Source organism: Wolffia australiana, chromosome 1, assembly GCF_029677425.1.
Source record: "Wolffia australiana isolate 7733 chromosome 1, ASM2967742v1".
In the NCBI taxonomy this organism is placed as follows: Eukaryota; Viridiplantae; Streptophyta; class Magnoliopsida; order Alismatales; family Araceae; genus Wolffia; species Wolffia australiana.
The window spans coordinates 10,757,454-10,828,920 of record NC_135835.1 but is presented as its reverse complement, the minus strand read 5'-3'; the positions used below and the strand labels follow the sequence as shown (position 1 = coordinate 10,828,920).

The 71,467-nt window shown below is 40.8% G+C and overlaps 4 protein-coding genes and 1 long non-coding RNA gene across 12 annotated transcripts; 1 reads left to right on the top strand and 4 right to left on the bottom strand.

The window, feature by feature from the left end:
* Positions 1 to 10,218: 10,218 nt before the first annotated feature.
* Positions 10,219 to 13,566, bottom strand: LOC144706192 (asparagine synthetase [glutamine-hydrolyzing]-like). The gene is made up of 12 exons (XM_078579127.1): positions 13,407 to 13,566; positions 12,978 to 13,116; positions 12,744 to 12,839; positions 12,470 to 12,611; positions 12,179 to 12,369; positions 11,940 to 12,101; positions 11,531 to 11,833; positions 11,319 to 11,453; positions 11,132 to 11,212; positions 10,947 to 11,033; positions 10,737 to 10,844; positions 10,219 to 10,663 (listed from the first exon to the last, which is right to left on the bottom strand). Exons 1-12 carry the CDS (start codon positions 13,484 to 13,486, stop codon positions 10,412 to 10,414), a joined length of 1,776 nt encoding a protein of 591 aa, XP_078435253.1. The 5' UTR covers positions 13,487 to 13,566; the 3' UTR covers positions 10,219 to 10,411.
* Positions 13,567 to 31,116: 17,550 nt separating this feature from the next.
* SAC8 (SAC domain-containing protein 8) lies at positions 31,117 to 59,778 on the bottom strand. 6 transcript variants are annotated; one of them, XM_078579035.1, is made up of 21 exons: positions 59,590 to 59,778; positions 59,189 to 59,266; positions 48,281 to 48,408; positions 48,120 to 48,211; positions 47,923 to 47,977; positions 44,016 to 44,072; positions 43,875 to 43,908; positions 43,604 to 43,684; positions 43,413 to 43,519; positions 37,864 to 37,950; positions 37,711 to 37,788; positions 35,826 to 35,890; positions 33,462 to 33,560; positions 33,267 to 33,366; positions 32,313 to 32,421; positions 32,163 to 32,235; positions 32,004 to 32,097; positions 31,794 to 31,880; positions 31,652 to 31,718; positions 31,354 to 31,516; positions 31,117 to 31,267 (listed from the first exon to the last, which is right to left on the bottom strand). In XM_078579035.1, exons 1-20 carry the CDS (start codon positions 59,768 to 59,770, stop codon positions 31,392 to 31,394), a joined length of 1,797 nt encoding a protein of 598 aa, XP_078435161.1. In that variant the 5' UTR covers positions 59,771 to 59,778; the 3' UTR covers positions 31,117 to 31,267; positions 31,354 to 31,391. The 6 variants fall into 6 exon arrangements, with proteins under 6 accessions (XP_078435161.1, XP_078435155.1, XP_078435169.1 ...); XM_078579029.1 differs by having other exon boundaries at positions 31,157 to 31,516; XM_078579043.1 differs by having other exon boundaries at positions 31,157 to 31,516; positions 48,341 to 48,408.
* Positions 59,779 to 59,857: 79 nt separating this feature from the next.
* On the bottom strand, positions 59,858 to 61,120 carry CXIP2 (CAX-interacting protein 2). The gene is made up of 2 exons (XM_078579104.1): positions 60,797 to 61,120; positions 59,858 to 60,444 (listed from the first exon to the last, which is right to left on the bottom strand). The coding sequence occupies exons 1-2, from the start codon at positions 61,118 to 61,120 to the stop codon at positions 59,941 to 59,943; spliced, it is 828 nt and encodes a 275-aa protein (XP_078435230.1). The 3' UTR covers positions 59,858 to 59,940.
* Positions 61,121 to 61,154: 34 nt separating this feature from the next.
* ACX4 (acyl-CoA oxidase 4) lies at positions 61,155 to 66,531 on the bottom strand. Of its 3 annotated transcripts, XM_078579092.1 has the most exons (13): positions 66,293 to 66,529; positions 65,144 to 65,248; positions 63,653 to 63,759; positions 63,412 to 63,489; positions 63,220 to 63,343; positions 62,960 to 63,033; positions 62,803 to 62,862; positions 62,585 to 62,694; positions 62,102 to 62,261; positions 61,868 to 61,944; positions 61,598 to 61,769; positions 61,438 to 61,530; positions 61,155 to 61,374 (listed from the first exon to the last, which is right to left on the bottom strand). In XM_078579092.1, the coding sequence occupies exons 1-13, from the start codon at positions 66,315 to 66,317 to the stop codon at positions 61,243 to 61,245; spliced, it is 1,317 nt and encodes a 438-aa protein (XP_078435218.1). In that variant the 5' UTR covers positions 66,318 to 66,529; the 3' UTR covers positions 61,155 to 61,242. The 3 variants fall into 3 exon arrangements, with proteins under 3 accessions (XP_078435218.1, XP_078435201.1, XP_078435209.1); XM_078579075.1 differs by having other exon boundaries at positions 61,438 to 61,769; positions 66,293 to 66,531; XM_078579083.1 differs by having other exon boundaries at positions 61,438 to 61,769; positions 65,144 to 65,245; positions 66,293 to 66,531.
* LOC144706188 (uncharacterized) lies at positions 61,626 to 62,553 on the top strand. Its single transcript, XR_013582189.1, has 3 exons — positions 61,626 to 61,765; positions 62,138 to 62,287; positions 62,381 to 62,553. It is a non-coding gene; the product is annotated as an uncharacterized LOC144706188 (long non-coding RNA).
* Positions 66,532 to 71,467: the final 4,936 nt, after the last annotated feature.

Sequence of the window (71,467 nt, the reverse complement as noted above, 5' to 3'; positions counted from 1 at the left end):
CAATTTGGTGAACTTTATGTCCAAAGAGCACTAAACATCTGTCCTCAACGACCACATGGTCAGTCATACTTATGATATAAGTAGGATGAAATAGAGTTATTTGAACTGAATTAGTCGATGTCCATCTTGATTATCCATCAAATAGGAAAAAAAAAAATACATGTTTGGATATTAGTGAGCAATATGTTCTCATCATAATTCACTAGGTCATTACACATATTGATGGGCTTTATTATAAACCTCACGTAGAATAATAATGAAGAGACATTTAATCAATGATCTTTATATAAGACATGGTGGTGTGATTGGCTTGATGATCCCATAATATCGGTCAAAATTTTCAGGAACATGACTACTATTATAACCTATCTTAGGAATTCCATTTACCTTTGGAGCTACATTTACCTTTTGGTATAGGATTATGAGTAGATAAGTTAGGCTCCTAGATAGGATCATGATTATATTTTATATGGTACAAACTATGTTTTCATACAAAAATGGGTGATTGCCAAATGGCAAGGGTATCTCATAGGGTGACAAAATAGACACAAAAAGTCAAAGGTTTGAAGTTATACAATATTAGATGGAATGATGAGTAACATTAGTGAACCCCCACTCCACCACCACCTTCTATGAGTCAACCCTACTTAGGAGACCTGGATTTTATGAAAAATGGGAAATTAATGAGGAGCACAAATTTTAGGCATTCTCTATGTGTTGTAAGCAATTTTAGTTCCATATGTGTTGATCATTATTTCTATAACCCCTTGCTTAAGTGGACACACCCTTTTGTTTATTCTCATTACTCTGTAATTGGGGGTAAGCTCTCTAACTATTATTTATTCATCTATTATAGTTTTGTGCCCTAACACTTGATTTTGATCCATCCACTGCTCTCTTTGTTCCTTACCTATAATTGGATAGGGCATCACTACCCCCATTGAATTGATACATATCTGATATCATGTGGTTCAATATAAGTAGAAGAATGCCTACTTTCTTGTTTCAGCTACACAGAAAGTTGGAAGCCAAGAATTAAGTAACCTGAACCTGTGATAGAGAAATCTTGCTTGCGACAGGCGTGAGTCCCCCCATTTCAAAAATTGAAGTAGATTACAAGCCTATAGTATCACACCCAGCAAGAATTATGCTTCATTCTTCATGACCACTAGCTCTTCCGAGACCAATACGTGTTGTTCCACACATTCCTGAAAGTTCTAGTGTCTAAATTATTGTAGGGACTATTCATGCAAAACATGTGACTGAAGTCTTCAACACTTTCATTGCAAGTGGCTTCTCTTTTTTCAAGGCAGATAGATAGATTTTACTTAGGAGAACATTATGGGCATTGTTAATGTATTAGAAAATAATTTGGTGTGTAATTTCTAATCACAAAAAGCATGCTCTTTTGAATAAAAATTTCTTGTATTTTGCTTGTTTTTTCATTGAAATGTTCACAGACGTGAAATAAGAACTTAAATTAAATTATTTCAAATTATAATTCAAATAATATTTTATCCCTACTTTTGATTGCTTACATAATTGTTTTGACATTAAATTCATAAAAATAATTTGGCATATCATAAAAAGGGATTGTCAATTTATTTAAACCCTTTGAGAGTTTTGTTATATTTTTTAAATTATACCTTTATTTTTATGAATTTTATAAACACAATAAATTGATTAATCGGAATACTTGTGATTGGATTTATTTAAATCCAGCGATCTAGGGTTATGGGCTGAAATTTTTTAGGGTTGGTTTATCTCTCTCTTTTATCTCTGAATACCTTCTGATCAATGAGTAGACTCTTTCATCTTTTTTGAAAGAGGAACCCTTGGATATCAATTTTAATTGTGATTTAAGGATATATTTTTATTATTTAAAATCCTATTTTCCACGTATCAATAACTAACCATTGAAGGAGTGATCTTATGATTAAGAATCCTAAAGAGAAGTCACCTCTTGAACTTTTTGGCATGTAACAATGAGATCTTTTGGAAAAAACACAATCATGGGTACAAATTTTTGATATATGTGAAGGTTTATTGTTTGCAAAATATTGAAAGAATAGACCAAGCATAAATAACAAAATCAAACATGTATCCTGCTCTTCCACACCCATGACATAAAGGAAAGATATACAATAGTGATTCCTTGGTAGGTCACTGAGAAATCCTTTATAGGTGAGCAAGATGTGGAGAAGTCCTTGAATGCCATCTTTTTCCTTAGGAGCAGTTGGTTCTTATCCCCCCTGAGTATTTGCTCCCCCATGACAAGTCCTTAGATTATTCACATCAAGTGTCATTGTAGTAACTCATCAGTGGACAACATCAAGATGGGATGTGAATGCCCTTATCTAGTGCAGCATGTGACCCACCACTCACGAAGTCCAGATGGGTCAAGGGTGAATCTTGTACAGATGAATGTCATGCCAAGGATCTCGACATGATGGCTACCTTAAGCATCTTAATGAAAGTTCTGCCAAGTAGTGAATAAAGCATCCTATTGTAATAAGTTACTGCATAGTTGGAAAGCAAATCAGGGAATAAGGAATGGTTCCGCCTGCACAACTGGTCATGGGTACTAGTAAGTTGCACCTGAAATGTGTAATGTCCAATCAAACATGCCCCAGACATGATCTCCCGCGTTGATGGGAACAAATAGTATAGTTCTTTTTGTTGGGTTCAAAGGGCCTTGACTTGGATGAATAAATCTAAAACGATGCGCAGCGGAAGTCTTTTGCGAATCGAACGGCATCAACAAAAATATTGAAACGGCGTACCTTGCACAAATCTCATTTGTGATTTCTTCGATCCCAGAGCGAGACGGGTCGAGCTGCTCAAGTGTGCAGCCTCTAGATGTATCCACACGGTCCTCGGCGCATCGGATCTCCTCCTTCTCGTTGACGAGCCCCGTTCTTTCTCCGTCGGCGTCGTTACGTTGTCCTAATCACATCAGGGATGGAGAGGGGTTGTGGGGAGAGTGGAGAAGAAGGGGAAAGGCCCCTGAACAATTCTGGCCTGGGTGAATTTTGTTCAGGGCCTTCCCCTATTTATACTAAGTGGGTATTTTTCATAAAAACCCCCAAAACTTAAGTATATCTTCCAACGTCCAAAAGACCATTTGCGTGTGACCCTCTAGGCCCATGTATCAGTCTAGTTAACGACTCCAGCGGCCCAATAACCTTTATTGGCCTTCCAAATTAATTAACTATATCATCATATAGATTAATTAATGTCGGATCGATTTAACCCAATCGATAGGTCGAGACTCCGACACGTGGGGTGCCAAGCTACACCGCGTGTCCTAGAAGATACAAAGGAGTGTGTATCGACTCACTCATGGAACCTGTTCGTCATCGGTTACCGTGTATGTATAATCCCTCATCCACTTGACGCTCCTTGGACGACTTAGGGTATGGTCAACTGTCAAACCCTAATCGATCATCCGAGTTAGTACTGACGCATTCGAAAATCATCAGAGAACTCTTCTCTGATATTTCACTGCCTTGGCCAAGGACTTCATCGCATCATCTTCCTTGAGCTGTCACCTCTTATACCGAGGGTGGACGATCCCATCTTGACCACTCAATCGCATTCGTGTACTTCTTGATGCACCCGAACTAAGACCGTTTAGAATCCCATGATTAGAGACTCGTTGACCATAGCCAAAGTACAACTGTCTGTCCACAAGACGTCTTTGGTGTCTCAGGTCTAAGGACCACTTACACAACCGTGACGTGAATCAACCTGATTGACAGTTCGGTATAATACCATTCAGAGATTCGTACGGATCAATTCAGTGAACTCTTTCCACTAAAGAGCATCCACTATCTATCCTTAGTGTCGGCACACTAATGGATAGTGCAATTCATCATATGAGTGAGGCTAGATAGTGCTATTCTATCCAGATACTTCGATGTCCTTCTCGCGTATCCTTTGAATAGGAATGTTTAGAACACATGCTTAAAGACTAGTGATCTCCGTATTACGATCTCATCGTAATTCCCTAAGTTCGATCATGTATTCATGGACTTCATTATACGCATCACACGTGCACTATAATGAATATGTTCTATTAATGAATATGGAACGAGATGTGGAATGTGTGATTGGCTTATCGGCCACATATATTTCCATCACTTTTAACATGGTTCATCAATCAAATACTAAAATTAGAAACTTCCTCAAATGTATAAACATAGGTATGATGACGACTACCAGTCAAATCCACAAACGGCAAGGGTTGACTTTTTCAAAACTGTTGACTCAGTCAAAATAGGTTGATTGGGATGAAATGAGGGATAAGAAGTACGATAATATTTCTCTCATTCAATTTAAGAGGTAACACTATTCAAATTTTAGCCAAATAGATCAAAATCAAATTAAAAGTCAATGACCAAGTCAAGTCATGCGAGTGAGTTGATAAAGTCAAATCATTCATTTTTCAGGGAGAATCTTTACAATTTTAATATTTCCAAAAAGAGGATAATTTAAACTTTATAACAAATATCTTTATAATTTGAAAATAAGAAGAAAATCAATGGTAAATTCAAAGAGTTGACTTTAACCAATGGAAAATTCTTAGGTTACTTAAGGTCAAAACGACAATATAAAATTATAAAAATTAATTTTCAGAAAATATAGGGATAAATGATAATTTTAACTTTTGGAAGTGAAATAAAACTGAAATAAATTTTCAAAGTCAAAACTTTAAAAATGACCCAATTAATGATATCTAGTCAAAATCAAGAAATTGACCAAGCAATAGATGTCAGAATTGGATGAATGAATTAGGATCGAACCAAGAATTAAATAATAGAGCTTAGAAACTTTTTTTTTTCTTGTTGAAACTCATTTTTAATGAAATATTCTCTAAGTGTTTGTTATTTTCATTTTTTTAAACCCAAGCAACCTGAAATAAAAACATTAGATTAAATGAATCATAAATTTTACCTGGAACATCAAACTAGGAAAATTTTAATTCTTCTATCAATCAGAAAATAAAATTTTAAGGGAGACTTTTATTTTACTTTTATTAAAGATATTTACTGCTTCGGTGTGAAGAGAGAGAAAATTGAATTGTCAAGATGATTATGTGTGGCATCACGGGAGAGGCCACGTCTTGCACATTGTGTCCACAGTGGATGTCTCTTCAAAAAAATCTTGATTGTTAGATCTTCATCCAATGTCTCGTTCTTCCACATGTACCATCATAAAAAGAAGACAGTGAATGTTGTTATGAAATAACTCCTCTTGGCTACCAATCGGCTGCCTTGTGCCACGTAGGCCATACATTAGCCCCATGAAAATTTGATCTCTTGTTGACACACCTCCACATGGTTCCCCCATGTCAGCTGCCGTTGTGGGCCCATGCCTATACTTTTTGTATTTTAATCCCAAAAATATTCATCAAAACTATGAAATAAATAATATAACTTACAAAATTCATGCCCTTCAACTTTTAAGATATTTTTATTAAAATTTTGTCCATTGGTTTTTCATTTTCATCTTATTTAGGCCCATGTCGCTGAGATAAAAAATTCAGAAAAAATGATTCATTTACTGGAGTCATTAGTTTGACTTAAAAATTTAAACTAGGACAACTTTGATTCTTCTAATATTTGCCGTCATCTCTTTGCTTTTCTTCTGAAAGAAATAAAGTCAATAAATTTGGTTAATTTCAAATGATTTGACCTTGAGAAATTTCAAATATGAATAAAAAACCTAACAAACCTTTTCATATAAATCAAAAATTAAAACTTAGTGGAATAGCATGGTAATCTTGAAAATAATGATAACCTGCATCATAGTTATGAGAATTAGGCCTTAACTATAGGGAAGGATGACATGAATGAATGCATGTTATCAAGCATGCACATGTAGAGATCATATCAATTAGCAATTATATGTTGGATTCTATGATGATATCATGAAGGTTTCTATCCTCACACAGGAGGAAGGCATCATCTATCACATAGCATATGTCGTTGTATTAATCTTAATGTCATAAATGTGAGAAAAATCAAATATGATGCTCCAAATGTGATCTCTTTGATGCTGACTACACTGGCCGGGGCTAGATTCTCTTTGTCTGCACCATGCACGTTGAGCTTGAGAGAGCCCATTGGCTGTTGGTGCCAATGAAAATCTTGCTCCACATGATGTCAAACTTATTTTAATCTTCTTGCTTTTTAGACACATATATTTCTCCTTTTTCCTAGGTATCATCGTCGAGGATACCTTAGATTTTCAGCTTCCCACATGCCACTACCAAATCCACCATTCCCTAGCTCCTATCCACCTCCATCTTTGTTGCCACCATTGATAGTAAAGCTGCACAACTAACCCCATTGTGTCTATTGTCAACGTATGTTCCCCTCCATATCCATTGAAATTAACTGTTTTATTTCATTCATCCTTTCCACGATCATTAATCCTCCTCCTAGGCTGCCCAAGTGTATGCGAAAGTATTTCATCAGAATAAGTTATTATTTCTAGCTAGATCATTCCCTAAAATCCCTAAATTTATTTTGAAATCTTAGGTTAAATTGGATATTTCCTCATTGTCTTAGAATTACTTTGAATCTATTTTCATATATTTGATGTCATTAAATTATATTTAGTTCTTAAAAATAAAATTAAAATTTCCCTTATTCAATACTTGTTCCCTAGAATTATATTTAGTGTTGTATTAGCTATCAACATTTATTTGGAAAATTGGTTTATCTTCTCGACACTTGTCCTGACATTGTGCATAATATAAATTTCCTCATCTAGTTTATGCAGGCACTGCATCCCTCCCACCAGGAGAAAGCACTATAAATCATGGTCAGCCTCAAACGATCCATAGGCAAGGGACCTTTCTACAAATGCCATAATCTTTTACCTGTAAAATTACGCTCCAATGCTGAATATGTTGGAGAAAATGACAATCCCTAGTCAACCTTTGGCCAAAGTGATTGCGTTGGGAGAAATCTCTCCACTTGACAATTCTGAAAGCAAAAGATATTTCCTTTCTGTAGTGCTGAAGCAGGATATTATGCTATGGCTTAGACAGCTCATGAGGTCCTACTATTGTGCTCTCTCTCAGGGAACTAGGGTATCGCTTCTCCAACTCCTATGCCTATCTACTATGATAACCAAGCTCTCATCTTCATTGCTAGAAATCCTAAATTTCATGTGTGGACTGATAAGCCGAAAATAGGGGTGAAAATTACGCAAATTTGTAGCCCTTGTCGTTGTGAATTTTTGGCTTATGCAATAAAATTTATAAAACTCTACTTAATATGTATAGTGATAAGTATGAGTGTCGTCCAAGGGAGGCAAGTAGGAATTTCAATTTGATTTAATTTTTGGTGTTTTAGATCCTAATTAGAGTGAATTTGATCTTCAATGAGGATCAAGTCACCCTAATTAGGTGAGAATTTAGAGAGGGGGGTAGGAGAGATGGGAAGATTAGAAGAATTAAGAGCTCTAAATTTCCTTCTTTGATCCTAATTAAAGGATCCAAGAAATCATTTAGAGAGGTTGAAAGAGGGTTCTTAAAATGAGTTGGGTTGATTTTTCAGATTGATAATTCAGAACTAAAATGGGGTAAATTGAGACTTCTAAAAATTAAAACTAAATTTTTTATAATTTTCTTTTGTAATGCAATTGAATTCCCAGGTAAAATTCCTCAATTTCTCCTCTCAATCCTAATCAGGGCTTGTACATGCCGCTCAAGCCAAGCGATTTAGAAGTTCAGACTAGAATGGAGATGAAGAAACAAACAACTTAACCTATTTCATTCAAAATGCACAAAAGTTTGAATACAATGAAAGAAAAAAATACCAAAACTGTTGATCCAGGCTGGGACTCCTCTCTGTCTTGCAGCTGTGATGAAGCACCCTCCAGAATGAGCTCCCCCTCTCGAAATTTAGCTTTTATACTTAGGTTATAGGGTAAAAATCACCATTTTACCCCCGTTTAGTACTTAATATTTATCTATCAATGTAGGCTAGATATGAATGATCTAACCATACAGATAGAAAGAGGGGATCAAGACGAACAAATCCATAAAAAATCATCTCAATCGGACTTCAGGATCAAAAGTTATTAATAAATCAATTTTAAACCAATTTAATCCATTGGATTTAAAATTGATTTATTTATTAGTTTCGTTTTTAAACACGCAATGACGTGTCGCTCTCTCATTGGCTGGCGCATTTTGAATCCTCCTTTTTGCAGAAAAGTCCTTAAAAAGCCTGGAATTGCTTTTAGATGCCGCCCAAAAGTAATTGCGTATATGCCCCTGGCGCACTCTCTCTCCTCCGATTTCTCCTAAAACATTAAAAATATATATTAAAAATTGCAATAAAACCCTGAATGATTTTAAATAGAATCTTTACGCCTGCCGTGGCGACCGAGAGCTGTTTTCAGGGTCTTTTGCAACGAAACGTTGCAAAAAGGCCCCGAAAAGTCTAGAAATTGCATAAATACATTTTTTCTCTTATAAATATGCCCTTTTTCATAGAATAAATGCATTTCTTCTTGAAATAAATCCCAGAAAATTCCTAAAAATTCGTAAAAAATTCTAGAAAATTCTAAAAAATTCCCTGATTAATTCCCATGTTGATAAATGTCGAAATAAACTTTTGAATGTGCCATTTTCATCCAAAAATAATTATTTCGAGCTTCAATAAATCCTTAAAAATTCATATAATTAACAGAAAATTAGGGAAAAATCAGAAATTACTTGGAAGCATTATTTTTGTGTAAATATATGATAAAAACCCAAATTTAAGCCTTTTAAATGCATAAATCATGCTAATAACATGAAATAAAGACCGAAATTAGGGTGTTATCATGGACTAAGCATACTGACGTTGGTTTTATTAAATATGGGACAAAGTTCTTTGGCAGTCATTTTTGCATCACATGTCGCTTTGTCAAACCAACTAGAGGACATCTTCATTAAAAGCCTTGTAGGGGTTTCTTATGATGATATATACATCCACCTGAGCATCTTCTGCCCATAGTCTCCCTCTTGAGGGAGACCATTCAACGTTATCCACCAGGCCAATTAGGGCATAATTTTCTCCATATATTCTTTATAGACCTACGCATGTTTGGTAATTACCATTTTAGGGTTTTATGCACACTTAAGTCAACTATTAGACTGCCTACAGGTTCACGGATATAAGGTTAATCAGCCATTAGATGATATAATTAAAGTGTCTCGGGTTGTGAAAAAAATATGTTCAAGCATAGCAGGAAAAAACTCATTGGATATTGTCCCAGAGTCACATGCTACTTCTTGTGTTTTCTTTATCTCCCTTCCTATCTCTGAAGGATTCTATTGGTGAGAAGATCTTTGTGGATCTCTAATGGCCTTATTTGAGAAATCAAGTAGATTTGGTATGAATGAACCATGGGGATAGGAATCTATGTGGCTGGAAGAGACTCATTCTATGAATCAATTGCCTGCGGATTCAATGAGGTGAAAGATGTATTTAACATCACTCGGTTGTTTGTTTTTTTTAGATTTAATGGAGAAGGAAAAAATAATGTTTGGTTGTGCAATCTACTGGTGAGGCAGAGTGTTGATCAGTAACTCTTAAACTGTGTAAAATATTATGGCTCAGAATTCGTTTTTGGATTCTAAACATTATACGTTCATCTCCATGCATGCTATTTTGTGACAATAAAACTGTCATCTATATTCTGAATGATGCCATCAAATATGATCGGACCACACATATAGAGTTTGATCCCCATTTCATAAACACGAAACTTGACACTGTAATCATTTGCCTAACACGTTAATTTACCAAACCAATTTACCAACATCACGACAAAAGATGTGACCCAAATTAATTTAAGTCCGTGTGCAGATTAATGAAGCTTTACAATTATTTTTAACAACTTAGAAGCAAAAATTAGGCATGCATAAACCTGGACTTTTGAGTTGGTTTTATTTTTTTTCCATTTTTCATCCTTGTTGGCAGAATGGATTTTAGTCAACACCACTATCGGTCCCACTCAGGAAAATTATATCCTATTTAATGGTAGGCCAATACCAAGGGCTGTAAGCAGGATTTTATCCCCGTTCTGCTCCGCTCGCCTCTCCACCTCTATTCGAATATTCCTTCGTTCATTTTTCTCTATCGTTAGGAGCACAACAAAGGACTTTAAAAGTGTAGAGAATGTTACAGAAAGACAGAAAGAGAGGAAGTGTAACTTGAAACTGGTCCTTCGATTTATCTACGTACAAGAAAAACTTATGAAATAAGCAAAACAGCGCTGCCTCACGGACAAAAAGAGAGGAGTGGATACAAAAACTAGTTACGAGCTCCTGGCAAACGTATCTCTCCGAGCAGGACGAGCCGATGGGAAGGGGCTGCCGACAGCGTCGCCGCTCCATCCATGGTTAGGTAGAGATGGCGACGGCAGGCCCCGCAGAGATGTCTATCATCCGTTCCTTCTTGTCGATAATCTCCAGAGGTGCTGAGCCGTTGGCGAGCGGGAGGGCATTCTTCTCGTCGAAGGCGGCGACATGGACGCCCAGAGCAGCCCTTCCCGACGGGTCGGGGTTGCTCGACCACTTCGCATCCCACTCCAGCGCCGCGGCGGTGCTGCACGCCACGCTGGGGCCGCCGGGGACTGTCAGCCTCGCCGAATTCTACAAGGGAGAGGGAGCGTCAAGATGGCCGCTTTTCTTCTCTGTTTTACCTCCGGGAAGGGTTATTCCGTACCTGTGGGAAGAACCTTTCGAAGATCATCCGATAATAGTAGCCCTCTTTGGTCGTCGGGGTGTTGTGCGGGTAGATCTTCTTGGCATTCAACAGCATCTTATCGGTTACCTGGTGAGTTAAGAGATTGGAGGAAGTTATGAGTTGATGACCGGAGCGAATAAGAGAGAATAGGGATGTTCGTGTTCGCGGATGACAGAAGAAGTGACCGACGTGTTTCGCGGCGTGGGCCTTTAGCCCGTCGATCCAGCTGTAGCCGACGCCGTCGCTGAACTGCTCCTTCTGTCGGTACAGGATGTGCTGAAGAAGGAAGAAAAGAAGATGGAGCGAAGAAGTGTTTTTAGATCGTGAGAAGGCACAAGTTCAGAAGATTGAATTTGATTCTCAAGGGCAAGCACCTTGGGGAGAAAGGGTTCCTCCTCGTCGTCGAACGCCTTCCTCAGGATCCACTTCTCCATGCGACCGATGTCGGGCTGGATCTGAGACCAGGGAGCAAAATTCTGTGAGGACGGAACGGACACAGAAGAAGAACAGGTTTTGGGGAAAAAAAAGGAGGCGGGATTCGGGATTGAAGAGGAGGCTCACCATCTTCCAGGCGGGGTCGATGCTCATGGCAGTGCTGATGAACTCCTTGTCCAAGAACGGCACGCGAGCCTCGAGCCCCCAGGCCGAGGTGGCCTTGTTGGCCCTCAGGCAGTCGTACTGATGAAGCGCCTTGATCTGCCGAGTCAGAAGGATGGGTAAGATTCCACAGCACTCGTCCTCGTGCCAGGGGAGATGAGATCATCGCGCGGTACCTTGCGGCACGTCTCGCGGTGGAATTCTTCCTTGTTGGGGGCCTTATGGAAGTAGAGGTAGCCGCCGAAGATCTCGTCGGAGCCCTCCCCGGAGATGACCATCTTCACGCCGAGAGACTTGATCTTCCGGGACATGAGGAACATGGGCGTACTGGCCCTGATGGTGGTCACGTCGTAGGTCTCGATGTGGTGGATGACGTCCTCAATGGAGTCGATCCCGTCCTGCACGGTGAAGTAGAACTCGTGGTGTACCGTGCCGAGGTAGTCCGCCACCTCCTTGGCCGCCTTCAAGTCCGGCGACCCCTGGGGAGAATCGAAGAAGGAGGATAAGAAGCGCGGTGTTTCAATGGCTTTAAGAGGAGCAAGAAAGAGCTTATGGCGAGGAAGAAGAGGAACTCTTTGGGATCACCTTCATGCCGACGCAAAAGGAATGCAGATGCGTGCCCCACTGATCGGCAGCCTTGGAACCCGCCAGATGGCGAGCGGTGACGGCGGCCACCAGCGACGAGTCGAGCCCGCCGGAGAGAAGAACGCCAAACGGGACGTCCGTCATGAGCCTCTTGACGACGGCCTGCGAATTCGGTCGCACCGGTTATTTCGTTCGTTTTGAGAAAACGCGGGACAGTGGAGGCGCAAGAGAGGTAGTACATCTTCGAAGGCCTTCCTCAGAACCAGAGGGTCGTAGGGAACGGAGGGGACGGTCTCGGCGAACCACGGCGGGTTGTACCAGCGCCTGAACCCGTGTTCCTTGCTCGAGTAGAGGTGCCCCGGCGGGAACGGCTCAAAGTGCTCGCACTCGTCGTTGAGCCCCTTCATCTCCGACGATACCCAGATGGATCCTGATCACCGAGAGATTTTCCTCGTCGGAGGTAGCACAAACATTAATAACGAGACAAGAAAGCGGTGGAAAGAGGGAGGAGGTGCAGGGTTGAAGCTGACCGTCGATTCCATAGCCGATGTACAGGGAAGTGACTCCGATGGCGTCCCGGGCGACGAGAAAGGTGTTGCTGCGGGTGTCCAGCAGCACGAAGGAGAAGACCCCGTCCAGCATGTCGATGAAGTCCTCTCCATGCTCCTCGTACTGCCCTCGTTCATCGCCCGTGACGGTCAGTGCGGTGAGACAAGGGAGGAACAAGAAAGAAGAAAAAACAAGAAACGAGAAAGAAGAAGAAGAAGAAGACTAGCGGAAGAGTAGAAGAGAGACGAGGCATACCAGGTGGGCGATGACGTCACAGTCGCTGCCGGTCCTGAAGCTGTGGTTGGGCAAGCTCTTCCTCAGCTCCTCGTGGTTGTAGATCTCTCCGTTGACCTGCTCAAGAGGCGAAAATACGTTTTCATGAATAAAAGCCTATATCATACGGTCGTCGTCGTCGTCCTGTCCCTTCTTCTCCAGTCGTCATCCTCTATATTTTTACTCTTGGATAGGCCAAAGTTTAGGGTTAGTTACCGTGACGATGATGGAGCCGTCGGCGTTGTAGAGGGGCTGGTCGCCGGAGGAGGGGTCGATGATGGCGAGGCGCTGGTGCGACAAGAAGCAGTTACCGTGCTGCGCCAGCCCGCTCCAGTCGGGGCCCCTGTGCCTCAGCCTGTTTGCAAAAACGACCGCCATGAGCTCATGTGCATGAACGTCGAGTGATATACTTTACGACCCATCACTGCGGGGGAATAATCCTTTTATGAAATCATCGTCACTATTGGGACGATTTTGTCACCGTTGCCTGCGTGAATCGTAGTAATTATATTGGCTCTTGTTTGTGTTATCTGATTATGAGAGGGGAAGAGAATCCGTGAAAGAAGCGCTAAGAGCGAGAGAAGCTCATGCTCACGGACGAGGAGAAGAAAGAGCGAGAGGATAGAGAAGAGGAAAGGCCATTGCCTGCGGGAGAGCTCGAGAACTCTGACTCTCTTCGCCTGAGAGTCATCGGAGCAGCCTAACACTGCCAGAATCCCACACATGGCGACTGCACGAGGAGGAAGACGAAGACGAAGGAGAAGGATATATAGAAGAAAGTTCGCTGCTTGGAGATGACATATCCATGAGAAGGAGCCCCGTATTTATAGGCAAAGGAGGGAGGCCCCCCAGCGGCGCCGCTCCATCGCGTCGAGGTATACTCTACCACGTGGCGGCGCTTCCTTCGCTTGTCTCCGGCCTTCACCAGGGTTATCCATCCGGATTATGACGTGATTATGGCACATCCGCCGTGGGTCTCGTCTGCTGTCCATCGTTCTTTCCGAAAATTGTCGCCATGCGGAGGCCCGGTGTAACGTTGGCTGCGAAGGAGGAAAACGCAGGAGGAATATTCGAGACGAAATTCGCGTACTCCCATCCATTTGATTATTTTGATCTTTTCACCACTTCCGATTCTCGCTATTCCTAATCCGGGATCCGGTTTCTCTGATTCTTTTTCTTTTCCTTCTTCTTATTCTTCTCGTGATTACCGTCTTCTACGTTAGTTCCGTGTGGATTCAACCTTCATTTGTTTAAACGCGGAGAAGGTACAAAAACGATTGTTTTTTTCTGATTTATTTCTGTAATCTGGTGGGTGGCTGGGCCCGTCGGGAGCGGAGACTACTTAGCGACGTCTCTTTTCTTTATCGAGGCCGAATGAGTGCGGCGCATGGGCAAGGTGTTGTTAATACTCATGTATGTGGATGAGAACGCGTCGGCGCGGCGAATCGGCAGGATACCCGATACTGAAGATCAGGGAAAAGTGACGGGAGGGGGAGAAAGGGAGAGAGAGCAGACGGCACGCCAAGACTCTCTAAATGCCACGCGCAAGATTTATTAAGAGAAAAGAGAAGCGGTTTAGTTAGGACTTTTACAATGTCAACTCGGAATCGCAGGCTTAAAAAACCGTAGTCGCCATGTAAGTAGGATTTGAACTAGCCAGATTCCCCGCGAGACTAAGCTCGGAGGAGGATCTATCACAGGATCTTATCCTACCAAACCATCCACTTGCTTGATTCCATTTCTGGCAACGAAGATGCGTTTGGAATCAATCTCAAGTTCGGATCTTCCACCGTCCGCCGTCCACGACAGCACGACGCAGACACCACCGGAGTATCCACGTCAATCTCGTGCCATCGCTGTCTTCTTACGTAAATACTATGAATTCCCATAAATACTATGGAAGGGGAGGTAGAATATTTTTCTTGAAGCGACAAGAGATGAGCTAATGCACTAAAGATGGATTCATGGAGAAGAGCCCAAAAACGTCCCAATCCGGCAACAAGACAATTTCCGATGATAAGAGCCAGAACTTCAGGGTTAAATTGTCGTCTTGCCCATTCCTCCCAATGTCGAGTCACCACCGCGCATGGGCGAGGAGTAAGATAAGGATCCTCGGCGCGGCGAATCCGCAAAGGGTAGCTAACAGTGAGTATTTAAGCAGAAACGACAAATGGCGAAGCTTCTTTCCTTCATCCCATCTGGCGTCTACGGTGATGCTATGTCAATCTTAGGTGTGTGAGAGAGAGAATGATTTATCTTTTTAGATCAGGATTCCAATTCCGATGAGGATCCAGCTCAGATCCCGTCGGACGGAATGTTCCAAGCCTATCCACTTGCTCGATTCCGTTTCTTCGCAACGCAGATGCATGGAATCAAGCTCATGTTCAGATCGTCCGATCTTCACTCTCCACGACGGCACGACGCTGACCTCACGGAATTATCCACGTACGTAATTATCTTGTGCCCTTGTCTTATTATGTGTAACGAAAGTTTTTGAGAAATATTCATTGATAGTCTGGGAAGGATATTTGATATTCGTTGAGCAACAAGGTGATCGTTGGGAACTAGTTTGACCCGTATATTGAACTATATTAGAAATAAGGATTTGAAATGGCGTGCAGTGGGAAGATTATAAAGAGTTAGAATTAATGTGTTTTGAAAAGAGCGAAAGAATTTGAATTGAGATACTTAGGAATAACTGTGGTTTCACTGATTAGAGCGAGGTCAATAAAAATTTGAAGACAGAATTTGGGATTCAAGAGAGAAAGCAAAATTCGTATGGACTGGTAAATGGAGAACACGCGGAATCGAGGGTAAAATTTTTGCAGTAACCGCAAATATATTGGATTTAGAAATAGATAGAGAGAATTGGTGAAAGTAAGTTTGATGATCAAATAAGATTAAGGTAAATGGGGTTTAAGGAAGTGGGATTTAGAGATAAATAAATTTCTGAGACCTAAGAGAACAAATACAATGGTTGAGATTGAGTTCAACAAATTGGTACGTAGACTTCTAAATTAAAGGACTTGAGAAAATTAGAATATTAAATTGTTGGACGACTTTGAGAACTGATAAGAAATAAAAGCTGAGACAGGTACGAAATAGACTTGGACCGGTGTAATTTATACAACCTTTCATTATTGTATTTTATTTGCTTCTCCGATAATACCTCTGTAGAAATTTAAGTTGCTGAGAGCTAGAAAATGGAAAATCCTCGACAGAGACTAACTGAATGAAAAAGGAATAAGAGAAGTCAAACCCGAAGGTGGGGAAGCTCATGATGGATGAGGTAAGGATGATATATATTTTAAGGCTCTAGGAAAGGATACGTTTAATGGTAGAATCAGGAATAGACCCTGACCTGGATAAAGTATCCATGCTCTCTACTTATTAGATATGTTTTTTTATCTATAAATCATTTTGAACGTCTAATTCAGCCCCTCCTAAGTCTTTCTTATTTCTATTAAGTTCTAATTCATCAAATTAATGAGCTAATTTAGAGTTCACTGATGCTCCCAATAAAAGAGAAAAATAAGCCTTACACTCTATTTTGACATTAATCATCAACCGAAGAAGAAGGTGTCTTCTTTTGGAGTATAATTTGAATGGAACTAAAGATATGGGACTTCAAGAAGAGGTCTTTCATTAGATAGAAAATTTAAGTTCCAAAGCAGAGTTTTTGAATCATTATCTGATCAATAACATAACACAACACTTTGAGTTGGAGTTTAAAAATATGATCAAGATGGATCTCATGGGACTTCAATTTGATGGGTTGACAAATACGGATGACTGATAAGGACTATACAATTATGTGAAGATATAAAAGATACAAATGATTCATTTTTTATCTTTAATTGAATCATGTCTTAGTGAAGATATTGGTTTACATCTCCATCACATAGCTAAAGCCCAATAGTAGAGGCAACTCCAAAGACCTATGGACCAAGCCCCAGTGGAAAAAGAGGACACATGTTAGGAGTAATATATTTCACCTATCACTTTGCAAGACACATTAATTTGTGTATTTTGTGCATCACAAAATATCTACATGGTAAATATCATGTTGAATTAGTTATTCCTCGACTGACATGGAGTTATAGTTTCAATTGGTGATATAAATATTTTAGTTTTTAGTTTTTCATTGTATAATTATTTATTGGTTCACAAACAGTATATGCATTGAATGGATTCAACTTTCTGAAATGGAAGGAAGCAGTGATCCTTCACCTTGGCTTTATAACTTTGGACTTATACTTCCAAAAACCAATGTCTGCTCTTCTCACAGATAACCTCTACCATGATAAATGGTAAAGACCTAAAATATTTTTCCTTACATACATGTGACATCATGTATCAAAGGAAAATAAGGGAAAGTAGCCTCTATCTGCTTGACTATTACATATCTTGACCTGACTGATGTAAAAGCTCATAGGAAATGAGAAAGCTAAATCTGGATGGAGTTTCAGTTTTATTCAGTTTAAGGGAAATAAAATCATTCATGAACACAAGATATAGATGTGTGAGGCCATGAGGAAAATGGAAACACTCGGCATAAACTTGGAGTGATTGCATCTGATGACATCATTGAAGTCTCCTATGGTACAATGGATGAGCAATGACTAGTTCCTGGTTTTAGCATTCAGCGAGAAAACTTCAAACTTATAGCACAGTGATAAAATGAAAAGCCTTTTCATAAGAAAAGGACCAGCAGTCTAAGCTTCACAGACCAAAAAACATGCATTTAATAGACACATAAACTTCAAGAACTAACAATAAAGTTAAAGTAAACTTATTTCTAGAAATTTGGTCATATTTAGGAATTCATAAAGAGGAAAACATGGTTAGAAATGTACCATTCGGGCCTTTTGGCCTATGTCAGAATTAAGGAATCAAACTCAGCTTTTGTTCCTCACTTAAGTTGGGGTTTGAATCTAATCTCAAATTGCATATTTGAGCCAATCTTCTGCAGGAACCGAACAAGGAGGATTCCAACTGAAAGTGAGGCATTTATCATCAAATCATTGACGTAGGGTTGCATTGATCATGAAGTTAGCAACGATGATGTTTAAAATTTTCAGTTGCGGCCATGTTCTACATGGGATTTTCAAAACTTAAAAAACTTGGTCTCCATTTCATTTTTCTCACCTCTATTATTATTTTCATGAGGGACAACGCACGTCATATTCTCAGGTTATTTGGGGTGTGACTATGATTTCACAATTTTCCCTAATGTACTCATATATGGCACATATGATTTTAAATTCTCATTTGATTATCAAAATATACTTGAATCATGGATACATCCCATTTATGTAAACCACATCTTGAGTTGACTTCCATCATAAAATGGATTACATCTTATTAGAAGATTTTTGGAATATAGCATTCTGTTTCATTTAAGCACACCAATCGAAGATACAAATAGGGGTCAACCATTGAGTGTTATGGAAACTTATAACTCAGATTTTGGGGTGGATTAATGATTAATTAATCATTAATTATAGTCTTTTAGGTAATATGAATCAAAACAACAATATTTATAAACCTTACTAGATAAGGAGAGTAAGGGTCGATCCTTAGAGAGCAAAGTAATAGTTAGTGAATTTTTAGTTTTAAAAAAAATTTGGTAGATTTGCATAAGTTTGTTTCATACTTATAATTTATTACTTATAAAGCAAAGTAACGAGATTTACTAAAGTTATAATTATAAAATCTTATCCAGATGAAAATTAATGCTCGAAGAAAATGTTAGACAAAGTATGATTTTTGGGCACTTTTAAGATATTTAGGAAATTATTTTAAATTTAAAATAAAATAATAATAAATTTAAATTTAACCATCTAGATGTTTGAGGTGTTGGAAACGTCTGGATGTTGGCTAGCTGCTCCAAGACTAACCTGCAGACAAAGGTGAACATAAAGGGGTGAGAGAAAGAAATAATGATCGAACATCTTTGTCACCCTGCTAAGGCCCAAGACGATCAAAGACTCTTCCACTTCTCTAGCCGATCTTGCTCTGGAACGTCCCTGTTCTACCCAACTCTCACTAAAGGTAAGAGGACTCAAGAACAATTGCACACAGGCCACTAAATATTGGATTTAGATTGAAACAAGACTGAGTATTATATTGGATTGTGAGGGGTTTTATATAAGGAAGAGAGAGAAATGATGACCCTTGGATATCCCAAAGACTTGAATGGTCCAGATATTTTATGCAGCCTCAATCCTGGTGAAGAGGTGTCATCCAATCAGGTTTGAGTCCTCTGATTGCTCCTCATTATGGTCACTCACTTGGCTTCCTTTTTTTGAAGATTTGGCCTTAATGAGATTAAAGGCTCATTAAAGTCATGCATGCTGTAACTCTGGGCCACTCCTGGGGCTCTGAACGTGGTAGGGCCTTCTTGAACTTTTTTTCCTTAGTCCAATAATCCTCAAATGAGACCTAAACCTGAAAATGTCAAAAACTCAAAAAGAGAAGCGAGATTCGTTCCGCTTGACTCATAGAGTCAAGTGGGGTTGGTCTAAAAGAATACTTATAAATACTCAATTACTAATTTAGGCCAACTTCATGAATTAAGTGCAAAATGATGTTTAAATGATAAATTTAAATATTTATAGTCATTAAATAGTTCACTCAAGCATGCAATTTAACATCTATTATTTGACTAATCAGAAACCTAGTTTAGATGAATTTGGATGGCTTTTCTAAGAGTATGTCTTCTTGAATGAATATATGTGATCATGAACCTGTCTATCCCAGGCTTTGATTGAAAATCAATATTAGTTCTTAAGTCTTTATTGGAACTTAAGGAACATGATTATGGAGCTTTGCACCTAACCCTCGTATTTCTCTGTTTTTGCTCTCATTTTCTACCATAACCAATTGTTTTATCTGTATTTCTACATTATTGTAATACACATTTTCTGAAATTCAGGAATTTATCAAAAGAAAGTATATAAAATCATCAAAGTTATGAAAAATCAGCGGGAATTTTTCAAATAAAATGCAAGAGGTAATTTTTGCATTGTATCCTTCACTCATTCACCCATTTATTTTTTTATAAATCTCATACACGGTGTGCAATGCCTTCATTTCACATGAACTGGAAAGTCCAACTTATGCTATCAATATGTTATGATAATGTGTTTTAAGGAATCCCTAGAAACTAATTAGATACTGGATAGCGAGAGGAGTATATTTCCTGGGAAGATTATTTCCAAAGCCACATTTATCATGCACAGATTCTGATACTATCTCCAATTTAAAATTAGTTTTGCCAATTCATGCAATGGTTGATCAAGTTCATTTACATCTACTGACTTGGATGGTGTATTTTCAATATCTCTATCTCAATTGCTATCTTTATCTCTGTCTCAACTTCTATCTTTATCTTTATCTCAACCTCTATCTTTTTATCTATCTCTGAGTCTATCTCCACATCTGTGTCTATTTCTATCTCTATCTCTGTCTCTGCCTCTGTGTCTGTCTCTGTCTCTATCCCTATCTCTATCTCAATCTATAACTCTAACTCTATCTATATCTATATCTATATCTATATCTATATCTATATCTATATCTCCATCTATATCTATATCTATATCTCCATCTATATCTATATCTATATCTATATCTCCATCTATATCTATATCTATATCTCCATCTATATCTATATCTATATCTATATCTCCATCTATATCTATATCTATATCTATATCTCCATCTATATCTCCATATCTATCTCTATCTCTATCTCTATCTCTATCTCTATTTCTATCTATATCTCTATCTCTATCTCTATCTCTATATCTATCTATATCTCTATCTCTATCTCTATCTCTATCTCTATCTCTATCTCTATCTCTATCTCTATATATCTCTATATCTATCTATCTATCTATCTCTATCTCTATCTTTTTTCTTTATCTTGATCTAAAAATATATCAAGCTATGTCTCTATCTCAATCTCTACCACTATCTCTATCTTTGTCTCTGTCTCTATTTCTAGAAAGTACTCCTACTTAGGAGTTGATATTTTTGTGCATATATTCTATTCCTCCATTCATGTTGAAGATAGGGGAGAAACTCAAGTGATATTATAAACCATTTCTAAAGGGCTAGAAATAAATTCAGTTTAAGGATGTTGATACCATGATTAGAGGACTCATAATTAGATGTTTTTGAAATGATTCAAGCCTTTTAAGCAGGGGTCTATCGTGTTATTTACATAATTTCATGAATATTCAGGCATATCCTAAAATAACATTGAATTCACAATATTTATATTTTAACAAATCGCTGCTTGACTTCATTGTGAAGTCAAGTAATTTTATTCTTGAGAAATATTTCTCTATCTCTTATGTGTAGGATTTCAGGAATTAAGTGATAGAAATATCATATGTTCTCACACTCGATGAAAGCTTAGATCTAATGCATTGGTGGGCTGTTAGATAAAAATGGAGAAATTTTAGACTTAGGCCTCAGTTGCTCAGTTAGAGGGATGTGTGCCATGAACTGGCTCCATCTCCTAACCCCTTAATGTCTTTCTTAAATTGAGCATGAAATTTAAATAATGGAGCTCTTAACCAATGAGAAAAAATATTGAAATGGTATATCTTAGCAAATATACAAGGGCACCTTAGTGATCATGCAGCTTGTGTATATATTCTATTCTTATATTTATCTTCATATTGGAAATCAGAAAAATCAGGAATCAGAAAAATTCATTATGTAGTATAAATTTTGATACACCCGAATGGTTTAGGTGTATTCAAGTGATTTCCTATCCTCCCTGACCGTGCATTCTGATATGCAGTATAAGTACCTAAGTAGGTAGAGATACCTCAATGTCTCAAGATATATTAACACCTCGGGAACTTAAAGTCTATCCATCTTCATCATTCATATCCATTTCATCCATTTTACACTTATTTTCTCTTTCTAATCTTCCATTTGTACCTCTTTTTCTCTTTTTTTAAGCCAATTTCTCTGTATAAACCCATTACATCTCTAGTTTAATTCTCAAGAATATTACAAAACAATCCCATAATTATAATTTGCAGTTACCTCCCTATTTTAATAATTGTTGATCAAATGCAAAATGCTGGAGAATATTGATGTACCAAATGCACATGCTCACATCCCAATATCCTTTCTTACTTCTTGCACACCCATCATCAGTACATGTCTCCTTTGTTTGGTTCTGATGGCACCACAAACCTGATCTATAGAAGCTTCATTCAATGTAAGATTAAAAGAACTACAAAGGGCCTTTTATACAAATTAAAAAGCAAATGATAGAATCACCTCTAAATGTATCCACATTTTATACGAATTCAACAGATGATGTTTTTGTTCTTCAATAATTTCATTCTTATCCTTTTAAATATAAAGCCTCTACATGTATCTTCATGATTCTAAGCACATCAAATCTCCTCATCTTCAATTAGATGAGCGGTTTCATTGATCCAGCATGATCATCTTCCTGTTCTAATTACATTGGAAGGGTAGGGAACATTCATTGGATGAATTTCTTTCAAGCGTTTATCCTATTTATACTTGTTGATAACTTTTTATAAAACCCTTAAATTTGAACATATATTTTAAAATCTAACAGACCATCTGTGTCCGACCCTCTAGACCCATGTATCAGTCTAGTTGATTTCACCAATGGTCTAATAAATTATATTGCCATCATTATTAATGAACTATATCAACACAAATATTGAGTTTTCATATCATGGGGAGCCAAGCTACACCTCATGCTCTAGACGATACTTGAGAATAAAACACATGTAACCTTACTACAACTAGTTGTCTCTCCTTGAACTGTAAGGTTCCATGACTCTCCTTGAACTGATGCCTTCGGAACTTAAGGTATGTTTAATTTGAAGACCCTGATATGGCATCCCATCCAGCGTTGACACATTAATAAATCACTAAATAACTCTTCTATAAAATTTTAATACCTTGGCCAAGGACCTCATCACATTGTCATACTCAGGTTGTCTCACCTGATAACAATGGTAAAGAATCTCATCTTGACCACACAATCACCTTCATGGATTCATTGCTAAATTTGATGTAGAAATTATTTGTATCTTTTATTGAAAGACTCATGTGTCTTAGATAAAATACAACCATCTATCTATAAGGTGTCTTTGGTGTCTCGGGTCTAAGGATCACTTACACAAACTGATGAATCAACATAAAAATCAGTTAGGTATAATTCATGCAGGGATTTATATGGATTAATTCAAAATAGGTGTTGCCTAAAGGGCACCCACAGTCTGTTTTTACTGTCTACACACTATTGGTTGTGGGATCTTCCACACTCACCATATAGATGGGAATAAATGCGGCTTGATAACATAGTGAATGCATGGATATTTAGATATATTTTAGATGATTTTGATATTATTAATTCATAATTTATCATGTTATTATTTGAATTTAACCAAATATTTATGCATGAGCTAGAAATTCCATTTTTGCACATTATGGTTATTTTTCACTAATTTCCTTGACTTCTCTCAAGTCAAGCAGTTTGATTAATGATGAGTATTTTATAGTCCCCAATGTGAAGAAATTAGATGAATGAGAAGGCAGAATTCTTAGGGAATTGGAGAATTTTTTAGATCTTAGTTATTCTACGAAGGGGCTTGAAAGGATCAAGTGGAGTTGTGGACCTTCAAAAGAGAAATCTAGAGAAGATAGGACACTACCTGACTTACCCATTGGGCTATCAAAAGCCTTACAATAATGACGCTGAAGATCACGAGGGGAAGCTCTCAACCCATGGAGAAAAAGAGAAACTGACAAGAAAATATAATAGAAAATGCCTAAAGTGGAATTTTAGTAATTCTTTGTGTGTATAAATCCTCCTTTTCTCCCTAATTTTCCCTCATTCTGGACGTGCTCTAGCAAGTGGCTGGCCAGCAGAACAACGCATATTTCAGAATTCATGTTGTTCAACCTGCTTAATGTAAGTTTATTGAAGTTTTCCATTTATTATATTTCTTGTTTGCATTGAAAAATGCCTGATCCTGGCAAAATATAAGGACCCAAACTAGAGAGTAAGCACTGAGGGCTCAGTAAACTTGCATTGAGGTTTTAGGAACCTAGATTTACATTTTCCCCATCATTATCCAACCATTTCCCCTTTAAAAACATCATTTTCTCACTCTAAACAATCATTTTCCCTAATTTCTCTCTCCATAATTTTTTTCTCTCTCTAGGCCTTTGTCCATATCCCTACTTCATTCCCTTAAAATTTCATGAAAAACATCCTTACTTTATGCCTTCAAATTTCATCTCAAACTCTCTCTACACCATCTCTTAATTTTCTCTTTCTAAACTCATTTATTTCTCTCTGTAAAATCTCTCCCCATATATCTCTAGATTCACCATCATTTTCTATTTCAGATCCCAAAATATCACCAAAGAAAATCATTTTCTAGCCTTTAAAAACTCAGTTTTCCCCCTTCCCGCCGTCGCTGTACGCTGTCGTGCGCTGCCGTGAGGAGCATGTGTGGCTAGGGCACTCTTCCACCCGTCGGTCCGCGCATGGGCGGTGCGCATACCTGCTGGAAAGAAGAGCCCACTGTGCAGGACTTAGCCAAATCAGCTAAGTCCTGCATTAATTGGGCTAACCCTATTAGGTCAAGCCCAATAGGCCGACCCAATGAGCAGACCCAGCCCCAAACCAACCCGAAGGCCTGTTGCCGCTCCGCCACCGCCACTGCCAGCGATCACTAAAGCAGGTATTTTCCTCATTTTTGCATTTAAAAACTATTTAAAAAGTCAGAAAAATCAGAAAAAATTAGGAAACGTTATTTTGCCGCATTTAAAATTTCCAAAAAATGGAAAATCCCTAAAATTAATATAATTGATTTCTAATTATTTTAACATCTAAAAAATTCTTAAAAAATCTATGACTATCGTTTTTCATATTTCTAGTTGTTTTTGGTGTAAATTAAATTATAGAAAAATATAAAAACATTTATTTTTTTATTTCTGGTGTTAATTAAAATTAGGAAAACTAGTGTAATATATTTCTAGTGTTTTTCTTTGTATTTCTGCTTCATTTTAAATCATATAAAATGATATAAATTAACTAAAAATCCAGAAAAAACCCAGAAAATATATATCTCTTTTGAGCTCAATTTCTTCATTTCAAGCTTAAGAAAAATTCTGAAATTAGATTTCTGCCTCTCCATTGATTGACCCCTTACTTGCCCTATATTAATTATAGAGGAAATTTTCATGAATATTTTTGGTTAAGTCTGAATTAAAACAACGACATAAACCCCCTAAATTTGGTATTATCACGGCTATTGTATGATGTTATTTCAATATTATCCTTGAGTATCAAATATCTATAACACTACAGATCTTTGCATTATAATATCATTATAATACATTTAGTCATAGCATATATTCATGGACTTAAGTACGAGAATCACACATGCATTAACATACAAATAATGTATCAACAAATATTATACTAGATAGATGTGAAATTGGGAGGCCAGCGATACATATTTTCGTCATCGACCTCGTCTGATGATTTGATTGTGCAGACATTGTTTGGCACCAACACCTTCTACTCATCTAACTACATAGCCTCATGCACCGGATCTGCCAATGGCCATCCAAGGTAAAGAGAGAAATTAAAAAAATATTCTAAAATATATTAATATTTAGAACATAAATATAGTAAATTGTTTAACATCATCAATTTCACTCGTGTTTTATATAAGATATACACCCAAACTTCAAATATATATATTATTCCTACAACTATTTTCCTATTTTCAAACCTATATAAATTAGGAGAAAATGTATTACCTTCCAATGGATGTACCCCTTTACATATGCTTATTACATAATAATTATGATGAAATTTATATTGAGCATTATATAACAACTACAACCCAGAAAATGAATAAAAATCCCCATATTTTTTATGTATCTTCATCTTTGATGACAAACTATACCTGCATCTCTGGTTAGTGGGGGACTACTGAGTTAAACCTGAGATTCAACAAGAGCTAATTATTTGAAAGTGTGTTTATGTGCCATATTTATACAAAAACCTGATTTATGTTACCAAAATTGTTTTGAAAAGTTTCTATAATAATTTATTGAACTCAATGGTATGCACCAAGAATTGTCCCACATTAGTAAATAGAAAGTTTTACATCTCACCTAACCTATAGACCTTATCTTGTCACTTCTGTGATGAAATTTCATCATGAAACATCTCATGTTAAATTTTATCAAGGGGGTAACTTATTCATTTTCCTTCATTATTGTTTGATATTTTTGTTCTGAAGGGGTGAAAGTCTTTTGGGACAGGAGGAAAAACTTTGTACTAGTGGGAGGGGAAAAAGTAAATCATGAACAGAGATGGAAATGTTTTTTGGAAGTGGGAGGCCCATATGATTCGTATAAATTAGAATTTTATTAAAATAAAAAATAAAGGTAATTAGAAATTATTATAAATATTTTATCTTTTTTATTTCGTGGAACATATTTTGCCAACTGCATTTTGGCAAACATACTTTTTGTTTCTCTTTCTCTTCCAATATCTATCTATTTATATTTATTTATATTTCTTTATCTCTCTATACACCTTGCTATCTCCACCACTTTCTCCATTCTATGGAAGATCTCACAGCTGTAGCACACAGCTAAAAATGCACAGTTGCAAAGACACTGACTATTTGCAGTTGTGCAACCGCAGCTCCTGATCAGAAGCACCCTACGCAGCCACTATGTTGCACACCCCCTCAAGTCAACCTCACTCATCTTCTTAATTATTTTTAAATATATAGAAATATAAACATACGTATTTTCGTCTTCTGTTGTCCTGGTCCCTTATTATTCATATATTTTGAAATATAATTCCTACACACTTTTTTATTTATTATTACTATCTTAATATATGATTTTTTCTTATTCTCTAACTCTATATCAGATCTATCTCTTGATCACAAGTTATTCTGGATATAACCTCACTCGTCAATATACATCCAAAGTGATATTAAATCTTTTAAATATTATTAGATTTAACTGAATTTAGTTACAATGACACATTAACATACCTAATTTTGTTACATCAAGAGGACTGTAATCAAACATAATTTTGGCATACAATGGCATGGATGTTTGTGACATATATTGTGATGAAAAGTAAAGCATAATCGAATAAAGACATTTTAGAATTCGTTGGTTTCACCTACTTCCACCATTCGATAGATTTAATAAAAGTCAAAATACCATAACAAGCCAAAATTTAACTCCACATTGAGGAAAGCTATTTTCACATCTATATGATGTAGATCTAGATTATAACGAGATAATAAGGCCCTTTCTATTATTAATGTGTCTGTAAGTAATATGAAATATAAGGAATGATCAAATTTTATGCCTTCTGTTTGTGTATGAATGTAAATGTTAATAAGAGTAACATAGAAATCATCGGCTTGTCAAATGTGGTTGTGGGAGTGCAGATAAAGACTCCACATACATCAGCATGAAATATAAAATAAGAAAATAAGAAATTTACATCAGATAATCTCAAGGTGTTTATGTTGAAGAGGACTTTAGTATGATTGAGAACTGTTTGTTGAAACAAGCTTTTGGACTATTCTACTTCAAATTGATTTTAAAACCTTTTATTTTAAAGAAAAATTGTTAGCCAGTTCATATTCCTGAATCATGGTGGGATCAGCTGGATATTGTTGGCACTCTATGCAGATGGTGTTATACTTGCTACTGAAAACTTTACCTTGTTTGGTACCATGAAGATGGCATTCTACTTGGCACTTTATCCAGGTGACAAAAGAATTCCTATTTAGTCAACCTGATATGAACCACATGGGTGAATCATACCTTTTTAGATGCATTTATATCCATTTGGATATGAATATATCCCTAGGCATTCGATGAATATTAAAAACGTCCTACAAATTGAATATATTTTTATAAAAGATGATTCACCTCAAAAACCTCTATTGTCATAGGAGATAACTTGAAAAGGTTTCAATGTCCTTATTCCAAACAATTAGGACAGGCTTGCAATGAAGGATAGCTATGTTATGCAGTAATTGAATTTCTTATTTATGTGCAGAAATAAATATACCCAGCCTGACCTAGATGCTAAAATATAGTCAAACATATCATTGTCAATCAACCAGCAAGGTTGTAAGATATCTGAAAGAGACAAGATGATGATGCTTAAATATAAGCAAACACATCATGGCAAAGTCATGGGTTTTCAATACTCATATTTGCATCTATTTTTGGGTAAAATAATTTCAAAGTCTAGATATTTTTTCATGTAGTTTTCATGGAGATATTTCCTTGGTATAATTCAAAAAAGCTTTTCAAGATCATCCAAAACGCTTACAAACAAGCCACCTTGTCCTCTATAAATCATCTTTAACTACTATTAATAGACCCCTTTCGTGCCCTATTTCGTGTAGAGTAACTAACTTTAAAATCACTAAACTATTGTTGGCCAAGTCTGAATTAATTTTGTTAAAAGAGACCCTAAATTAGGACATATAACTATCCTATTTGACTGAACTGTAATGATTAGGTGACCATCTGAATTTGCACGACTATCCCAAGCACATGGAAGCTGATTATAAGTGTGTGTATGTGTGTCTGCGTCACAACGTATTTAAGCTACCCGAAAATTATTTTTTTTTGGCATGAAGCAGGCAAAATTTATAAAAATTTAAGGTTTTTGTAAAATAATGTAAATGCCTTCTTTAAGAGGATAAAATCAATAAAGTTACAACTATTGGGAGATTGAAGATCTTTTAGGTGTTCATTATGACCAAGATATCGGAATGTCATAAGAAGAGAAACCTTGGGATGAATTCATCAATCCGACATATTTGTAACTAAACAGTAACTTGAAAATAAATAGACCTTATCTGGATCTGAACTTACAACAGGTTGCTTTTTTAATTATCTATTCTTCCCTCGTCTCAAAACTAATTGATGTGTTTTTTTTGAAATTTTGAAGTTTCTGGATCTCAGTTTTATGAGTAATCCAAAATCATACTCTGATTCAATGTATATGTTTCACAACGCCTGATTCTGTCAAAGCCGTATTTGCCAAATGAGAAACAATGATGATAATTCAGATAAGCACAAATCATTTTTTTCTTCTAGATAAATCCAAGCAGTGCATATTTTTGTGTTACTGAGGAAAAACTGTTGTGACCCCTAGTGTTGTGCCACACACCCCATGCGTCTTAGGGCTTGAGAACTGGGATCTATTCAATTGCTTCTGTCGTAAGCTTCTATACTGAATGCTACCTAAACGCCAATGACCATGATATGTGACCATATATGTTGGTCTGACAAACCACATGTCCTTCCAATAAGATCCAAATTTTCTTGAAGCTTACTTTTCAAAAACTTCAAATGTACGGTATTGTTCTATTAATAAGATTCCTGATGAAATTAATTTAATAATACAGTGAAAAAGTCTTTAAAATAGAAAATCATCATACTGACAAAAAAATAATTAAGTTCTATAATTAACTTAATTTTTTTTATTTTGAATAATTATTTCTATTTCAATAACATGTAAATATATGAAACCATGTATTCATGATGAATGATGAAGACATAAATATAGTGGTGATGTGGAAGATTGAAACTAGTACAATACATAAAATAACCATAAACAAGGTCTTAATGGAATTTTTAAAGAAGATATTAATGTATTTATCTCAAGGGAAGTGGAATTAGCAGGACATTTTTGGTTTTCCATGTCAGCAAAATATTTTTTGCTATTTCAAGCTTGAATTCTTGAAAGAGATCAAATATTTACCATCCAAACTTTTTTTATCTATGAGACTTGAGTGAATCTCACTTTGTATTAAAAAATGAGAGTATCAAGCATTTGGCATGATGATCTCTAGCCACTACTTTTGTTCAGTCTACAATATTCTACTGTCAGCATCCAGATTTTGCTTGTTGCAGCATGTCAGCAAGAAATGAAGTGGAAAAAACACCTAGAATATTTAAAAAGATATTAACAAAAGAATCAGATCACCGAATAACTATCTTGCTGCTTAAATAATTTTTTAGAGAATCATATCAAATAAGTATTGATGTTTAAAAAATAGCTATCTTGGTGTCTGATGAATCTGCAAGGTGAATGTTACTCACAACACATGTTATCTGGTTCTCTTTCTGTATTGTTTCTTCTTACTCCACATGGCATGTTACTTTTAAAGTAGTTTATTTGATGAACCATTGATTTAGGCGTTGTTTCCCACCTTATTCCCACTTGGCTCATTAGGGCTAGGATTTGACAGTCCCGGTTTTGCAAGGACCTAAACATTATGTAAACGTGGTCCAATCTTGTCCGCGGCCTATCTTGTCCCGGTCCATTCATGTTGTCAAGTTATTGCCAAAGTCAAACAAAAAATGTAAGGAGGCATGGAAGAAGACAAAAAATAATAAAAAAAGGAAAACAAAAAAGGATAGAAGAAGAAAGAAACATAATTATAATAATAATAATAATAAGAAAACAGAAGAATAAAAATGAAAAGGAAATGAAAAGAAGAGACCAAAAAAAGAAGAAAATAAAATGACAATGAAGAAGTAAAGTAGAAGATATTAACCTGAAAATAAGAACAAAGGAAGATGAAAATATTATTAAAAAAATAAGAATAAAAAAAAAGGAAGATGAAAATACTGTTAAAAATTAAGAACAAAAAAGAAAGAAAAATACAAATATTATTAAAAAAATAAGAAGAAGAAAAGTGAGGAAGACGAAAATATTATTAAAAAAATAGGAAGAAAAAAAGAATGGAAGATGAAAAGAAGAAGAGCATAATATGGAAGGATGATGAAGAAGAAAAAAAAGTAGGGAAGATGAAAAGAAAAACAAAAGAAGAAAAAACGAATAAAATAAGAAACGGAGAAAAAATAGAAGAAAAGTAGGAAAGAAAAAGAGAGGAAGAAATGATGTGACGGGAGAGAATTTAATAAAACTAAGAAAATGACTAGGTGACCTTATGAAAAATTTTAAGGGGCGCAAGCACGGACTGGAAATGGAAGGGGGGAGCGTGAACATGGAAGAGGGGGGAAGACGGGAAAGAGTGGATCCTAATTTGGCCCAATTATTTGTTCTCACTTCCTCGTACATCTATACATGTAATTTTTATGCATGACATAACTTTTAGGGTTTCATTGCCAAACATGGTCAACAGTCAATACCCTCAAAATGACACAACTTGTTGCACTTAGAAGCTATAGGATTCATAAAACCCTTATTATAATATTAATGTACAAACCATTGTAGATAAACTGGATTACATTATCCAAGCTGATGACAGTGAATTTAATTGAGCTCAATGTTTAATGAAATAATAACATCTAAAATATGCCATTAATTCATTCATTTGTGGTCAACATCTTTAGCCCTCCTGAGAGCCTCTTTTCTGCTAAACATGATTTAATATAAACCCCTGGAAAGTGACGTAAAAAAGGGATATATTATAACCTGAATTAGTAAAAAAAAATTGACCCCAGAAAAGCCCCTTTGTTGCATCACCTTCATTTCCGCAAATAATACTATTTGTTTTGCTGCCACTAAACCAACTTGCAAAGCCGCGGCCTGGAACAGAGCTGCCTACCATTGACTTTAACCACAACCAGAACTCCAGTGGACAAAGCAGCCCAAAGCACAGATGAAGAAAAGCGGTTCATCTGCCGTCCTGAGTCAATATTTCACATAGGGTCTCACCATTCGGCACTCTTAAATGGACAGGTCAGCGGTTATTTTGTTTAAAGATCAACATTTTGTATGATTTAGGATTAAATCATTCCAAGAAAATAAAAAGTGAGGGTACCTGGGTTGGATTGGATGGTCGTTAATGAAATACCTCCCACTATCACAGCACATGCCACAGGAAGATACTGCATAGAACTGCACTTGAAGAAATTGCGCAACGAGAAAAAAAGGCAACTCAACTAATAAATAAGTAGGCTTACCGAGAGAGATTCAAACCCATCGACTTGGAAGAGAGAAGGATTATTTCTGTGGACCAAGTAATGGCCGCTGATGAGATCCAAGGCGTCCTGGCAGGAAAAGAAGACAAAAACTTAAGTCCGTGGAAAGGAAAAAGTAGACCCAATCTCTTGAGGAGAAGAGTGGTAAATATTTTCCACATTTTGGGGTTGATATTATCAGGGAAAGTTTACCTGACGAAGTCCATCTTGAAAATTATTAAGATAGTATCGAGACAGCGCGCTAAGCCCATCCTTGAGCATGCCAAATATTGTCTGCCTTCCGTATCTGTATTGTTTGAGAGAAGATGTCAGAGACAGGAATGCAGAAAATATTTGCGGATAAGAATGCACCTGACAAGGTCCCCTTTCAAGGCAGGAGTGCCAGAGTATTCCAGGCTAATGTCATCACCGTTTGTCGCCCACACTAGATAGGGAATGAGATAAGAAAAGAGAAGTATGTAGGCAATAAATGCAGACCAAAAGGATTGGCTATGTCCTCACATAATCTAAATTTCTCGTAGAGATCATCGTCTGTAGATATGCATTCATCTGAGGACAGCACTCCTATTTTATGGAGCTGGATGTCCAAAGATTTCTTTCCCATGTAGCTCTGAGAAACCAAACATAAATTATGCATGTAAGCACTCTACATGGAACTATTCAGTCTCACAATAATGATAAGGCAAAGAGCTATCAATGTGGATTTTCAGGTACGGCACACAATAAAACTCAGGAAATTAAGAGTAATCCCTTGAAACAGAATACAACTCACTGTGTTCAAAACTCTGTAAAAACTAGCATACAAATCTGTTAAGACCCCGATCCAGAAGTACCAACGACAGCAAGGGGCCAAACGACCCCCTGTATTTTCAGCCCACGAAAGGTGGCCCGAAAAAGCCTAAACCCACTAAGGGTTTTGATGCGCAGAGCCCCGTGAGTCATAAGAGAAGACGGAGGAGGAAGAAGTCACTCATCGGAGAACCCTAGTAAGCCTCCTTCTCCCTGCTCTCTATCCCTTTCTCTTTCTCGACCACCCTAACCCTTCTCCGACCTCGCTCGCCTGCTTCCAGGAACGCCAGGCAGCCGGATCTCAGGCACACCAGCGAGGGGGGATCACCGCTCCTCACTTTCTTGGCGTCTCTCTCTCTCTAGCTCGCCACCCTCTATCCAATCCCTTTCTTATCGTTCGAACCTCAGTCTCCTCTATTGTCATTGACAACATTGTTGCAATATTTGAATTCTTCTGAGTCTTAGGCAAGCCAAACGAGGGTCTTATCAAAATTATTTATACATCATAAAATAAATTTAATTTCTGGGAAGGCCGTTTCAGATGGAAACGATTACTATCTTTCAGAATACTCAGCTGTGAGTAAATTTCTCACGGATAATTGAAAAGGAGTTTAATGCGTAACTGTTCAAGAACTACAACCAATATTTCGTTACAAAGTTTAAGACCTGGGTGACATTAGTGCGGTCTAGGCAATCAATGCAGTTAACTCTAATTATCCCACTCTGTTCCCCAGCAATTTGGCCATCCGGACACTGGAGGAAATACCTGCTCAGCTGGCAAAAAAACGACTAAGTAGACATTTCATGAAAGCACATTGCTGGGGAGCACATTGTAGAAAAAGTCGAAGAATCCAAACATACCCTTGCTTTTCAAAATCCGAAGATATTAGATCATACAAACGCTCCAAGTTGTGAAAGTCTCCGTTTGCACAGAATTGATGGAAATCAAAGGAGACATATCTGGGAAATATTTAAAGTTAAGTAGCTGGTTGATTTGTCCAGCGATCATCACAGAAACTTTAATTAAGGGAAAAAATACATAACGAATAAGATCTAATTCCACATCAATGTTACAATTTAACAACAGGACTCGTCAAGAGTAGGGATAGTGACTCATCACAAAAAGTGAGAGGAACACCAAAACTTGTATTCTTCACGGTGAGGTCGTAAAAGCATTATTTACAATAATAGGTCTGGCCAAAAATTTACAATAATAAAGAACAAAAATAAAGACAAGTAATATAACCAATCGACACTTCCTCTCAAGCTGATTACTGAATATCCTACGTTCTTAAATTGCCACAGAGTTTTGAGATGTGCATTTTATCATGTCATTCCATAGCACTGAAAGAGATCAAAATAAATCTCAGTGATAGAACCTCAGAAGGATTTTAGATTATAGAATACATTAAAATGAAAGGACATAATAAAAAATTGCACAACTGTGAGTGTTTCCTCATTTTACCACGTTATCCACCAGTTCACCCATTTCTAACTTATGGTGTCCCAATTTTAATCACAACAAATCTTAACATTTTTCTTGTTTTTTGAGAAATCGCCAACTTTAGGGGTTATTTCAATGGGCACCTATTTCAGGGTCAGGGGGATCACATGTGATCCATCTACATCCAATATCAAGGTCTCATCCTGGAAGAGGATACGCCGATACAAAAATATCCTATGACCAAAAATATTGGCGTGGGGTGAGCTGGTTATGTTGGAAGTATTGAGGTCATTATCTATGAATTTTAAGGAAGTAAAGGTCAAAAAAATTGCGAGCTATTTTTCGTCCCACAGATTTTAAATAGTTTCCCTTTCTTGTTTAACCTTCTCTGTGCCTGTCACTCTCTCTCCCTCTCTCCTCCCTCGTTCTTCCCGGTGCATCCTAAATTTAACTTTCAAGATGACTTACATGACAGCCACGTTACAGTAAAGTTTCAAACTGTGTTCCCTAGTTTTTCAAAATTAAGGGTCTAAATGAAATTCAATAAAACATTTATAGTCACATCTTAGCATTGTGGATTTAACTGCTGCAGAAATATTATACTATTCTACCAGTCATATAGGATCCAGTTTCCTACCTTTTGAAAGATCTTATTAGAGTATCTGTGCTCTCGTGGAAAAATATAAATCATTTCTGGAGTTCAAATTTCCAGATACAACCAAAATCTCCCCCCATTACAAGCTTCTGAAACTGAACTAGGTTAACAGAGTGGATTTTGACAGGAACCTGGTTCCTATTGGGACCAGGCAGAGGAAGAGTGGTGGAGAGGATTGACCAATAAGTGAAAGGGGCAGACAGGAGGAATATCCCCTGGCTTTGGAACTGAAAACCTCATAGCTTTTGTTGCATAAAAATAGGAAATGTGTAATGAAATAAGAATTCAAATTTAATCTGATAATGAATAAATATATTTAATAATAATATTAAACATAATGAATTCAAATCATTTTTGTCAATCTAATAAGCATGATGGTGCCATAGGGTTTCATAATTTGAGGGGAGGAAGGGAGAATACAAGCCAGAATTCCCATGAGAGAGATTCTCCAAGAGAACACATTGAGGAAGAGATGAGAAGATAGAGCCAAAGAAAGACCCAAACTTACTTACCAAAAGTTCAGTTTCCCAATAGAAATCTGGTAAGTTCCCCCACAGGAACCTATCAGAGAGAGATTCGGGTACGAAGATAGAGGGTGGTCTTCACCCTGCAGAATGCAGCAGGGCATCTCCTGCTCGAGAGCTCAAGAAAATCCAATCAACTTCATGCCAAACCCTAGTTGTCCCTACAAGGTACTTAACACAGAATGGAAAATAAAATTATAGAAACGTAGATAATGGACTTCTAGACTGGACTTAATGGTTGGTCCTAGTCGCGGTCCTTTGTCTTTTTGATGAAAAGTGCTCCAAAGTACCTCCTCAGGATCCTAGACTTTATTGAGCATTTCATGGGTTATTCCTATTACATGGGTTAATGATCTGGCCTAGAACACATTATCCTATCAGAATTCAGAGGCTTTAAGACTTTTCAGAAGAACACAACAAAATGACTTGCAGCTACATTCACAGCCAGCTAGGTAAAGCTGTTGAAAAATTTCTACACCTGACTAAAAGCAACCTTCATGGTGTAAGCTGAACCTACATTAAGTTATAATAAATCAAGAACATGTCAGTGTCTTCATAGTGTAAGCTGAATTTTATATTTATGTATTAGATGTGTAAATTACCTCGAGATAGAATTGTTCTCCATCTCTGCAGCAAACGCTGTGCTCAATTGGCCTTCATCCCCCTCCTAGCAGTGTAAAAATAGGTGAAACAAAAAGAGATCAAGGTTTGATCAGAATCCAATGAGAATGACACCAACATTTCACAATTAAATTTATGAGTCTTCAGGCATCACATATACTTTTCAAGACCACATGAGATCTGTTATCAACCTGAAGTTGTTAGTATATATTAACGTAAAATACACGAATGACCATAATGGCCCTCTCACCCTTCACACCCTTCCAAACCAGTATGAAAAAAAACTCTCAGAATCATCAAGGACAATGTCTGTCAAGGAATCCCTTCCCATGAACACATCCTCATTGCAGCGTAGCCATATCCCCCACAACACTGCAAGGAGCCTTCCCCACTCTGCCAAAATATTCAGGAACACTCTGTTGAGGACTTGCGTCACAAGTTTCAACCTGATGAGTAGCCATCCATAAATTTTCACCATTAAGAAAACCTTTTGCTTTCATATAGTTTACATGTGTGAATGATAGCTGATGTCTCCATCTGTCCGTCATCGTTGTGTAGGAAGCCCTACCAAAAATGAGGCGCCTCTCCAGGCCCATTCACCTTGTTTCCTATTCAAGGTTCTTAGGAATATTAAAGACAGAAGCATGCACGAGAAATCTCCCACCCTCCGGTCTTACAGAATGCCATCCAAATCGTATTACACTTACCATCACCGTAGCCTGAGAGTTCCGTGCAAGAGAGAATACACATGGAAACTCCTTCCCTAGAATGCCTTGAGCTGACTAGTCATCCAACCAGTATAAAAAATAAGAGCCGTCTTCTAGAGTGGTGCCGAAGAAATCATGGATTTGAGGAAAAATATGCATCATGCCATGTGAAAGAGTAGATAACCCTCCAACTGGAATTGCATGATGCTATCCCAGTCCAGCCCCATGACATAACTGTCCCTCAAACCCTCAGAAACATATCCTCTTCATGACACATATTCTTACCCACTCACTTTTCAGCAGCCCCAGCTTGGCGGCTTCTAGTTGTAAAACCTCCTTGATCAACTAGTTCCCGGAGGCCAAAGCCATCCCCCTTCTTTCCTCATCAAGCTATCCCCGCACTTTCCAACCTCCGTTGGCAACTTAAAGATCAAGATACAAAAGATTGGGATCCCAGAAAGTACCGATCGCAGCAGCACCAGACAACCCCCCTTCTACGATATTCTGCTTTGTCAACCCTGAAGGCTCTTCTCCACCTCAATCACTGGTTCCCAATCTGTGGTCTAGAGCAGTCCCTTCATAAATTGCAAGCCTGAATAATGCATGGGTCATGTCCCAACGGGCGTCCCCAAAGCCCTTAAGCATTTTGCCTCCTCTTGTGAAGACCAAAACCCCACGATTGTACTTCTCATTGACCCGTTGTATCCACCCCCCAACAGCAACGTACACTTCCAAGGCGGCTCCTCATATGAAACTAACTGTCACAGTTTCACCACACCCAATGCCAAAAACTGCATCCATCACACATATCAGACCTCTTGAACCGTGAAGCCCCCACAACTTCTCCAAAAGACAACCCTGAAGAAGGCTACCACATGGATTTGTCTCCCCCACCACTGCTGGGCCCTTCCCTGGCCCTCTAAATATTTTTGCCCTTCAGTCCTCTGCATATGGCCCTCTTTTCCTTCTCCAGACATTCTCCCTGCTGCACTCAAACTGATGGTGACCCAAGCCTCTACATCTCTAGCAAATCAGTAAAACTCCAGATGATGCTTAATGATAAATAAAATAAATAGAATATAGATACTCTGCAATAGATATTGGAAAAGACTTGTGGAATTTTAAGGAAAACACACCATCCGTACCAGTGAAATCTCACCTTATCAGTCAAGTCAACGGCAACTGTCTGTCCATATCTTTGTGAAAGGTTTTGGAAATGAGATTTGACAACTTTAGACTACAATGGGAAAAAAAACTATCAATAATTGATTAAAAATTAAAATTTAAAGCGTTTAAGGAATTAAAAACATACAGTTTCTGGATGATTGATTATATTAAGCCTGGGCTTATAACTCAGATCAACAATTTGCTCCCATATCAGTGGTACAGATCCCCTAACCTAGGCAATGGAAGAATTCTATACATCATGTTTCATGGTACACCTAAACATATTTATAAAAAATGATATCTGAAGAAGCTTCAAGGGGGAAGGGAGCTTCAAGAAGAGAGAAAATATTATCAAAAAATAGCTTCACTTCTCAGGTTTCTTTCCAGAAGATACATATATTGAGAGAGAGAGAGAAAGAGAAAAGAAAGACAAGAAGGATATAAATGTCATTCAACAGTCCCCCTTAGACTGGTGAGTGGATGTTATCCATTCCCAGTTTGCCGCACAATTCTTGAAAACGTGGGCAGATAGTCCTTTGGTGAAAATATCAGCTCGTTGATGGGCGGATGAGACATGAAAGGCAAAAGTGTCCCGACTCCAGCTTCTCTTTTATGAAGTGTCGATCAACTTCAACATGTTTAGTGCGGTCGTGTTGCACTGGATCATCGGCGATGCTGATAGCCGACTTATTATCACAAAACATTTGAGTTGGTTAATGACACAATAGCTTTAGCTCTGTAAGGAGATTAGTGAGCCGTAATGCCAGGGCACGAAACTCTACTTCAGCACTGGATTGAGAGACGACAGATTGCTTCTTACTGTGCCATTTAATAATATTGCCATCAAGAAAGGTACAGTAGCCCGTCATTGAGCGACGATCAACATAAGAACCAGCATAATCAGCATCTGTATAGACGTCCAATTGGAGACCACCTTTACGCTTGAATTGAAGACCAAGACCAACAGTACCTTTTAGATAACAGAGTATGCGATTGGTAGCATGCATATGACACGCCTTCGGAGAATGCATCAATTGGCTTAACACGCCCACAGCATAAGCAATGTCATGGCGAGTGTGAGTGAGATATATCAGTTTACCAACTAATCTTTGGTACCTTCCTTGATCAACAGCCTCCTCATGCTCCGCCAAAGATCGCCGATGGTTCACCTCGATGGGAGTAGTAGGGGGTTGTGAGTCCGCCTTACCAAGCTCTTGAAGAAGATCAGCAATATATTTCCGCTGGCAAAGGAAAATGCCAGCCACAGAATATGCCACCTCAATGCCAAGGAAGTATCGAAGTAGGCCACGATGTTTACTGGCAAAGTCCCCAGCAAAGTGAGTCGCCAATTGAGCCGCGGCCTGCGAATCATTTCCCGTAATAATAATGTCATCCACATACACAAGAAGTAGTGTGACTCCCCTGGATGTGGAATGACGGTAGAAAAGGGTATGGTCACCATTGCACTGAGAGTTGCCAAATAATTTCATCGAGTGTGTAAAGCGACCAAACCAAGCCCGAGGAGACTGCTTAAAGCCATAGAGGGACTTCTTAAGACGACACACCAAGGGAAGCGCCAAAGAAGGAGGCGCATTGCCGGGAGGCAAGGCCATATAAACCTCTTCATGATGATCACCATGAAGAAAGGCATTCTTGATGTCGACCTGCTGAAAAGGCCAATCATAATGAGCCGCAAGTGCAATAGGGAGACGAACAATGTTCATTTTAGCAACCGGGGCAAACGTCTCCAGATAGTCAACACCAAATTTTGAGTATAGCCTTTAGCCACAAGACAGGCCTTATACCGTTCGATGGAGCTATCGGACTGGTACTTGACAGTATAGACCCACCGACAGCCAACTAAGTGCTTACCCGAAGGTAAAGGGACAAGATCCCACGTCCGGTTTTTATCCAAGGCAGCCCATTCCTCTTCCATAGAGCGTCGCCATTCAAAGGAAGCCAACGCTTCAGCCACAATCTTCGGAATGGCGATGGAATCAAGACAGGTGAGAAGGGCTCCGTAAGATGGGGAGAGGCAATGGGAGGAAAGGTAATTGGCCAATGGGTATAGAGGGGTGGAGGTGCATGAGCGAGAGGCTTTTCGGAGGGCAATGGAAAGGTCATCACCAGATGGAGGGTTCGGGGCACCAGTGGGTGGTGTAGGTGGCGAGGCAGAGATACGTAGCAGGCCAGAGACAGTCAAGAGAGGACGCGGGCGGCGATTGTATGTGGTCCCATCAAATTTCGGTGGAGGAGCCAAGATGGGAAGAACAGATGGAGGGCAAGCAGGGAGAGGAGACAATGAGGGAGGTGTAAATGGAACTAGGAGATCGATGGACTCATCACATGAAGGAGAAGAGGAAGAAGAGGACAATGATCCAGAAAGATAAAATGGAGTGGACTCGTCAAAGGTGACATCTTTACGGACAATGAAGCGGTGAGTAGAAGGATGATAGCATTTAAAGCCTTTTTGATGAGAAGAGTAACCCACAAAGACACAGCGAAGCGCCTTAGCATCAAGTTTGTCCTGAGAAGGATGATGGTTAGTTACGTAGCAGGTGCAACCAAAAACAACGGGGAATGAGCTTAGTTTTCAAAGAAACCATGGGGTACGCCTGATGGAGAGCATCAATAGGGGAAAGAAAGCGAGAGGGAAGGCGGTTGATGAGATGGACTGCGGTGAGCGAAGCCTCACCCCAGAAATATTTGGGCATGTTCATGTGAAGAAGAGATCGAGTGGTGTCAAAGATGTGAGGAAACTTGCATTCCGCAAGACCATTCTGTTGGGGCGTGTAGGGACAGGATGTTTCATGAACGATGCCGTGAGAGGTAAAGAGGTTAGAGACGGTGGAGTTAACGTAATCACGGGCATTATCGGAGCGGAAGCGTTTGAGGGATGTAGCAAACTGATTTAGGATGAGGGCATGGAATGAAATTATATTTTGGGAAAGGTCTGATTTATGCTTGAGAAGATAAGCCCATGTAACACGGGTAAGATCATCCACAAATATGACTAACCATCGGGCGCCCGAAATACTAGGAACAGGAGCAGGCCCCCATAGATCACTGTGAATGAGGGAGAAAGGGGAAGATGAATGCGAAGAGGGATTAGAAGAAGGATATGTTGTCCGAGTATGTTTAGCGAACCGACATAGTTCACAAACAAACCCGTCCACAGGACGTCAATGAAACAAACGGGGAAACATGAATTTCAAAGCAGAGAAGGATGTTCCAAGCAATGGTGAAGAAGCCAAAGAGTATCCGGCGCCGCAGTGGAGAGAGCCACGCCGAGAGCAGGGACCAAAGGAGAGGCGGATGGAGAATGGTGAAGGATGTAGAGGCCACCTCGTTCCTCAGCAAGTGTAGTCATCTGCCCCGACACCTTATCACGATAGAAGCAGGAATTAGGGGTAAAAAATACGTCTTGACCAAGGTCTTGAACGAGGTGATGAAGGGAGAGGAGACTCAGGGTGAAACATGGGACATGAAGAGCATGTGTAAAGGTGAGATAGGAAGAGAGTTGGACACACCCCACACCGGCCACAGGGAGGAGGTCACCAGAGGCAGTACTAACTGTATGAGAGCTAGAAGAGGGGGTGTAGGTAAGAAAACACTGAGATATAGGAGTCATATGGGCTATGGCACCTGAGTCAACTATCCATTGCATAGTGGAAGAGTAAAAATGTTTACCTTGATGAACGAGGGAAGTAGAGTCTATAAATTTTGACTGTAGAAGCTGTCGGAGTTGGTCAATTTCACTGCGCCGAAGCTGGTCTCCCATTGAAGATGTGGCTTCAGCAGTTGGTTGAGGTGTCTCAGGAAGAGACATAGGAGGAGTCATGAACGGCCCGGCAGAAGACGGAATATGAGTCACCAAGTGGCTTTGGTGAGCATTTTTTCTCTGTAGCTTGTAGCAAGTCTCCTTGGCATGACCTCTTTTTTTACAATACTTGCAGAAAAGAGAAGAATCACCATGTGCACCGTGTCCTGTGGTCGCCGACTTCAGGGCCGTGGGTTTCATGTTAGGTTGCTTCACAGTAGGAGAGGACATATGAGGTGATACACCCCGAACAGATGTAGGTTGTGAGTTCCCCAGCTTTTGAATGGCTATCACCAAGACAGGTTCGGAGTGGAATATGCCGAGGCGGGTTTCCTCCATCTGAACGACCACAAGAGCTTCCTTTAAGGTAGGAACCTTTTCGTGATGAAGAAGTTGACCGCGTAAAGACTCGTACTCAGGATTCAGTCCCATGAGGAATTTGAACACCCAGAGTTCAAGAACATACCCACGATCGACTGAGTGAGGATCAGGTCGCATGTAGTGGTCCAACTCAGCCCAAAGGGACGACAATTCCAGGTGATAAGCCCGAACAGATCATGGGCCCTGGACCAAGTTAGTGGAGCGAGTCACAAGTTCATAGATAACAGCCAAGTTGTTTCGCTTCGAGTGAGATTCTTGAGCGGCATCCCATATCTCCTTGGCGGAGTTTAGAGATAAGAATTCAGCCGCATATGGTGGACTGGTACTGTCAAGAAGCCACCTGTGAACTACACCCTCAACATCGAGCCAATGTTCATAGTGAGAGGCTGTGGGAGACGGCGGCTCTTCCACAAGATGCTTCATAAACTTCCCTATCAAGGTAATTTGAACGTACGGACGCCATTAAAGAAGATTCAACCCAGTGAATCTAAACTCAGAAGGCGTACATGGCAAGGAATAGTGCCAGGAGTTCAATTCAGATGAGTGGTGAGGCGGCCCCGGTAGCAGAATGGCAGCAGAAGTAGTGGAGTTGGTGGAGGCCATACTTTAGACGAGATGAAAACAATGAACATTGACACTCCTCGAGCTAATACCCAGGAGGAGATCCGGCGACGGTGGTCAGCGAGATTAATGATGCTGGAGTCGTCGGTGGAGGTGGATCTGCGATGCCGACGGGTGGACTGAGCGACAGATCGAGTAAGTCGGCGGATCGAGTAAGTCGACGGGTGGACAATCAGGATCTAGCAGACAAGCCTCGCCGACGATCCGCGGAGTGAGGAACAGAGCCGCGGCAACCGATCTCGGGAGGAAGATCGGCAGCCTGCAGATCGGCAAGGACGAGGAAGGAGATCGCTCCAGATGAATCCTTCTCGCAGCTCTATCAATAATAATAGTCCACAGAATGCTTCGGAGAATGGAGTCGTAACGCTTAATCGAGACGAATGTCGGCGGCAAATCGAGCGTCACCGGCAGTAGATCAAACGTCTGCGGATCGAGCTCGATGCTGAGCTATAATCAGCGGCGAATCGAGCAACTCCAGTGGTAGATCGAGCAGCTAGGTTTCGAGCTCGATGCTGAGCAACTCCGGCGAATCAAACTCGATGCTGAGCAACTCCGGCAGTAGATCGGCCGATTGGTGGCTCTGATACCATGAAGAAGCTCCAAGGGGGAAGGGAGCTTCGAGGAAAGAGAAAATATTAATGAAACATAGCTTCACTTCTCAGGTTTCTTTCCAGAAGATACATATATCGAGAGAGAGAGAGAGAGAGAGAGAGAGAAAGAGAAAAGAAAGACGAGAAGGGTATAAATGTCATTCAACAATATCCAATTTTGAGAATGTGCTTCAAATAAAAAAGATAGAACATTCCATATCAGTATGTCCATGAGAGAGACAAAAGGTTAGGCTAAAAATATTTCTAGGCATAGGATTTTACCACCATAAATGAGGATATGAAACCTTCAAACTCAAACACCTGTTCTGTCTCAACAAAGTTAGCAACATTGCCTTCGAGATCCGCTCCCCTTCTCCACATCCGAGTTCCTGATTTCCCATATAACCACAATTTCAAGTATATTTACAATGCTTAATTCTGAAAACCCTGGAAAATATTTCGCTAGACAGTACCCAAACGCCATGTACACCTCCTTGAAATTAAACTCAGTTTAGCCGGTAAACCTTTCACAGTAGCATCCACACTGTGGAAGCCTGGAAAATTGTTAAGATAGACATTGTGGAAAGTCCATCATGAGATGCAACTGACATCCTTGAAAGCAGCAATTCAATCGCATGATATTCTAAACCAAAGTTTAGAAAAATATTGTTTTTATGTTAAGATATTAAAATAAGCATAAGTATATCACACGTCATATCCCCATAAATCAGGATTGGCGGATACTTCCTTGCACAACAGTGATGCAAAAAACGTCCAACTGCAAAATTCCAACCAAGAAATTAGACGTCAAAAGGAAATTCAGTAAATTTTATCTACTTGTCCCTCTTCATATTTGAGAATCTCCAATTACCTCCACAAGCTTACCTTAGACTCAATCAGGTCTTCCAACAAAATGCGGTTCCAAATAAACCGTGGATCGGCCTAAAAATATGAATCGTTTCTTTTTAAAAACATTGTAAAATAATGTCGGAAGTTTGCTTTCTTTTGAAAAAAAATATCAAAAGCTATTTTTATTAATTCATATTTACATATTTTGACCAATTGTACTAGAGCAAAGGTACTGCTGAAATGGGAGGACTGCAACAGAATTTGAGGAGAATGTTATGTTAACATTATCGGAGGGCCTGAAATTAATAAGCAAATCAAGTTCTTCTATTCACGGAAAATTAAGTGTAAATGTATACATTGCATTATGCCCTGACATTATTTTGGACAGCTGCTCAATTTTGCGATTGAACACATTGTATAACCTGACTTTGACCAGTGAATAGCTGTCAGAGCAAAAAAGAGTCCTTTTGTGAGCACTTTCCTCTTTTTTGTCTTCACAACTGCTTCTTGTTAGAATTTTGGAGAAAGTTCCTGAGAGAAAAGGAAACAAGACCAACCACAAAAGAATTCCAGAGAAAACCAGTTAATGAAAAGTCTATTTTTGTTTCACTTAGTGAATGTGTTATGAGAGATACTTCCATTGAGTGTAGCACATGTGTCGCAGGTGTCACACATTATAATTTTAGGCAAATATAACCATTGTATCTAGATGTTACAATCTTGCTTTTTGGCCCATTATAGACCACCCTAATGAGACCTATGTAAACTAAATTATTTTAGTGTTTCATGAAATTTAAGGTTATTTTTCTTCTTCTGTGAGCCCCTTCTCTTCTCTTGACTCTGTAACGCAGTACATCCATGGGATTGGAGATAGCTTCCAAGGTATTAGAGCAGCAGACAGTCCTCGCCCTGTGAACCCGGTGCAGCGACCATGATTGTACGAGACCTACTCTGCAGAAAACATGGCTTCCCGATCTCGTCCGGTTTGCATTAACAATGACGCTGGAGTCCAAGTGAAAAAGTTTCGCCCCAAAAGACCATGCACAACATTGCTCATTGTCAAATTGGCTATGCTAGTTTCCACTACCTTCCCTAACAAAGACACCATTTGATTCATCTTCTATTCATTCAGCCGCCTATGAGGCCCAGGTGAGACTGTTCTGCTATTGTATTATCTGATTATAAACATGGAAAAATTAAGTAATTTAACTGATTATATTTGAGGATGTGAAATCTAATGAGGGATATTTCTACAATGCAAGTAATCTAGTGGAGCAGTCCCTTGCTCATCGTCTAAAAAGCCCTGGATATTAACTACATCTGAAGATGATTGATCCACAGGAATCTGAAATTCTTCATGGACCAATGAATGTTGAAACAGTTGATCCTGCAGGGTCACGGCAGTTGATCAGACATAAGAACTCAAAAGACGTCCAGCGGACTTCCTCTATGGCCTAGACATTTGAATTGAAGTAGAGTCAAGGCTAAACCTCCAAATCAACACTTTCTGGGTGTTCACAAATCAACTGTTTTTTTTTTAACAATGTTCACAACAACTGTAAGTACAGGAAAGGTTATATCTGAAAATATAGGTGATCCAGTGCTGCGGGAGTAGGAGAATCTCTTAGTCGCAGGATCACCTAATCCTTTGAGTCATATTCTGAATTATCCAAATGTGTCTCCAGATAATAAACCTTCGTGATGAATCTCCAACTGGTAAATCATCCCGCAACTGTCCAAGAGACACTAGCTCAATCTCAGAGGAAATAAGTTAGGGATATTGAAATGGCAGCACTAAAAACAAAAAACACCAGGGAGTTGACTTCTCTGCCTCAAGGAAATAATCCTTGGGATGTAAATGGGTATACACGGTCAAGTACAGGACAGATGGCTAACTTAAACAAGGGCATACACAGAAATATGATGTAGATTATAGGGAAACATTCGCCTGGGACATTCAAATCCTTATTTATTTGGAAGCTAATCAGAACAGGGAGCCCTATGTGTTTGACATAAAGAACATTTTTTACTGGGGCAATTCGATGCAGAATATTCTATGAATTCACCCCCAGTATACGATTTTTCAGCTGGCTAGGTTTGCCATATACAAAAGGAACTATAATTTTCTGAAGCCGTCACCCAGAATCTGGTTTGAGATGTTCACTTGAGCTATGAAAAAACCTCAGTTATTACCAATGCAATGGTGATCATACCCTGTTTTGCTAAGATACCTCTTCTCGGAATGTAGTTATTTGTACTGTATATGTACAGGGAAGTTTCTCCACGGCAGAAATAATTTGGGCCAAAAGCTTAATGCACAATTCAACATTCAGAGCTTGGGCTTACATATTTTTTGGGCATAGACATGGCTCGTTCTCTGGTGGAAACACCGAGTCTCAATAGAAATAAATTAATGATTTACTAGATCAAATGGTCAATGAAGATGCCAACCCTGAGCTACTCCTATGGCATAAAACTTGATGAAAATAAACCAGATATAGATCCTTTGTCCTAACTACGGCTAATTGGTAAACATATCTACTTCGCCCATACCAGGTCAGATATTTCCTGCTGCGTTAGTATCCTTGGCCAATTCATGTATCATCCTAAATTTCTCACTTGCAGGCTGCCCATAGAGTCTTACCGTACTTGAAGGAAGAATTGGCCTTAGTCTCGCCTTCCATCAAGTTAAGCCGCAGACTTTAGAAATAAATTGTCACTTGAACTATGCTGTCTTGGAGGTTGACTGCATATCCACTAGTGGGTATTGCCCACTTCTGTGTGGCAATCTGGTCACTTGGTGTATCAAGATACAACAGGAAGCCTCATGATCAAATACAGAAGCAGAGTACAGAGCTCTGGCCCATGGGATCTGTTAAGCCCTCTAGATTCAAGGAGTACTCATGAAATGGCTGTATCACTAGTTGGGACCATCCATCACTGGTGCAACAATAGATCTGACATCAGACTAGCACATGGACCCAGTTAAGTATGACAAGACTAAGCATGCGGAGATCTATCGGTGCTTCATAAAGGAAAAGCTGAGGATGAAGATGATTGAGATTGATCCAGATTGGCAGATATCCAACACAAATCTCTTGTCTCCAAGCTGCATTTATGAAACATTCATTCCCGAATTTGTGGAGAGCGTAATGAGAAACACTTTTGTGAGAGTAGCACACACATCTCACGTGTCACACATGATTTTAGGCAAATATGGCCATTAAAATCTTGCCTACATACCCATTAGGAACCAGCCAAATGAGCCCTGTGTAGATTATTTTACTGTTTAATAAAACTTAGGTTTGTATTTCTTCTTCTGCAAGACCCTTTCTTCCCCCAACTCTGTGACTAATTACCTCCAAAGGATTGAAGAAAACTTGTCAGAATGCAATGCCTCTGTGTAAAAATATGCAATGCCTGGAATTATCATGCAAATTGATACAAATCTGTTGGTTTGTAATTGCAGAGCGAGAGACTTCTGAGAGGTAGGGGGCTAGATGACTGACAGAGAGGCGGGTTGGGATCAATCAATAGGAGTGCCAGCTGGAGATCTGGTGAAAAATAGCCGAAAGTTGTGTTGAGAGGATTTTGTAGTGTAGATAGAGAGGATAAGGTCTGAGACATTGATTGATTAGCAGGAGTAACCACGGTTAAACTTCAATATTCTGGTCTGACTTCCCTAGGGGAGGTCTAATCCTATTTACTGGAAAATACTCTTAAACATCCCCTGTACACCCAAATGGCATGTGCTGTGCAGATAAACCTAAATTAGTTATAAATTCCACCCACAGGATAAAACCATAAAAGGAAATGAATGTTTGAGACAAAAATTAATGCCACAGAAAAGCTAGGATGTTCTGTAATGAGAATTCTCTTGATTGATAGGTAAAAAATATGTATTTCTGCAGTGTTCTTTTGAGAGAGGACGAAAACCACTTACTTTCTTCCAAAGAGGTACGCCAGGCTTTTTAATCGATCTCTGAGCTCTTTGAACGCTGGTGAATATCAAATATATGAATCACAAAATTAAGATGGTAGGAAATTGTGCATGTATAGATGTGATAACTTAATAATATAATAACTTTAAGCTGGCATCCGAAACAAAATAATTTCTACATGACAAGTAATATTGCTCACTTCAATGTCAAATCACCATCATAAGAGTAATACAATCCAGAAGTTGACTCTACGGTTCTCAACAGAGAAACGAAGTATGCCTCGTCTCTTTTCTGAAAATTATCATTCAAATACAAATATAATTGAAATAAATCTGCATGGAGAAATTTTATTCATTGTACCTTATGTGAAGCTAAGTCACTGACACGACCATTACAGGATAAAAATTTCATAGACCTTACGTAGTAAACAGGAACACCGCAGTAGGTTCCAGTCTCCTCTCTAGAAGTAATTACAAGAATATACGTGCCTGAATTCACAGGAAAGAATGAAAACAAATGAATAGGATGGCCTGGAAGGTATAATATCAATAACAAAGAAAGTATAAATTGCACATATAGCAGAAAATTTTCGTGAAAGAACACAGTGTATCATAGATGGCTGTTGGAGAATACAGATCCATCATACATCCTTGTATCATTCATACATCCGAATGAATACAAAACGGTATCCCACTGAAAACATTTACAAGGGAGGATATAGATCCATTTTGCTTTTCCAACTGACAAGTTTTCAGAACATCGACATGCACTATGGACTCCTATAAGCAGATGAGAAGAGATTTGTATCAAATTATCAATTTTTGTATTACCAAAGTGATTATTTTTAAAAATTAGTGGCTGGAACTGCTGGTTCTACACTACTCCTTGTGGCTGGAACTGACGAGCAGAGGAGGTGGCACCACCCTGATGAACCAGGTACAAAAGTCTGACTCCTTTTCTGGCATGTGCAATCCTCATCCAGGATACCATGTCAAATAAAATCCTTTCTGTCCTGGGGAACTGCAGGTGAGTAACATGGAGTTGCCTTCACCCTGTGCACCATGATCCAAAGATGACTTTTTTTAGAGACTTCCCGAAATTCTCGGTAAAGGCACTACATGATCGATTACAAGAGCGCTTGACGCAAATGAGAGGATGAACCTGTTCTTCAGTGATACAATGATGTAGAGTTGGGTGTCCAAACAGTAACAGATGTAAGAGGGAGGCCGGCCCACCCACTGAAGGGAAAATCAACCTAAAGTTCACTTAAAGTTAGTCAGCCCAATAACAAATGAATTTTTGATTTCCGGAAGGAATGTTATCCTTAAGTGGACATGGATTGATTTTCTCAGACTCAAGGTAATGCCGATAAAATTTTGGATGAACTTCTAAGCAAAAATTAAATGATAATTCTAGGAGCGCACATCAAAACTCATCATTTGAAATGATGGGACATTTTAGTTAGGGATTTGTCTCAAACTATTTAAGGAATACCTTAAATACAAAAAATGAGATTACATTCAATCTAGATATTCATTTCGTTTCGTGACTGTCCAATTGCAAAAACACACAAAAATTATGATAGAGTTTCAAAATCCATTCCCAGATGAGTAATCAGAGAAAAATATAATACCAGAGGACATAGTCGGAAACTGATATGGACCTTCTAAAGAGGTTCTTGAGGAGATCATGTATCAAGAAGGGAGTATGTGATGCATTCCTGTGTCGGGGACAAATCGATGACCGGAATGTATCTTCAAGTTCAACCCAGAGTAATTCAAACTGATTCAATGATGGTTCAATGTAATACGAGGAGGAAGGAGACGAGAGATAAGAAGAAGCTCCCGGAGATAGAGAGGAGAGAACAGGAATGACAAGGGGATGGCGAAGGATCACCGACGAACAGGCACGGGCTTGGTATGGGGATGACGACATCGACCTGCGAGCACAAGGGAATGAAGAGTCACGACCAATACAGGAGAAGGGAGATCTCACAAGAGAGGGATGGAGAGCTTAGAGTGTAATTTCCTGCCACAAGTTCCCTCAAGCGGGGCTTTAAGTAGGATATGTCGTGGGCTGGACCCATGCTTGCGGATTGAGCCCTAGTCAGGCCTCCCACCATACATACTTAAAGCTCACATATCATATCAGTATGTGCAGGCCCTTATAAAGCGCACGCTCTGTTCCTCTATACATAAGAGAGGAATAACCCTTACGAGAACATTGAGCATTTTGTTCCCAAATTAGCAGGAGCTGCTGGAGCTGTGTAGATCCGCCAAGAACTAGCAAGGGAGACAATCCAGTGATTTCTTCAAGCAAAAACCAACCCTATCCAGTCATGTCTTTGATCCTTTCATCACTGTCTAATCCGATTTTCCAAGGGGCACCTTTGACTTATTATTGGCAAATGGTGTGTTGCAACAATCTAGAGGAATTTGTCTGAATTTTTTATACGAACCTTGATCTAGGTTCGTATCGGGAGGAGGTTGGAGGACGAGGCGAGATAGATGTTCCCAGGGTAGGAGAGTCGAAACGGGGATGAAGAGAGAGGTCGAACAGATGGGAACAGGGATCGACCGAGGACGAGCCGCCTGATGACGCGGTGAAGGGTTGACGATCGCGGGGACGGGGATCGCCGGAGACGAGAAGGGAACCGAACGGCAAGGGTAGGGATCGGATTGGAGGGGAGCCGGCTGAAGATCCGGTGAGACAACCACGGGGGTAGGGGATCGCTGGACGGTCGAGGGGACGGGACCGAGACGAGGAGGATCAAGAAAGTGAGCCAAGAGGCCGATCTTACCATAAGTCTTGACTGCCCTCCTCAATGGAGGGCTACACCTATTTATAAGGAACGTAAGCAATCTACCCTAAACATCAAATTGCTAAAATGCCCCTAGTGGGCTAAATTCCTAAGACACCCTTTGGGGGTAGAGGATTGTATCAATGTTCCAGTAAACATGCAAGGTCTCTAGATTATCCAATGCTTCATTCGCATGACTCTGAGTAATTTTCTTCAAGAAATGACTCTGAGTAACATGAAAATCATTTTAGGAGTCCAATGGATAAAATCAATAGAGTGGTTGTGTAGTGATAAGGACCCGTTACTATTATCAATTAGTAAGGAGTTCTTCGACTCACGGTCAGCATTCAAGAACGAACAAGAAGAATACAACTAGGGTGAAGAGATGGAATGAAGAAGGGAAAAAGGGGGGTTCTGGGAACGCCGTAGATTGACGCTCCTACTGAGGGTAGTCACCACTGTCGCAGGGAAGATTGTCTGCGCAGGGAAGAGGGTGAGAAACCGTCAGGAAGTGGGAAGAGAGGATTCGCTAGGGAAAGAGGAAGTTACTCACGTAGGTGATATCCCCTTCTCTCTCCTTCTCCAGACCCTTAAGTTAGGGCTTCCAATGGTCTCGTGGCTGTTTCAGCCTCATGGGCCGCCGGCGCTCATAAACACGGCCCGGAATCATATCATATAGCAATTACAAATTGCTGAATCTCATGCCATCATGGATTTGCTACATAAACGGGCACCATTCACACCATTGACCGTAATTCATAGGAAGTAAAAGGCAGTTCAGAGAACTTCATGAAGCTTGCAACCCCAACCGTCCCAACTTATATAAACTAAAACTTATCATTCCATTTACTCAATTTCATAGCGTTTATCCTACTGTTTTTTAGTCACAAAGAAGTACCCACCCCAACGTAATATTGATCCCCCGGTTCATAGTCTACCCTATTAAAACCAATCAACATGCACTCATTTAGATATTCTCATTGGTACAAAATTGAGTTGGAAAAACTATTACAATAATTGCTTGACTGCTGCTACATCAGATGCTTGTCCAGCCCTTATGCTAGCCACACATTGATGATAAAAAATGAAAGATGAGTGCGGGAGGGGGGTTTGAGGATGTTTTATTTGAAGAAAAGGGGGGTTTGAGGATGTGTGTTGACTATAGTGCTTGCAACAAATTACGGTGCCGAATTGGTACCCCATCTCTCTTATTGAAAAGCTATTTGAAGAACTATACAGGCCAACTATCTCCACCAAATTGGATTAAAATTTGGCTACTACCCAGTTCTCATTTATGAAGACGATATCCTCGAGACTGCTTTCAAAGTGCAGAAAGGCAACTTTGATTTTTCAATCACTCTTACACAAATACATACCTGTATTTTTATATGATATTTTAGACTATGATACAACTCAAGCAAAGCATGAGGAACACATATATAATGTGTTCAAACTTCCAACATACGATTGATTATTTGGGGCGTTTGATATCTCTGCAAGATGTAGCCTCTAACTTAGAGAAGATCAACAGTGTCACCCGAAGCAGCTGAGATGATTCTTCAGGTTGACAAACAACTACAGGTGCTTTGTGCCACAATATGCTGCACTGACTCAACAGTTTAAAGCCTTGTTTAGGAAAAATGCTTTCGTTGGGATGAAAAAGCCAAACGAGCATTCAATAAACTGAGACAAGCCTTATCTACTACACTGGTTTTGAGATTACCAGATTTCTGTAAATAGTTTGTAATTGAAACCAATGCCTCCAGATTGGAGTAAGGTCTTATCCGAGAGAGCAGACTTCAAGCGCAGCCTCAAGCATCTGTTGGAGCAACGAGAAGTACAAGGGGATTACCACCACCTTTTCACCAAACTCATGGGATACCAGCTCTCAATCCAGTATAAGGCCGGCAGCTCCAACCATGGAAGCTCGTCTTCACCAGCTCGAGCTCCAGTTCACGCGGCTTCTCCAGATCCTGGAGGTTCAAGGCGGGATGCCCCAGCAAGCACCGGAGACGATGCCCTCCCCTGCCGCAGGAGCCTCCACCGGCGACTCCCTCTGCTCCACCCGACTGGTACTTCGCAGAATCCGTTCCTCCAACTAAGGATGAGTTTCAGAGGACCCTTGACAACCCTAATGGGCCGCTAATGAAAAGAGTGGCGGGCCCACGCAATATACGTCCACACGAGAACGGCTCTGCGCCGCACTACTTATTGAAAAAAACCCACGAATTGATCTGGCTGGGCCTTCCAACGCAGCCTTAACGGAGCCACGACCCACCAATCCGAACCCGCCAGTTCAGACCACTCAATTCCAGCGGGCACGACCGGCTGAATCATGCTCGGCTCAGCTCGAGTCAGGCACGGCCAAGGGTCCAGCCTGGCAGCAGCATTATTCCGAGGAGCAGGAGCTGGACGACACTCCGCTCCGCCCCCCCAGCCCCTGCACGAGACTCACCATACAAGAAGGCAGGGTGACCAGACCAGACGGTCAAGCGGGTGCAACCATGCTGCTGTACGAGCCCAACCGACCCCATCGGGATAAATTCTCGGGTGAACACTCCTACCCCGACGACACAGGCTTCCGCCGTCACCAACCGCCTCCTCGTCGACTTCCAGCAGTGATGCCACGACACGACTACCACGTACACGGCCTTACGAATTCAGAGGAAGAGGAATACTGGAACTATCGTGACCGTTCCTGCCAGGGACGGACGTATCGCCAGCAAGCGCACCCAAATCAGAATTCCGGGGGGCCACCATTCGGCAGACATTCCGACATTTTCCGGAGGTGACCCGGAGTGCTGGCTGAGACATGTGGAGCACTATTTCCGAGCGTACTCCGCCCAAGAGGCAGAGCGACTCTGAATCATGTCATCGTACATGGAAGGCAAGGCGTCCGCCTGGTTTTGCTTCAAAGATGACCGAGCCAGGTTCAATAGCTGGGACGACTTCAAAAGGCAGCTGAATTACCATTTTGGATTACAACCGAGAAAAGCCTACCACCAGCTGTTCAAGCTACAACAGACAGGATCAGTGGACGAAGTTGTCTCCGCGTTCGTGGACCTCATGGGATACCTATCAGAAGTATCCGAGGAGACTGCAATGCATGCCCTATATTCAACTTTGCGTCCTGCACTTCAAATCGACATCAGCCAACGAGAACCCTGCTCCACAGAAGACCTGATTGACTGCGCCTTCAAGGCGGAGAAGATGTTGTCTCGACTCCGACCAGCGACGGCAAAAAGAAGCACACCGGGGCCGCGCTCGATCGCAGAACCCCCTCGGAATTGGCGTGCCACCGCTCCGCATGGAACACCGGAGAACGGGACACTCAATCAACCTCCTCGCCAATTCTGGCTCACTACCGAAGAATTTTCCAACAGAAAGGCTCAAGGCTTGTGTTTTCAATGCAATGAAAAGTTCACACCAGGCCACGTCTGCCGCAAAACTCAAAACTTCTCTATCGTCATGAGTGCCAAATATTCTACAGGATTAGTGGTGGATGAAGATGACGATTCTGAGGTCGACCAGCCTCTTCCCGAGACACCGACCATAGAGATCAGGAGACTCCACCTGCAAGCGGTCACCAATATGTCGTCGCCGCAGTCCCTTCAACTGTGGGGCACCCTCTGGGCTCAAGACGTCACCATCCTCATTGATTCAGGCGCCTCGGACAACTTCATTGATGACGCTCTTGCACACAGACTAGACTTGACGAGGGTGACAACGTTGCCTTACCGAATTTGTTATGGCGATAGCCGTGGTCTCAACGGGACTGCCGTCTACCAGGTGGTCCAAATTCAGATTCAAGATTACTCGACTCCTATTGATTCTCATGGCTGCGAACCCTCGGTTGGACGGCTACCCAGTGGGACCTACTGCTGCTGCAATTCCAAGTTGATGGGATATGGCACACGCTGCGCAGAGATCCCAGCGTGACCCAACTGGCAACTGCACCCGCAGCTTTACAACTTACGAAGGCTCCCACCTACTGAGCAGTTAAGTGAAAATTTTCTCTGACATCGTTGTCCCTCGTGCAGCATGCAGGTGCCACAGGCTTCTCAGATCATTTTCGAACAGCCTTCCCTTCAGTCTTCCAACCTACCCTGACTCTACCGCCGCAACGTTCCTGGGATCATCAGATCACATTGCGGTCCGGATCAGGGCCAGTCCACTGCCGGCTGTATCGGTACTCACATATGCAAAAGAATGAACTCAAAAAGTTGGTGGAAGAACAACTCCTTGCCGGCATAATTTGACCGTCTCGCAGCCCGTATTCCAGTCCCGCCCTGTTGGTAAAGAAAAGGACAAGAGGTTGGCGGTTTTGCATGGACTACCGCGCACTCAACAGTGTGACAGTGCCCAACTGTTTCCCAATTCCCATCGTTGATGAACTCCTGGAGGAACTCCACGGCACTAGAGTCTTCTCCTAGCTTGACCTCAAGTCTGGGTACCATCAGATCCAGATACAATCAGAAGATACTGAGAAGACGTCATTCCCCACGCATCTGGGTCACTACTAATACTAGGTAATGCCATTCGGACTTTGCAACGCCCCAGCCACCTTCCAGGCACTCATGAACACTATATTCCAACCGTACCTACGCAAATTCGTTTTGGTCTTTTCGATGACATACTCATTTACAGCCACTCGGAGATCGAGCATGAAGAGCATTTGACGAGGGTGTTGCAGGTACTAGCTAACCACCAACTTTGTACCAATCTCAAAAAGTGCTTCTTCGGCCAGTCGAAGCTCGAATATTGGGGCACTGGATCCCCGCCGACAGGGTAGCCACCGATCAGGGAAAGTGGAAGCAGTGCAGGCTTGGCTGACGCCCTTAACCATCTGACAGCTATGAGGGTTTTTGAGTCTCGCATACTACTACCGCCGTTTCATTGCCGGTAATGCAGCGCTGGCCTGGCCCCTCTTGCAACTACTCAAGAAAGGCCAATTCAAGTGGTCGGATGATGCCCAGCAGGCGTTCTATAACCTGAAAAGCACCTTGTCCTCGACACCGGTCCTCGCCCTCCCCGATTTCGGCCAGCCGTTCACGGTGGACACAGATGCCTCTGGGGTAGGCGTGGGCGCCGTGTTACTCCAACAAGAACGCCCAATTGCCTTCTTCAGGCAATCACTTCTGGTGACAGCAAGAGCACGCTCTGCTTATGAATGGGAATCGATGGCTGTCGTCCTCGCCGTGAAGAAATGGAGACACTACCTAATGTTCCAAGCATTCGTCGTTCGCACCCACCAGCGCAGCCTCAAACATTTGTTGGAGCAACAAGAAGTACAAGGGGATTACCACCACCTTCTCACCAAACTCATGGGTACCAGTTCTCAATCCAGTATAAGGCCGGCAGCTCCAACCAGGTAGCCAATGCTCTCTCGCGCCAAGCATCAGTCGAAGACCTCCACCTTGACATGGTATCAGTATCCACATGGGGCGAGGTGGCACAGGTCTGAAGCAAAGTGGCAACCGACCCAAAGCTCCAGGAAGTGGTCCAACAGTTGTGCAGAGCACCGACAAGTCACGGGCACTTCTCAAGGACCAACGACACATTATACACAATGGTTGCCCCGTAATTCCAGCCGATTCTGCAATTATTCCTCGTATCTCGGCAGAATTCCATGACGGTGTACTCATAGGACACTGGGGTTTCCTAAAGATGTACAAGTGAGTAGCTCAGCAGTTCTACTGGAGCGGTATGAAGAGAGACATTAAGAAGCACGTCAATGCATGCTCTCAATGTCAACGGTTCAAATCATCCACTCTCTCTCCTGCGGCCTCCTCCAACCTCTACCGATACCGCAGAAGATCTGGGATGACATCTGCATGGATTTTATTGAAGGACTGCCCAAGTCAGGAAGTATGGACAGCATATTAGAAGTCGTCGATCGTTTCAGCAAATATAGCCACTTTAACGGGATGTGCCACCCTTTCTCGGCGCGAACTGTGGCCGACAAGTTTGCACGGGAGATCATAAAACAGCACGGATTTCCCCGCACGATTGTCTCGGATCTCGGCAGTCTCTTTTTGAGTACTTTTTGGAAGGAACTTCACACCCTACAAGGCACTCAACTGCAACACAGTTCAGCGTATCACCCCGAGTCCGATGGGCAGACAGAGGTGGTCAACTGATCACTCGAATCTTACCTCCGTTGTTTCGAAGGTAACCAACCGAAGAAATGGAGCGCTTGGCTTCACTGGGAAGAGCTCAGCTACAATACCTCCTACCACAGCTCCATTAAAATGTATCCCTTTCAGGCGGTCTACGGCAGAGAACCACCCGCGCTCATGCGCTACGGCAGCCCTGCAACTCCCATGGACGACCTCGACCGTCTGCTGCAAGAACGCGACCAGAAGTTAACTCTACTGCGCCAACACCTGGCGCACTCCCAGACCCCTATGAAAGCCACAGCAGATCGCCACCGCTGCCCTGTCGAGTTCAACGAGGTAGACATGGTCTACTTGAAGCTGAAGCCATACCGCATGCGGACACTAGCCCGCTCTCCAAATGAGAAGCTGGCAGCCAAGCTCTTCGGGCCCTACAAGATCACACAAAAGATCGAACCAGAGACCTACCGCCTTGACTTACCAACCGGAGCCAAGATTCGCTGAGTCTTCCATGTATCACAACTGAAACCGGCCGTGGGACCAACACAACCCATTCAACCCTGGCATGCAGGACTGACGCAAGACCACGAGTGGACAGTTCAACCCGACACGATCAAAGCCTTTCGACCATCTGCCCAAGGCCTGCAGGTCCTCACGTATTGGGAAGGTCTTCCCAGACTTTGAAGCAACATGGGAAATGGCCGACAAGCTGCGTCACCAGTTTCCCGACTTCCAGCTTGAGGACAAGCTGCTCGCATTCGAATGGAGTCCTGATACAATCCATTCTCAGGTCTATGAACGTCGCCCTCGGCCCATACATCAAGATGGCAATCCGGACCAGAAGAGCCCAATACCGCAGCCTTAAGAGGGCACCTCCGAGGACGACAGAGGCACCTTTGATCATCGTGAGTTCCTATGAAACCATCCTAGGTCTAGACTCTCGCTCATCTCTATCTCTCTTGCAGAAGGTCACCCCTGCAACTGGAAGACGATCGGGAGCCGGTGGCGTGCACAACTCCGCCACCCCTCTCCTTAGCTTATCTCCCTTCTCTCTCGGCGTGCCCACTCCATCGAGCACTCCCCTTCATTCTCCCTCTCTATCTTCCCGAAGTCTCCTTACTACTGGGAAATCTGTGTTCTTCTCAAATAAGCTCTGGAAGTTTATTATTGTTGAAGTTTCTACAAGGGAGTCGTACAACCAGATTTCTGTAAAAAGTTTGTAAAACCAATGCCTCGGGATTGGAGTAAGGTTTTATCCGAGAGAGCAGACTTGAAGTTGGCCAAGGAACGAGAGATGATGGCAGTTGTGTTCTGTGCACAGGTGGAAATATTATTTTCAATTAAAAAGGTTTATCATTTTTACGGACAAATTCAGTTTGAAGTTCTGAAATTAAACCAAAATGAGATTCCTCAAGATCACAAGAGGATCACAAAAATACTGGGATTTTGTTTCGACATTGTGACAGATTCTTTATCCAGGTCAATGAGATGAGACTATAACTTATTGGTTGAATAAGCAGCTACTGGAAAAAGAAATCATAGCTGATCCCAAATTGTCAGTTATCAAATAGGAACTCATTGAAACTAACAAAACGCATTCCTATTATTCACCACAGCAACGAATTCTCCTTTACAAAAGGAAACTAAAAACTGTAAAGGAAACTAGTAATTCCAGAAAAACCCATTCTGATCCCAACAATATTGAATAACTTCCACGATGCTAAGCTTGGAGGACACGGTGGATTCCAAAAAACTTATCAGAGAATTTCTCAACAGTTTCACCGGCCCAGTATGAAGAGATAAATCAAATCCAATGTATCAAACTGTCAAATATGTCAGCATAAGGCGTTAACCCTATCCCCTGCCGGTCTCTTACAGCCACTACATGTTCCCGATCAAATTTGGGAAGACATTTCTCCGGATTTCATTAAAGGTCTGCCAAATTCCAACGGCTTTGATTCAATCATGATACTACCTCATCTTTCTAGCAAGTTACAGTTTCGTTTTCTTGGATTCGCCATGGCACGGAGCCTACGACATTTGAGTCGCTACACTGGTCTTTCTGAAGCTCGTTTGTACAGGATTCCACTTGATCCGAGTGGAATTCTTGGGGTTCGACGTCAGAAACATGGAAACTGAACAACGACAAAGGAAACAGAACCAAATCGCCTTTAACTCATTTCTCCTCGAAATTTCCAACGAGAGCCGGAATTAAATAATGCAAGGAGATTATCATGCTGCGAATTAAAAGAAATTACGAGGATAAAAGGAAGTTCTCATGCTGTCGTTGGATACTAACACGCTCTCCACTTTAACCAAAATAATTTCGCGTCATTCACTGAGAGAAAAAACCTGCAAGCAACTTTATCGTCCCCAAAACGCCATAGATGATCGACGTGCTGAGAAGAGTTTCAGAGTTGATAGAATTCCCTGCGAAGATGAAACATCTCATTAGAACTTTTATCCAGGTGTTTCCCGCCCTACTGTGAGTGGATTATTATACAGCATGATGAGGTTTTGACTAGATCACATTGACGCTTTACGGCCAAACGTAAGAATTACGCTGTGAACGACATGAAACATCGATAGAACGGCGGCGGAATCATTCGTCAAGGTAACAATTGAAAACAATCTCTGCGGCAATGAATCATAAATTCATCCCGGAAAATCTCTCTTCAATCGGCGTCAAATTCTCGGAGACTTTTTCAACCGGCAACCGAGCCAATCCCACACCACCATCGGGAGAAGATCACCTTCCGGCCCTCGAACGACACCTTCGTCGCGATCAACGGAGAAGGAAGCGTCTGGAACAACCGGATCAACAGATTTGAAGACGAACTTGTCGACAAACTCTTCCACTCGGATCTCCCTGGCGCAACGCTCGAATCCGCACTCCCGATCGCTCCGCAGCAACGCCACACCCTCGACTTCCATTTCCCTCTTCGATTCCCTCCCCTCTCCGTCTTCGCGGCTTTAAACACCTCCGTCGGTTCCGCAAACGCGTGGACCGGCCCAACAAACTTTTTAAACATAGGTTAAAACTCCGCCCTATAAATAAGATCGAACAGAGACGGTTGAAGATGAACAATTGAACATCGACGGAGCTAGTTCTTGAGAAGGGCGGCGAGCTGGCCGGAGGCGTCCATGGCGGTGAGAATGTCGCAACCGCCGATGAGCTCTCCCTTGACGAAGATCTGCGGGAAGGTAGGCCAGTTGCTGTAGGCCTTGAGAGTCTCCCTCAGCCCGAAGTTGTACTCCTCGTCGAGGACGTTGACGCTCTCGAAGTCGACGCCGGTGGACTGGAGAATGGAGACCACGCGCTGGGAGAAGCCGCACTGGGGGGCGCTCCTCGAGCCCTTGATGAAGGCCACCACGCCGTGCTGCTTCACCAGCCCGTCGATCAGGTCCTCCAAGGGCACCGTCAGCGAGACGTGGCGCCCCGGCGTGAGCCGCAGGTCCGGCTTGCTCTTCGGCCGGCGCGTCCACAGCTCGTTGCCCGAGAGGTTCCCCGGCGGGGGCTTCCCGTTCAAGTCGATGTGCTCCTGCATCCACGCCTTCCACGCCTCCGTCAAGCTCGTCCGATCCGCCGCGCTCTCCACCACCTCGACCTGCCCGACGATCCAAAAAAACCGACGTTCGATCAAGATCGGCGAGTTCTAGGGCTTGCGAAGAACAGATCAACCTCGACCTGGCCAAAGATCCGAAAAAACCGAAGATCGAACAAGTTCGGCGAGTTCTAGGGCTAGCGAAGAACAGATTAACGTCGACCTGGCCAAAGATCCCAAAAAACCGAAGATCGAACAAGATCGGCGAGTTCTAGGCCTTGTGAAGAACAGATTAACCTCGACCTTGCCAAATATCCAAAAAAAAACGATGGAGAGCGGAAATTCGGGAAAGCGGAAATCGAAAATCGGAACGAATTGGGGCTTTTCGTTGCAGAAATCGGAAGAACGAATTAACCTTGACGGAATGACAGAGCGAGGGAACGGTCTTGCGGTGAGAATCAACGCTACGAGGAATGTCGCGGGAGATCCCGAGGAACTGGAGATCGCCGTTGGCGTCGTACACGCCGTACACGCCGGCGCCGGAGGGAAGCTTCTCATCCAATCCTTCAAGGTCGGCCGGGAGAGGGAGAAGCTCCGCCTCCGACAGCTTCCTCGCGAAGCAACAGACGGCAGATCGGAGACCTCCCACGCGAACGGAAGCTCGGGATCTCTGCGAACGCGAGATCGGACGAGAAGAGAAGCGGCAAGCGATGGTCGGCAAATGGATAGCGGCCGCCATGGCTCTTCCTTGCCCCGCACGCTAGACTCTGGCCTTCTGGTAACGCCCTTCCGGGTTTTATCCATAGATTATTTATCGATTTGTTTATCAGGAAGAGATATATAAACGACCTCGGCTGTTCATCAGAGCCGGCTTTGAGAGGCGAGAACGGCGGGCTTGAAGCTGGCGATCCCCGTGATCTCCCGGCCGGTGACCAGGCTGTTGATGTCGTAGGTGCCTTCGTAGGAGAAGATCGGCTCCAGATCGCAGAAGGCCTGCAATGGACGAGATCAGGGAACGGTGCGAAGATCGGAATGGCTGGAATCGCGGGGGGAAACCTTGGCGACTAAGAAATCGGCGAGGATTCCGTTCCCTCCCATGAGCTCGCGCGCTAGGGCTACCGTTTCCCTGGCCGTCCGCGAAGTCCAAGCCTGCGCGAAGAACAAGGGGGAAGATCTTCGTTGTTGCGAATAGGGGAGAGGAAGTTTGGGGATAAACCTTTCCCAGACTGGCTTGGCCGGGGGTCATCTTCCCGGATTCGTAGAGCTTGCAAAGGCGCCAACCGACGAGCAGCATGCCCTGGATGTTCCCCAGCATGCGGACGAGCTTCTCCTGGTTCAGCTGGAAGGCCGCCAGCGGAGCTCCGAATTGTTTTCTTTCCTTCAGGTAACTTCCGTTTTTTTTTTTTGAATTTCTCCCATGGTCAGAGTTTAATCGACAACCGAGGATGATTGGAATCGGAGTTCGTTTAAGAGCGGAGTTGTTTACCGTAGGCAGATGTCGTAGACACCCATCGAGATTCCGATCGGCTGCCAGGCCACCATGACGCGCGAGACAGCAAGAACCTACATACATTTGAAATTCTAGATCAAAGGATAGCGGAGGATGGACAGATGCGACGCGTTTTTGAGATACTTTCTGGGGATTTTTAGTATTTAATTCCTGAAGAAAATGCATGAACGTTGCTGCAAAACAGAAATATGATTGTTTTCTGATATATACCTTGCTTGTGTCCTGAAAACAAGTGACCCCTGGCAGTTTATCTTCCTCTGGGACGAAGACTTTGTTCATAAGAATGTCGCCGTTCTGAACGATTCTGAGGCCAATTTTGTTTTCAATCTTTGTGACGTTCAAGCCAGGCGCGCCTTTCTTCACTATAAACCTGCGCAAATCAAACCCACTTACAAGGTAAAAATGCATGCATCCATAATTATTCATTGCGCTTATGTTTACTTTTTTTGTTTCTACTGGTGTAACAGATCTGATTTTTTTTTTTGAAAGAATCCCATGGACACTGGGCTGCTCACAAGCGCCTTAGATACCAGAGCTTGAAGTTTATAAGATTATTATCTGTAGTGACAGAAGAGAACAGTGAATGCAAACGTGGCAGAACACTGGTGTATATATGGCCAATTCGAAGTATCTCTTTTTTATATTAATGAAAACTTTTTATACGTTCCGTTTTAGCTGGGGAAGATTACTAACCCATTAATCTGGTTGGTAGCCGTGTTCCTGGCAAACACGATCAAGATGTCTGCAAAGGTGCTGTTGCCAATCCAGCGCTTCTGCCCATTGAGCACCCAACCACCGTTTACCTATTCCAATCAGTAGCAGTGCACCCGAAGTAATAAATAATAAATAACAGTGTATCAAAAGGCCAGGTACAAGTAGATTTAATCAGGAAGCTACTGAGGAACTCATACCTGTGTAGCCGTCGTTTTCAGAGAGCTTGCATCACTTCCATTATCTGGTTCGGTCAAAGCCTAAAACATAATTAAGATGCACATCAAGATGGTGTGATGTAAGATAAATGAAGTTTCTCCAAGAACTTCATTACATGTCACGGAATTATTTTCTTACCCAACATGCAACGGTCCGTAACTGTGCCAGGGAAGGTAAGTACCTCTGCTTCTGCTCCTCTGATCCACACATGGCTGATGAAAAATATTTCAAAGATATAGAGATCAGAGCAATACGAAGAATGCAATCTTATTTGTATTATTTTGTAATATAATGAATCAAAAAATAGTGTTTACAATCATTTTAGAATAAGAACTAAAAAAATTTGATCATAATATTTCAAAGATGAACGCATCGAGTATAGGAAAAAGGATCCATACCGATTGTTAGCATCGCAAGTGAAGAGTGAACAAGAATGAAGGTGGAGCAACTGGCATCCACTCTGGCCACTTCTGCTGTAGCAATGGCGCTACCCAGAAGGGAGAGACCTGGACACCCGTAGCCCTATATGCCAAAACGAGTTTAATATCTTTTATTTATATTAATCCATGAGATGCGTAGAAAATAGATACCTTAATTGTACCACCAGCGACTCCTATAGATGCAAGTTTAGGAATAGCAGTAAACGGGAACTCTGCTTTCTCCCAATACTGCATAGAGAAACACAAATAACTTCACAAATCCTTCGATTCCATTCAAGTGAAGCATTGTAGTGTCAGAAGATTTTTCTGGAGTTTGAAGAGGAAAGTGTACTCTAGAAAAATATATTCATGAAAAATTTGAGAATAATACAAAACAAATATGCAGAAGTACCTTAGTCATTATTGGAGCAATTTCTTTCTCCATAAGCGCCCTAACTTTTCTCCTTATTTCTATCTCCTCCGGATTCAACAGATCATCGAGTTGATAGTAATCGGAAGCTGGATACAAACCCGCATAAGATAAGAATAAGTACACAAATATGTCATGGAATGGAAAAGAAGAAGCAAAAATAAAAATTCAGCACTATAGATAAACAATTCATCTTTAGTTTACAATCTCCACAATTCATCTCTATCCCTCTTGGCCCTTTTTCTCTCTTACCTCTTTTCTAAATTCAGTATAAGAGTCCTTGACGTTGATGTCTTAATTAGGAGTTGGTGGACAGATTTCTCGAGTAAAATTATATATTTTACTGTTTCACGAGCTATTCAGGATGCCATATGGTCTAGATAAACAAACTAATTATTGTTCAACATTAAAACAACAGACACGGAAAATGCTTCACATCACCTGAGGTGAAGCATAACTATTCTTATTGCATTGATGTGAACATGACATGAATATACACGATGAGAGTATAAAACCATTATGCACTTCATACGTTTTGAATCTGATAAGATCCTATACTCCCAAGAGTATCATAGGCATTTTAGCCCATCAGGTGGACTTAAGTAATTTCAGGCTCAGGATAGTGATACGATCCAGTAAGCCCACTAGGGGCATTTCTGTCTTTAGACAGTTCCTTTACGTTTCCTTTAAGTATGTAGCCCTCCTTGTGGGAGGGCAGGACATGAATTATTAACTCATTGGCTCCAAGTAGTCTCTCCTCTCCCTCGGTGACGTCCACTCCGTCGAGCTCTCCGGCGACGTTCACTCCGCCGATCCCGCCCTGCCGTAGTCCATCCCGGCATGCCGACGTCCACCCCGGCGCCTTCACTCTCCCTCCACCGTCTTCTCCCTTGTACGAACCGGCGGGTTCGTATCAGATAGATTGATTCCTCTCTCTATAAATACAAGCATTTCTCCCTTGAGAAGGTCAGTCAAGACTTAAGGTAAGATCAACCTCATGGCTCAATATCACTATCCTCCCAGTCTTGGTCCCATCCCCTTGACTATCCAACGATCCCCTATCCTCTTGATCATCTCAACAGGATCTTCAGCCGGCTGTCCTCCAATCCAATCCCTACACCTGCTGTTTAGTTCTCTTCTAGTCTCCGACGGACCCCATCCCCGTAATTGTCAACCCCTCATTGCATTTTCAGTCAGCTCGTCCCTGGTCAATCCTTGCCTCCTCCGACACCTCCAATCATTCCGATTTGTACTCTCCGACCCCGGTAAAATTCTACCTCACCTCACCCTCTACTCCCTACCAAATACTAACCTTGATCAAGGTTCGTATCAGAATAGTAATAAGAAAGAAACCACAAAATCAATGATGACCGGCAGGAAGGACTCTTCAACCTTACAGAGAAAGATAGCAAAACATGGACTTAAGGCTGTATGAAATTTTAAGTAATTCGAGAATTAAACCAAGTCTCTTACCAGGAGGAGGAAACTGAGATGCAGGTGTTGCCTGTGGAAACGCGAGAGACATGTCTAAAGATGGCAATCCAAGCTTTGAACTCATTTCTTCTTCGGGAATTCCTGCTGAAAAGACAAACCGACTTAAACTAATAAAGGCCTTTCAAATTAAACGTATCAATTTTTTTAAAAAGTGCTGCAGTTCAAAATAATATCATCCATTGAAAACTAATTTCGCAAGAATGGGTATGATCTTGCAGTATTTCGACAGGTTAGTTTGATGATTGTCAGAGATCTAATCTCGTTAAGTGCGTTGTAGAGAGGCAGCTCTATATAATACTTGACCTATAGTGCAGATCGTAACTCATAACCCTATACTATTTATCACTCGTAGCGATAAATCAGAACGAAAACAACTACATATGGGCAACGACGTTAATGACGAATGGGAGGATAAAAATCTCAATAAAATTAGCATATTGGAGGGAATAATTTAGTACTATCTTATTGAATAACAAGATTTGGCAGATGAGCGGAGTTTTTATAATTGTCTATGCCCATTCTTGATTTTTTTATAATTCCTTAGCCAAATAAAAGGGGAAAGTCTCATCAGTAGAAAAAACATAGAAGACGCATACAGACGAAGACGGAATAATCTCTGGGATTCTTTAAACAAAACTCCGTTCCAGAAATTCTAGCTAGTCCTCGAGGGACCTGATTAATTCCATCTCGATATAGGATTTCTAGATCAACCAAGAATAGGCCGGCAAGAATTCGGCAATATCATCAACAACCGCACGATTCGTTAGAGTTGATAAAGAAAATCGAAGATCGCGTTCTCCGAAAAGGTATGTTACGTCACCAATTGACACATCATAGCTATCCCCACCTTAAAAATTATTCAAGAGAAAAAAAAAAGCTTCATCTTCCATGGCCACTGCCACCCTGGTTCTCTAATCTAATTTTAACAACTTTCACCCTCTCCGAGACAATTTCGCGATGATGTACGAAAGGACACGGATCAAACCCGGCAATTGTTCCTAAATAACAATCTACTGAAACATATCCTGAATATCTCTTTCCAGATTATCTAAAGAGGTCCACTGCAAAGCTCCGAAACATCAACCCAGTGGAAATTTGTAGATAATCACGGAAAATCAATTGACTAACCTTTGTTCACGGACGAGATCGTCATGGAAGGATAGAGGAGGGACGAATCTTGGCGATCGGCAGATTAATATAGGCGGATGGCTCTATCTATGCAAATAAGTCGATGATCTTCGATCCTACAAAGGATGACGCAGTGGCGAGTCATCAGATCAACAACGGATTGATTTCGCGTGTCGATCTCGAACTGCGGACACGCGACAAGCCCATTCCGTAATCGTCGGATGACGATCCTGAATACTAGTTTCTCGGATATCAGATTAAATATCTTAAATATCTTAATTATCTTTTTAATTCTTCTGCTAATGAAATTTATTTTATAATGTGAAAAAGCCCAAGTGGGAATATAATCAATCTCGTTAACCATGAAAAAGCCCAAGTGGGACAAAGCAAAAATCTAGACTAGGTTTTGACAGTTACCTTCGGGTTCGAGTTTTTAGCAAATACCTAAACCTTAGTTAAACTTGAGTTTTGTTCCAGTTCTTTCCCGGTTTGCTGGGGTTTTCTAGTTAATGTTAAAGTCAAAGTAGATAAGCCGTGTTGATAGGTACTAAGGTGCGACCGTTTGGATAATGGATACTAAACTGGGCGCTGGTATCCGTGACGAAATATGTTTCATTCAACATTCGTTGGACATCTGCCGTGTCATAATCGATATCCGATATCCCTTATCGGATATCGATGTCGTAATACCGAAAAAAATTTGGACATTATCTGTTATGGGTCCGTTATCCGTCTCCATTCAGCAAAATTATAGTTTCCCATGTTTCGTTATCCGATATCAACTATCGAGTAAGGATATCGGATAACGGGAAAGATACTCGTAATTTTGGTAGTCGAGGATTTTGCATCTGGTTTGTAAAATCCCTATTCGCAAAGAGCCGCCGTCTCCTTCGACCTGCGGAACCCAACGCTCAATCCCAGCTCTTAATCCAAATTCTTAATCCCTCTCCATCTCTCTCGTTATTTATTTGTGATCCAAATCCAAATTCTTAATCCAAATCCAAGTTCTTTATTTCGTTAAACCTTCATTTGTGATTTTGCTGGCGAGCATCTGCCGTCACCAGATCGATATGAGGACAAGGGTTCTCCTTGCTTCAGGTCTGACTGCCACCCAATAATGGTTCATCATGCATCGATCCGTACAATATGAATATTTTTTTGCATATTCATAAGTTGCATTGCATGTCGCCGTACATGCATCGATCTATTTCATTATTTATATGTCGAGCAAGTGACACATGTTTCTTTAGCCATTGTTTCATCGATCTATTGCTTTGATCTATTGCTTCGATCAATTTCATCGATCTATTGCATTGTTTATGTGTCGTCACCAGATCCATACAAACTAAACCGTCTATTTGTCCTCACAAAGTAAACAGATCCATATAGAGTAAACCGTCGCACATGCATCGATCTATTTCATTGTTTCATCATTGTTTATTTTATCTATCTATTTCATCATTGTTAATTGAAGGATTTTGAAATTACTCTGTATTTCATTCATTCACACTCTCTCCCTTTTACCTATGTACTTATATACTTCATCATCTATTTGTCCATCAAATGACGCAAGTTTCTTTACTGCCATTACATGTTTATGCAATGAAAAAGCATCACCTATTGTTTGGTGTGATTTATTTGTCATCAAATCATAAATTCCAAGTTGTAGGGAACGAATTAGTACACCATCTATGCTATTTTTGCAAACTTATTTATGGCGATGTTTCATTTTTCAAGTACAATTCAGGAACACTTTTTAACATCCGTACTATATTATTACACATACACCTTACGCTTCACCAAAGCAGCTGCCATGTCAACTGCAGAGAGCGCTTTACCTCAAATAGATGAGGAGTCGGCGTTTGAGGAATTATTAGCAGAGCATATTGCTGATGTGTCGGAGCCTCGTGGATGAGCAAAGCAATCACTATCCTTGTCATCTTTATAGTCAGAGCTGATTACGCGCATAGTTGAGTCTTGTGGTTTCTTCATCAAGCGTTGAACGAGAAGACGCATACTCCGACGTGGTAGGTGTCAATGTTCTGTTGCAGGTTCATCGCTTGACATCATGGCACCTGTCATGGTCTCTGTGATTTAGGTAATATTGGCTGTAATACACAAATAAATACTCAAATATAAAGTAAAAAGTATCATATGTCAAACATGCTAAGGGAAGAGTTCGGAGAAAAGTGTTTCTCCGTGTTTGGGAAAAAGGTTAGATTTTTCTTCAAAACACTGCCCACAAATTTCATCATAAATCCCAGACGCAGCATCACATGAGTCCTACTGCTCTGAAGCTACCACGACATCTGAAATAAAAAGCCATCTCAATTTACCATCCATATGTATAACATAACTAAAGATAAATTAGAATCATACCTGATTTATCTAGGTCAACATCAATGTCGCCGTCAATGCAAATGTCATACCATTTAGTTTTTCCTCCTCGACACCAACAATTTACACAGACAAGCGCCTCAATACTCATCCCCTCCAAACACAATCTCTTATAAGTGACAACTGCTCTAGTCGTGGAGAACAACAGTTATGATGGAGCACCTGTAGCAGGCACCGATAGAAATTCACGTGCAGTTTTTAATAGTGCTAGATAGACAAGAACACCCTTAGTTCATCACTAGGAACGTGTAGAGTTTCCCCCTCCCTGGTGTGTAGTACGTAAGAATGTATCCCTTTCCTCCAAAAAGGAAGCTAATGAGGTGGTTCTCGTAGACCGTTTGCTGCTATGGGCTTAACTGACCCAAGCCTTTGATGGTTGTTGTGGGGGCATGGTTGTATCACGCTGGTCATGGGTAGATGGCGGTGTAGTAGGGAGAATTCCATGAACAAAGGATACGGCCTTCAAATATGATGCCTTGTCAAACATTGACCCCTTGCGAAATGGGTCAAGTAATGATGCAATTAAGACAACATCGTTGTTCCACAACAACAACTCATATTCGGCTAGTTTTGTCTGCACAGCGACAACTGCCTGCAGTAATGATTCGCGTTCATCCGGTGGCAGTCTCTTGCATGTGCACAATGTGGACTCTGCAATCTACTCCATGACGTTTTCCATGTGTCAAACTAATGCTCGCACGAGGAGGGGGGCATCCCCAATTACAAACTCTTTCGACCTGCTAACATGATCAGTTGTGTAAGCAAAAGGTATCAATAAGAAGGCAAAATCCTTATGCCACTCCCATTCATCACGCGAGATCTTCATCTGGCTACCCCCTGTCATGAAGAATGCATCCCCTGCATCAATCACATCCCTTTTGGCAATAGCTTCTTCTAGCATCTCATGCGTGCTACTCCATCACGTCGTGCAATCAAGTGAGGTAATCTTGTATTTAATTTATGTGTCGTGTGTAAATCAACATAATATATTATTCGCTTTGTTGATCGACGTAAAGCTCGAACTAATGTTCTCACTTTAGTCGCTATGTCCCTAAGCAAACCGCATCGTCACAGTAATGAGATGTCCTCTTCACCCTCCTCCACATCTGATTCAGTATCATACATATCAGCAGTCATGACAATATCACTCTCCTCCTCGACTATGGGTGTTGTAGTGGGTATAGAAAAACTTTTCAATGAAGATTGAACAATAATGTTCACTATGTGTGCGAAGAATGGAACATGTTGCCTGGCACTGAATCCTATGCTCCTTCCACATAGTCTTCTTCCTAATATGACCATCATTCTCTAGTTGCTTGATGCGTTAGCGGTGGTAACAACACATAACTGCAATGGAAAGCACATTACACATTAGAGCGTGCATTGAAAAAAAATATCAAATACATTAGTCCTAACATTACTCACCTTTGAGTCGAGTCCATACTCTTCAAGCACCTCGGCACAAATTTTTTCCGTGGACTCCCCGTCATGCTTCCGACAAAGCTTGCAAACGGCAAAGACAAGTTCACGATACGTCCAACAAGCATCAATCTACTGAAATGTTATGCCCAAAAGTCCACAACCATTTTCCGTCGGTCAACCATCAGTTGTCACCACCACACGATCGACAATTGCTAATATGGGTGAATGATCTCCGACTTCATCCTCTCAAACAACTTCATCGCCATGCCTTGATGACTCGGGCACTCGGTGAGGGTACCTCACTTTGTGTCGTAAATCACCATATCTCCTTCCAAGCATCTGATCAACCCAATGCCATGGCAAGTCTATGCGATGAACTAGCCAATTAATGACATCTTTGGTCTCTTTCAGTGTTCGACCCTCTCAATGGTCGGCTTCCTCCAAAGAGACCTGATGTCCCATCGTCTATTAAGTCATCTATACATTGTTGCATACTAGTTCTGCCCTTCAGCCCATCATGTTCTTTCAGGTGAACGGATTTGAAATGACACCAAAAGACGCTTGTACTACCATATATTGGGCGCTTAAGATGGACCGCCTTTGTCGCATTCTTCGTGCGACAAATTTCACACTCGTATGTCAAATCCCCAATAATTTATCAAAAATTTGAATTTATCACGAATTTTTTAATGGACTTGTTTACTTTCCCTGCTCCTAGAAGTGTGTGAGAATCCTGCACGATGATATCTAACGTCCCAAATAAATTTTGGCCTGAAATTTTGAAGGTAGTTCCATCTTGCTATCATTATCCATCCACCATATTGGACTTGGAAATAGACCCTAGTCATTGTAAAAGAAGTACCCTTAGATTTTTATTCCTAAATATGAATTGTATGGTCATTCGTCATCCAAATCTCATTTATGTCTGTTACTGTACTCCAAGAATGAAGGAGTGACATTCAAGTTAATATATGAAAAGGAAAAGATCACTTGACCCATTGGGCTCATGATTATGAGGTTAGCGTGATCTTCACCTTTTTTGACTCACATCTTAGTTTTTTTTCCTTGGTTATTAGCTTCGATGAGATAGATTTCTAGTATCACTCACATCACCTCAAACATTGCTGCTCGCCGACCAATGTCTGCCTCCATCGTCGTTGCCACGGACTACAATGGTGCATATCTACCATCATTTTTGTCACACATACGGTAGTATCTTTCATCTGTTCCACTCCATTCACATCCATCTCCGTCAACCATCACATATCACTTCAAAAGTTCCAACTAAGGTATTTAAACTAGAACTAGTTAGTGTTTTCAATTATATATTTCTATAGAAATAAAAATTATTCTACA

Coding starts and splice junctions, on each gene's coding strand:
- LOC144706192 (XM_078579127.1), bottom strand. CDS start 13,486: ATGTGTGGGATTCTGGCAGTGTTAGGCTGCTCCGATGACTCTCAGGCG. Junction 12,840..12,977: donor ACGGCTCCATCATCGTCACG/GTAACTAACCCT, acceptor CCTCTTGAGCAG/GTCAACGGAGAGATCTACAA. Junction 12,370..12,469: donor CATCGGCTATGGAATCGACG/GTCAGCTTCAAC, acceptor CTCGGTGATCAG/GATCCATCTGGGTATCGTCG.
- SAC8 (XM_078579035.1), bottom strand. CDS start 59,770: ATGGAAGTCGAGGGTGTGGCGTTGCTGCGGAGCGATCGGGAGTGCGGA. Junction 48,212..48,280: donor GTGACTTAGCTTCACATAAG/GTACAATGAATA, acceptor GATAATTTTCAG/AAAAGAGACGAGGCATACTT. Junction 43,685..43,874: donor CATCACTGTTGTGCAAGGAA/GTATCCGCCAAT, acceptor ACAATTTTCCAG/GCTTCCACAGTGTGGATGCT.
- ACX4 (XM_078579075.1), bottom strand. CDS start 66,317: ATGACGATCTCGTCCGTGAACAAAG. Junction 63,760..65,143: donor ATCTCAGTTTCCTCCTCCTG/GTAAGAGACTTG, acceptor GTTTGTATCCAG/CTTCCGATTACTATCAACTC. Junction 61,945..62,101: donor GTTTTCAGGACACAAGCAAG/GTATATATCAGA, acceptor AAATGTATGTAG/GTTCTTGCTGTCTCGCGCGT.
- CXIP2 (XM_078579104.1), bottom strand. CDS start 61,120: ATGGCGGCCGCTATCCATTTGCCGACCATCGCTTGCCGCTTCTCTTCT. Junction 60,445..60,796: donor CGCTCTGTCATTCCGTCAAG/GTTAATTCGTTC, acceptor ATCGTCGGGCAG/GTCGAGGTGGTGGAGAGCGC.